This window comes from Chelonoidis abingdonii, chromosome 7 (assembly GCF_003597395.2).
Source record: "Chelonoidis abingdonii isolate Lonesome George chromosome 7, CheloAbing_2.0, whole genome shotgun sequence".
Taxonomy (NCBI): domain Eukaryota; kingdom Metazoa; phylum Chordata; order Testudines; family Testudinidae; genus Chelonoidis; species Chelonoidis abingdonii.
In genome coordinates this window covers 46,127,476-46,182,700 of record NC_133775.1, presented here as the reverse complement: position 1 = coordinate 46,182,700, position 55,225 = coordinate 46,127,476, and the positions used below count along the sequence as shown (strand labels likewise).

The following is a 55,225-nucleotide window of genomic DNA, read 5'->3' as shown; positions in this document are numbered from 1 at the left end:
TGAACAGCTCCTGAACAAACTCTACCTACCTCAGAGCTTGGTTTAGTTAACACTTTTTTCAAATACATTTTATTTGGAATTGTTCCTAATTTCTATTTTATGCTAGGTAAAGGCACAAATTAATTGTAGATAGAAAACATTCCATTAGTTTCATGCTTTTATTGTCTTACTGCTTCATCACTCACTGCTTCATCACTCTTCCTGCAAATAGCCTAAAAACAGTGACATTACCCATTACATTCAGATTCAGGTAACACTAATCATCTGTAGTAGATGACTTTCAGAAAATGGAAAAAACTGTTTGTATTTTCCTAGGACTAAAGTTCCTTACTTGAAATCACATTTACAACATGCATTGAAGCCAACCAGCTTCAACGAGAGTCACAGAGGGCACAATGGCCCTTAATTATTTTATCATGGGATCGCCATCAGTTTCACTGCAGAATTTTTCCATTTGGATTTCTATAACATTCTAATAATATTTTTGTTGTTGTTACAGAGCCATGTGTTATCACGCAAGAAGATATGAGATCACGCAACATAGAACTAAAGTGGGAGTCAGCTCAAAAACGCTATGTGTCACATGGAGATTTTGTAGAGTTTAAGTGTAGATCCAGTTTCTTTCAAAACTCTTCAAATAATTACAGAGTGCAGTGCAATGCGGGCCAAATACCTTATCCCCAATGCACTTAGAGATGGGTGAATGTAGGAGACTTCACCACATGTGAATGGCAAGTACCCTTTATTATTATGCTTATCAGTGGTCCCTCTGAAATGGATCCCCAGGGTTATATCATTCAAATAAGAACTACCATCAGATAGCAGTCACTCCAGGAACGGTATAAGCAATAACTAATTCATGTAACTAATGCTATAGTGACCCTTTCGGGTGTGCCGCTTTTTAGGAATAATGCCTCCATAAATAATCACAACCAAGACGGTGGCAGACATAAGCAGTCCTCAAATAGATCAAACAAAAGAATATAAAATTCCAGAGACACTTTAAAATGAACTGCAAAGAAAACAAAATTGGGGTTTGTGCTCTTTCTTGCTTCTTTATGGTGGCTAAAAGCAGTCTAAAAACTGGATTTTTCCCCCCTTCCTTGGATATTGCACTAGAAATTGAGACCTAGTTTAAAATGGAAGCCTAAGATGATTGGAAAATAAGCGCAATTGTGACATCACAAGAACCAAGCATGAAAATTAAGCAAATAAAACAGGATGTGATTTTTAGTCAGACTGTAATTTATGTGTTTTGTTTTTAACAACTGTTTAATTTCAGTTACCAAGATCTCATGCCCCTACAATTAAGTATGTTAGAGTGTATAATAAATGTGCTCTGAGACCTCGCAGTCGTCCTCCAGTAAAATCAGGGAAGTCCATATGCCTGGTATTTCTAAGGTAAAAAAAAAAAAAAAAAGGCAATTAAAAACTTGTAAACAGAACAGTCCTTTCAGACTTTCTGCTACTTATAAAGAAACGAGAGGGCTTAAGCTATTTTAAAAAAATGCAGGTCACCTTTAAAAAACATGCTTTCTGTTCTCTCATACATTCACTGGTATCTTCTTAAACCCTGCTTAGCTTCCAACAGTGATCTCCCATATTGCTCAGGAGGAGAGATGGCCACTCTGAAATGGACCTCCACCTCAATTTTATCAAATCTTACACACTTCTGTGCTTGGCAGAGTATCACTTCACCAGAATTATATAAAACCCACTCATACTGCCACCGGCCCATCCACTACAGGCTGCATATGCTACGTACACCAAATCTGGCAAACAAGCAAGCAAGCAAGCAAACAAACCTTATATGAGAGAATGTATCAAGCAGATATCCTAATGGTCAGAGTATCCTAGCTGGCAATGAATTCACATTTCCTACACCTTCCCAATCAGAAGCACAAATATACCAAAATTGTTGTCATAACGATTGTGACAGACGCGACCAGTGAGGTACAGGAGTCTGTAGAGGGCAAATATACTGGTCACTGATGAGTAGTTTTTCTGTTCCCTGAGTGACCAGAGCAGGGGCTGCACTAGAGTAATCAGGAACTGCTAGAACCAATTAAGACAGACAGGCTGATTAGATCACCCACAGCCAATCAAGGCAGGCTAATCAGGGCACCTGGGTTTAAAAGGAGCTCACTCCAGTCAGGCGTGGAGAAGCCAGAGGAGAGAAAGTGCACGTGAGGAGCTGCGAGCAAGAAGCACAAGTTGCTGAGAGCGAGAGGGTGTGCTGCTGGAGGACTAAGGAGTATAAAGCATTATCAGACACCAGGAGGAAGGTCTGTGGTGAGGGTAAAGAAGGTGTTGGAGGAGGCCATGAGGAAGTAGCCCAGGGAGTTGTAGCTATCATGCAACTGTTACAAGAGGCAGGGCCGGCTCCAGGCCACAGCGCGCCAAGCGCGTGCTTGGGCGGCACGCTGCGGGGGGCGCTCTATCAGTTGCTAGGAGGGCGCAGGTGGCTCTGGTGGACCTGCCACAGGCATTTCTGTGGACGGTCCGCTGCTCCTGCGGCTTCGGTGACCTTCCGCAGACATGCCTGCGGCAGCTCCACCAGAGCTGCGAGACCATCGGACCTCCGTAGAACACCTGCGGCAGGTCCACCGGAGCCGCGGGACCAGCTGACCATCCGCAGAAACGCCTGCAGGAGGTCCACCAGAGCCGGGGGACCAGCGAGCGCAGAGCACCCCCGCAGCATGCCACCGGTGCTTGGGGCGGCGAAATTGCTAGAACCGGCCCTGACAAGAGGCACTATAGACAGCTGCAATCCACAGCCCTGGACCTGGACCCCGGAGTAGAGGGCGGGCCCGGGTTCCCCCAAATTCCCAAGTCTGATCAGAGACAGGAGGAGCTGATCCAGACTGTGGGGAAGATCAGTGAGGTGAGCAAATCTGCCAATAAGCGCAGGACCCACCAAGGTAGAGGAGGAAATTTGTCACGCTATATTGTGGTACCTACCCCAAGCTCAGCCCCTGAGCACTCTCCCATTGACTCCTGTTACTCCAGCGCCATGAGAGGTGCAGGCAGATTGACAGGAGCGGCAGCAGTCGACTCATCGTGGCGAAGACACCACAGTAAATAATCTAAGTCTACTTCAGTAACTGAAGTTGCGTAACTTAGATCGATCCCCGCCTCAGTGTAGACCAGGGCTAGAGTAGAGCTTTAAGAGAGTGAAAACCAGAGGACACATCTTGTAGACTTATAAAGCTGTGTTGTCACTCTCATGACATTTTATGTCTTAAAGCCCAGCTCAAATGATAGATGGAATCTCAACTTTCAAGACCAGAGCCGAATGTCCTGGAGTTTGGATCTGAGGTTCTAGGCTTGGTTAATCTCTACCAGAAACACACTGGTTACAGGATGTACAGCAAATTCACATCATGTAAACTGCTTGATAAATCACAAACTCAGTCATTAGAAACGGCTGTCACCTCTTATTCAGGTCCTACTATGTTTCCTACACGAGATATAAGATATAGATGTATTATGTTACTGTTATTAATATAATCATCTGTTATGACCAATACAATATGGAAAGGAGGAAAGACTGGATATGAATAGGTTTGAGGACAATCCAAATACACTGCAGTCAATTAATGATTTTCTCTCTCTCTTGTATTTCCTTCATTAACATTTCTCACTTTACAAGCAACGGCTTGATCTCATCTAAAAAAAGGTTACTATCAGCTTTTCTTTTTTTTTACATTTTTTTCATAATATATATATATAATATATACTCTCCCCAAAAATGGATTTTCTTTTTGAAAACTGAATTTTTTGGCTGAAAACCTGTTTTTTGACAAAGTTGAAATTTTCCTATAGAAATACACCCATTGTTCTACTACTTTCCAACCACTCCATACTTGAGATGCCGTATATCGTCTATTGATAAGCTATGCGTTCCTTTAGAAATATGAAGTGCTCAGAAAAGTGGTGCTGCAATACTGGAGCTAGTTCTTATAAGGAGATCACTTACAGAAAAGTCTCAGCAACAATTGCAGAAAGCTAAGATTTTGGGAGGATAGGATAACAGATGGGAGACACGGGAACTTCTATAAAAGTATTTTACATCTCATTAATTTTGTAATACATGTAATGGGTTTGGGGGCAAATTTTAATTTCTTCAGATTTTCTCCCAAATCTTAAGCAATTAGGTTCAAACCTCAGCTACATGATCTCCATGCACAGTTTCAGGGGACAGTCCAATGCTCAAATGTTATGAGAATCTTGCACAGAAAGTTATGTGTCTTGCATGATATATAGGACAGTTTTACTGAACTGAAATTGTCTGAATTACACAAAGAAGGTCAAAGACAAATAAAGGTTATGTGCATGACTTTATTTAAGGTTCATGAAACCAAGAAATATATCCTCTGCTGAAATACGATGTTTAAGTTTTAAGTGGACATACAAGGTCAAATACTTTGTCTTTAAAAATAGTTTAGTAACATTTATTGGGTTTCTAAATAAATTTGGCTTCTTTCACAGCCCTTGAAGCATCATAGCTGTTGACGTCTTACCTATAAAGGCAAAACATAGTTGCTGTTATTCTTTGCAAATAATAAGTTCACAGATCTTTGAGCATCAGGTTCTGTAGAAGGTGGAGAGAATAGTATCAACAAGTGGCAAAGCCAAGGTCCATCAAAATGACATCTGACATGAATGTCAGTTCTTGTATGATCTAACTTTATATAAAATGATGCCACATAACACTTGGTTTTATTTATTTTATCTAGTATTCTATTAGGAATAGTTTTCCCACCATCCTATGTGATACGTTTTATTTCCATTCTAACTGAGGCAGTTAAATATAATGCTCCATAGTGCAGGAAGAATGTGGCAGGAGAGAAACAATATTTGAGATCCATCACTGGAAATAATCCTAATATGGATTACCTATAACCAGCAGTATAATCAACTAGATGCCACATACAGTTTTCATGAAGGTTCTGCTTGACCTGACCACTTGTCTAGTGTTACAACAACATGGTGCTTAAGAACATAAGAACATAACATAAAGAACGGCTGTACTGGGTCAGACCAATGTCCATCTAGCTAGTATCTGTCTACCGACAGAGACCAATTCCAGGTGCACCAGGAGGAGTGAACCTAACAGGTAATGATCAAGTGATCTTCTCCTGCCATCCATCCACCCCTGAATGCAAAACAGAGGCTAAACCCATTCCTTACCCCTCCTGGCTAAAAGCATTTAATGGGACTTACCTTCCATGATATTTAATCCGTTCTCTTTATCTATAATCAACTGTTTATAGTCCTAGCCTTCACAACTTCCTCAGGCAAGGAGTTCCACAAGTTGACTGTCTGCTGTGTGCAGAAGAACTTCCTTTTATTTGTTTTAAACCTGCTGTCCATTAATTTCATTTGGTGGCCCCTAGTTCTTGTATTATGGGAATAAGTAAATAACTTTTCCTTATCTACTTTCTCCACATCACCCTTGATTTTACACACCTCTATCAGATCCTCCCTTAGACTCCTCTTTTCCAAGCTGAAAAGTCCTAGCCTCTGACTCCCACCTGTGTTTGGGCAGAGTTTTCCTGGAACATATCATGGCACAGGCATGTAGAAGGGAAGGGAAGAGAAAAGACAGTTACCTTTTCTGTAACTGATGTTCTTCGAGATGCGTTACTCATGTCCATTCCAAAATAGGTGTGCATACGCGCCAAGCGTACCGGTGCCAGAAGTTTTTTCCCAGCAGTACCCATAGGGGAGTGCCTCTAATGACCCCTGGAGTGGCACCTCTATGGAAAGGTTTAAGGGGAGCTGAGTGTTCTCCCCACCCTCAGTTCCCTCTTGCCAGACAACTCCGACAGAGGGGAAGGAAGGCGGGATGCGGAATGGACATAAGCAACACATCTCGAAGAACACCAGTTACGGAAAAGGCAACTGTCCTTTCTTCAAGTGATTGCTCATGTGCATTCCACAGTAGGTGATTCCAAGCTATATCTGTTGGAGGTGGGTAGGAGTTCACAGACACTCGGGATGGAGCACTGCCCTACCGAACTCAGAGTCCTCCCTGGTCTGGGAGACGATTGCATAATGTTAGGTGGATGTATGAACCCAAGACCATGTGGCAGCCCTGCAAATGTCCTAAATGGGAACATAGGCTAAAAAGGCAGCCAACAAGGCTTGTGCCCTGGTAAAGTGTTTCCTCACAATCAATGGCGGGGGAACTCCCGCCAGGTCGTAAAAGGTATGAATACACAAGGTGATCCAATTGGAGAGCCGCTGAGTGGAGATTTGCCGACCTCTCATGCATTCGACCAAGGCGATGACCAGGTGTGAGGACTTCCTCAACAGCTTAGTCCGCTCCACGTAAAAGGCCAGAGCCTGTCTCACATCCAGCACGTGGAGGTGGCACTCCTCACTGGAAACATGGGGATTCAGACAGAGCACCAGCAGAAAGATGTCCTGACCCATGTGGTAGGTGGAGACCACCTTGGGGAGGAATGAAGGATGTAGTCGGAGCTGGACCTTATCCTTATGGAACACCGTGTACGGGGGCTCGGAGGTCAGGGCCCTGAGTTCCAAGACCCATCTAGCTGACATGATCGCCACCAGGAAGGCTACCATCCATGAGAGGTGTGACCAGGAGCACATAGCAAGCAGCTCAAAAAGGGGACCCGTCAACTGGGCCAGCACCTAGTTCAGCTCCCCACTGAAGGACTGAGGGCCTAATGCACAGGAAGAGATGATCCAATCTGTTAAGTAATCAACAGGTCATAGAATGGGAGAATACTGTATGCCCCTGCACAGCATTTGAAATTTTTGCCACCCCTTCATGGAGTGGGAGGGCACTGCCTGGTGCCAAGGCCAAGAGGATGTTGAAGAGGGAGTCTGAGGGTTCCTCCACTTCTGCATACCTACCAGGGCCGGAGGTCCCACCACTTGGTTGCCCTCCGGCCACAGAATCAGAGATGAACACCCCACCGACTCCTTTCTGGGAGGCTGAAAGAGGGAAGCCAAGGATCTTGCCGAGGTTCCAGCCACCGAGCAAGCCACCAGTGGGGGCCACATGGCCCATTGGTACCATGGTGCCAGACAAGGAGCCCTGTACCACTGCACCTGCTGTGGCACCAGCAGAGCAGGCTGTTCAGCCTGACTAGCCTGTTCCATCGACTGATGACTACAAAGGGAGACCAGGCTGGCATATGACCTGCTGCTGTCCCAGGACTGGGAGGAGCGATGGCATCGGGAACAGTGCCTATCACAAGACCACGATCCCAGCATGGAGGAGTGGGAGTACTGCCGGTAGCAGCTGCTCCATAACAGTGAAGTGCTGGAGATCAATGCCCGTGACTATGGAAGCTGTGCTATGGCGGGATCCTGGAGCAAGACAAAGAACAGGAATGGTGTTGATGTCCATAGCACAATGAGCTACGGTGGCCTCTGAGAGACAAGGACCTCCAGTGCCATCTGTCCTGGTATCAACAGGGCATGCTCCCCTCACGATGTCTACAGTCCTTCAAGGCGGAGCAGTGCTTGGAACCCCTGCCAGTGGAACGAAGCCTGGTCTGGGTTGACGGGGAATGGCGTGGACTGTGCACTGGGCAGTCGCTGAGCAGCAAACAGCATTGGGAACATTCCCTAGACCACGAACGGTACCGACCACTCGGTTGACTGCAGAGATCCAAGCAGTGGCTTGCCTCTGGTACCAGCTGAGACATAACATTCTGGGCCGCTGGCAGGACTTCCGGTGTGGAGAACACTCAGACATCCGGGGATGTCAGCACTGAGTGGGTCAGACTGCTCCACTCAACCTGAGTCAGAGACCTGAAGGCCAACGGAGATCGAGAACTGCCCAAAATGGGTCTAGTCTCTCCTCTGGTCTTGCTCCGGTGCCTTGGCAGAGAAGACCTCTTCTTAGCCTTTTTGGCATACCCTGTGGATGAGGAGCTGTGCTGACTGGTAGAAGGTCCCGAAGGGTCAACAGAACATGGTTACTTACCTTGTAACTCTTGTTCTTCGAGATGTGTTGCTCATATCCATTCCAGTAGGTGTACGCGCCGCGCGTGCACGTTCGACCCTAGCACTCCAGCGGCCGGCAGTCGCCCTAGAGTGGCGCCGCTATGGCGGTGATATACTACCCCTGCCGCCCGCCGCCTCCTCAGTCTTCTTGCGGTTACTCGCAGTGGGGAGGAGCGGGTGTGGAATGGTATTGAGCAACACATCTCGAGACACAAGGTTACAGGTAGTATCCATGTTCTTCTTCGAGTGCTTGTTCATCCATTCCAGTAGTGTTCCCAAAGCCTTAACATAGGCGGTGGTCGGAGTGAGAGGTCACGTCGGCGCACTCGCAGAACCGAAGGCCGCTTCATCCTGGACTGCGGACCAGGCATATGCTAGTAAAACGTGTGCCACGGGGACCAGTCGCCGCTCTTCAGATTCCTGAATGGGAACTCGTGGCGAGGAACGCTAACCAGATGCTGGGCTTGGTTGAGTTGTGCAGTTAACGCTCCGAAGGGAGATGCGGATCGTACCTGTTCTTGCAGACGTTACCCAGAGGAGTCTCTGTGAGAGACTGTCAGCCCTTTTGAGCCGCTCAGGCTATGAGCGACCAGAGCTGAGTGGACTTGCGGAAGCGGTTAGTTCATCTATATAAAGGCGAGCGCCCTGCGCACGTTCTAGCAATGTAACTGTTGTGTACTTACGGATGAATGATGGTTACGAAAGACATAGGAAGGAAATGTCCGGTTAACGTGGAAGGCTGAGCCAATTTTGGGGAGGAATGCGGTGCGGCCTTCAGTTTGCAACCTTGTCTCGAGTGGGAAGACCGTGTTATGGAAGGTCCACGACGAGTGCGCGCTAGCTCTGATACGCGCCGCTAGCGGATGTGATGCCACCAGAACGCGTTTTTTCCAGGACAATGGGGAGGGAGCAGTAGCCAGCGGTTCCAAACGGGGGACATAAGACAAGACAACCGACGTAAGATCCCAGGAGGGGCATGGATGACGGATGGGGTAAAGGCGCTCCACCTTTGAGGAATCTAGTGACCAGGGCGTGCGAAAAGCGGATGGCCATCAGCCCCATGGTGAAAGTGGAGATGGCCGGCACGAAGTGAACCGAGCCCGAAGCTATGCCAGGCCTTTTGTTTTGGCGACCATAGTAATCCAGCGATCGGGAATGGACATTGGCGTGGAAGCGCTTTCCGACACCGCGTCTAACGCTTCACTTGGCTACGTACGTGGGGGTCTCGGTGGAGGGCTTTTTGCATGCCGAGAAGTACTTGCTCATGGGGAAGAGAGGCAATTCGGAACCCAGTTAGCACGCAGGCCACGCCGAGAGGTGAAGGGATGAAGGTCGGGTGACAAAGCCGGCTCGTGGTCCTGCGTGCATCAGTACCGTGAAGAGGCAGGGGAACAGGGTCCAACTACCGACAGGCCAGGGACGAGGTACCAATGCTGACTGCCATTCCGGGGCGATGGATCAAGCGGTGCCTGTCCTGCGCGGGCCTTCAGAGGACCTTGGGATTTATGAACGGAGGGGAAGGCATAAAAGAGGTGCGTCCACGGAATCAGGAAGGCATCCGCTTACGATCCCGCTTCGCGCCTGAATGAGCCAGAACAGTGACACTTCACTTCGTGCGAGATGAAAAAGAATCCAAGTGGGATGCCGCCACTTGCGAAAAGCGTAGGGCTACGTCTGGGCGAAGGGAACCCTTCGTGGGAGCTGAGCGACGACTGAGATGGTCGCCAGGGTATTGCGCGCCCGGGGAGAGGAAGCACAGGTGGATGAGTGGCTATGCAAATTCCCACAATATTATGGCCTCCCGAAGAGAGGAGTCCTCGTCCGCCTGCTTGTTGACCATAGTTCTACCCGCTAGTGGTGTGTACTATGAAAACTGATACACAGCGGCCTGAATCCGATGGAAGGCTGACAAGGCAAGCGGACCGCTGCTCAATTCCGGCGTTTATGGAGAAGCATAAGACGGAGGAGACAGCGACCCTGAGTCGCTCAACGGCCCTATGTGGGGCTCCCCATCGCAGTCCCGATTGGCCGTCGTAGTAGGGAGCATCGAGGGCTGTGGGAGATGGAAATGGGCCCGGCAGACGAACGGACTCCTCAGCCCACCATTGAGGGAGCAGAGATGTCGTGTGGGCTGTGATGACGGTATCCAATGACGACTGGACCTTGAGGCAGCTGAGGATGAGCCACACAAACCAGAGGTCTGAGCCTAGCCTGTGTGCTGCGTCACTGAAAGTGCAGGCGCCATGTGGCCCAAGAAGTTGCGGAGGTGCGAGTAAGTATAGATAGGTGCTCCTGCAACTCCGATGATGTCCGACTAACCTGGATCGGACAAGGAAGATGGCCGTGAACACTGGCGGTCTGGACGGCGCGAAGGTTTATCCCTGGTGAGGGAGATGGACTTCTCTACATGTTCAGCACAGAGGTGAAAGGCGGCTGATCATGCGGATTGGAGAGACTGGTTAGGTCTCGGATGAGCCAGGTCGAGGATAGTATTGCAGGAAGGAAAAGGCGACTACGGCATGCACTTCGTGAACACTCTCGGGGCGCGAGAGGCCGAACGGGAGACTGTGAACGATAATGACGGTGCCTATGAGAAAGCGCAAGACTAGAGATGGGGCGGGAAAATGGCGATATGAAAATACCTTCGTTAGATGGGAGGGCGTACCAGTCTCCAGGATCTAGGGATGGGATGATGTCCCCAAGGAAACCATGCGGAATTTAAACGGTCAAAATATTTGTTGAGTCCGCGGAGGTCGAGGATGGGACGGAGACTCCTTGGCTTGGGAATCAAAAAGTAGCGGGAGTAGAACCCTCTGCCCTTCTCGTCTTGCGGAACCTCCTGAATGGCACCTTTGTCGAGGAGCGTTTGCACCTCCCGGAGGAGATACTGCTCGTGAGAGGGGTCCTGAAGAGGAGGTGAGGGGGGGGGGGGCGGGAAGGCGGTACGAGGCAAACTGCAGTGGTATCCAAACCGCAGCGTGCGGAGGACCCAACGGTCTGAATGAGCCGGCGCCACGCAGGGAGGAAGTAGGAGAGACGGTCGGAGAAGGGTGGAGAGGGGTTCATGGAGAACTGGTCATCGCCCGCGAGCGTATTTTCACAAATGAGGACTTCGAGCCGGAAAGAGGCTTGGTAGGTCTTGGCCTTGACCCCTGATTACCAGACTGTCTGCGCCTCTGCCTTCTATTGCGGCGCCTGAAAGAATCTTGTCTCTGTCTGGGGGGAAGGGCTACGCTGGTTGTTGTAGTTGCGGGCGGAAGGGTCTACGCTGTGTCACGGGCGTATGCATTCCAAGAGCCCGCATAATGACCTGTTTCCTTTAGGCTTTGCAGCCCGGGTCGGTCTTATCCGAGAACAGGCCCTGGCCTCCAAACGGAAGATCCTGGATGGTGTGCTGGAGTTCCGGAGGAGGCCAGAGACCTGCAGCCAGGAGATACACGCATCGTGCACCGGAGGCCAGAGTTCTGGCGGCAGAGTCGGCCGCGTCCAGTGCCGCTGCAAGGAGGTGCGTGCAACTTTCTTCCTTCGTCCAGAAGGGTGACAACTCCTGACGAGCGTCTTGCGGGAGAGCTCTTTGAATTTATCAGCCGCTGACCAGGTGGTTAAAGGAAGCGGCTGAGTAGAGCTTTGCTGTTAGAAACTCGCAGCTGCAATGCTCCCGCAGAATAGACTGCGGCCTAGTAGGTCCATCCTTCTTGCGTCCTTGGACTTGGGGGGCGCTTTTGCCCATGACGTTCCCTCTCTTCACTGATTGAACACGAGGGAGCATGGGCGCGGGTGGATATATAGGTAGTCATAGTCTTTAGATGGGACATGTATTTGCGTTCTACCCCTCGGGCAGTGGGGGGAACGGGAGCCGGTGACTGCCAGATGGTGTTGGCGTTGCTCTGTATGTTTTTTTAATAAAGGGCAGGGCAACACGAGTGGGGCGTCAAGACGGTGAGTATACTGCACACAGGGTCCTCAACCTCAGAGACCTCTTCGGCGTGAATGTTCATGTTCAGCGCCACTTCGCTGAGGAGGTCTTGGTGAGCCCTCAAGTCTTGGGGGGTGGACCCATGGATGTCGTTCCGGTACTGCTTTCATCAGGGGAGGAAGATAAGAGTGACCTGGCAAGAGTGGGTCTGGGAGCTCATAGTGGCAGTACGGCTCAGCGTCCTGAGGGATTTCCGCAGGCAGCGAATGGGACGGACCGCTTCCTCAGGGGATGGTGGTGGCCTGACGCTGCAGCCTCTGGAGCCTCCCGTTCTGGTCAGTGTGCACGTGCGGGAACGAGCGGAGCACCCTGGGCTTGATGGTATGCCCAGGGCGTCAGAAGCCCCAGTGCGTGGGCCCTGCCTCATGGTGACTTCTGGGAGATGGTGGCAGGTCTTTCAGAATCAGATAGATACTGTCAGTCGGGAGGATACAGAGCCTTGTCGAGGGCCATGGTGGGGCCAAAGGAGGATAGCGAGAATCCAGCGCCCTTGATGGCGACGACCTCGCGGTGCCGGAATCGGTGCCGTGAGTCGTACTGGTCCCGGGACCGGACCGGGACCTGCGACCGCGCGGTGCCAGGAGGTCGACCGGGAAGAGGACCTGCGGTGCCGTGCGCGGCTCCTGGAGTTGCGGTGCCGGTAGCGCGGCTGACCCGAGCGGTGCCGGGAGTATTCTGGATCGGCGCGATGATGATGGTGCCGCGAGTACAACCGGTGCCAGCGCAGGAGAGCGCGGCCGGACTGCGAGCGGCGTCGCAAGGGAGACCTCCCTCGTGATCGGTGCCGGGATCGCGACGGTGCCTGGATCTTGACGGCGCCGGGTCGGAGAATCCGGGACGTGCCCTCATAGGGTTGGCTTGCCCTTAGAACACACCCGCACCGGCGGCGCAGGGGGTTGAGGCAGCCCAGGCTCAGTCAGAGCAATCAGGTCCGTACCGACAAAGAAGTCTCTGGGCGTGACGGAGGTATCAGCTCTACCCCAGATCTTTGGCGGGGAGCTGGGAGGGATCGGACTCGACGGACCGCCGGGGCCTGGAGTCAACGAAACCCCTTGCACAGCCAGCACGGCCGGCGCGGCAGTGGGTGCCTTACGGGGACCGCTTAGCCGGGGTTGGGACGTAGAGGCCTCTTTGCGGGGAGCCGGTGCGGAGAAGTCCGTGCCGGTGCATCTTCGCGGTGCGAGGGGTCCGGTGCCGGCGCGGCTCGGTGCCAGAGGCGCGGGTGAGTGCCGCTTCCCTAAGGAGCTCCTGGGCGCTGGTCTCGCTCCCTTTTGTTCGGGGACGGAAAGACTTACAAATGCAGCACTTCTCTGAGATGTGTGATTCCCAGGCACTTCAGGCAGGCGTCGTGGGGATCACTGGTGGCATCGGCTTCTTACAGTCGAGCACGCCTTGAACCCCGGCGAACCAGGCATCGGCCCGGCGCCGGGCGCGGAAAGGGCCAGAGCCCTACCCGATACGAAGTATAACTATATAGACAACTATAACTCTAACTCTATAACTAAACAATACGTATGCTAAGTAACTATGACTAACTAACTAGAACAGAACAATTGACAAGAGAAGCTACGGGATGTTGGAGTCAGGCTACTCCGCGCTCCACAGTTCAACGCCCGACACGGCGGAAGAAGGAACTGAGGAGCGGGCGGCGGCAGGGGTAATATCACCGCCTATCACCCGCCATAGCGGCGCCACTCTAGGGGGCGACCTGCCGGCCCGCTTGAGTTGCTAGGGTAAAAGTTTCCGACGAACGTGCACGCGCGGCGCGTACACCTACTGGAATGGATATGAGCAAGCACTCGAAGAAGAACGTGCTGATACCACGGTACTCAGTGCCAACTCGGAGCGGTGCACCAGAGTCGGAGTCAATGTCGACTCCATCAGAATGGCTCGGAGGCGAATGTCCCTTTCTTTCTAGGTCCGAGGCTTGAAGGATTTGCAAATCTTGCAGCAATCGCTGAGCTAGGTTTTCCTCAGACAGCATAAACAGTCCGTGTGCATATCACTCACTGACATCGGCCACCTGCAAGTGTCACACAACTTAAAGCCCAGGTAGGGGGCATGCCCCAACCTGGGTGCACTAAACTGAACTAACACTAATCTAAACTACTTTAACTACAGGTACTACTAACTATGAATGAACAAGAGTTCAAGAGGAAAGCTGCAGCTAAGCTGGAGCAGAGCAGTTCCAATACACCTTCACTGGCGGTAAGAAGGAACTGAGGGTGGGGGGAGCACGCAGCACCCCTTATACTGCGCTATAGAGGCATCACTCGACGGGTTGCTAGTGGTGCTCCCCTAGGGGTACTGCTAGGGGGAAAACTTCTGGCACTGGTGCACACGGTGAGCACGCACACCAATTGTGGAATGCACATGAGCAAATCACTCGAAAAACAACTTCTCCTTTGTTTGCTCCCTTTGGGTTCCAGTGGCGACTGTGATCTTATAATTTCACCACAACTTTCAAGCCAAACCAGTTCCACCCATCTAGAGGTTGCAACTCCTAGTATATGTACTCCCACCATATAATACTTTTGATTTAGCCATCAGAAAACTACAGTTAACATCTTTCTGGTTCCTAGGCCTTTGGTTCTAACCACTAGACCCAATGGTTTCAACTAACTTCACACAGGAAGACATTTAATTCTTTTCAGAGACTCTATAACAACTACTTCTATTGCTTCCTCTCCAACCCCCCGAAAAGGACCACCCACAAAACTACATGACTCATAGAAGCCATATGTGAATTGCACAAATATATTAGCCACTGCAAATATATCAGAGTCATAGTTTAGTTGAGAATCAATGTTAGTGCTGGTTAATCATCTTGGAAATAGTAGCCCATAAATGGAAATTAAAATGTTATACATATGCTCTTACAAATTTCAAATTAAATACTGCCTTAACCTTACCTTCCCCTCTCAACACATCTTGGATATGTCAGCTGTCCTCTGCTACACTGTACTCTAAAATCAAACATTGAGATTGATGGTGCTCCATAATGATTCTCTTTACACAGAAATTCAATGTAGTCCCCATGGAAAAAATAAGATTTGTCATCAAAACTCCATCTCAGTATTAAGTTATTTTTGTCCATTACCTCCTTCGATAAAGTGCATGGTTCTTAACACAAAAAAGATACATAGTTAATTTCCTTTATAAAATTTAATATACAGATTAATATTAATATATGAGACTGCATAGCTATAGCTAGCATATTAAAATTAGACACAAACACCTTCCTCCCTTCAACTGCATTAGACAAACATAGATGATAGTACTTTTGGATGTTGCATACATACTCCAATTCTTATAGGCTTAGGAGAAGAGGATAAACTGCAGGTTTGCCCAGATCTACCAAAGCCCAGGGGCTTCAGATCTACCAAAACTGCTCAGATTGAGAACCTAATTTGAATACTGGAAATTAATATTAAAAACTAGAAACAAAAGTTGAATCAACTTTTACTGAGCTTGTCATTTTTATTTTTTATTTTTTTTAACAAAAGCACATCTTACATACCTATGCAATCTGGTGGGGTAGTCCATTGTCTGTTGGAACAATAGATTCTTTTGGACCCTTGCAAAAAATGATGTTCAAAACAAGTATATTCAACTGAAGAATTACTCTCATATTCTGTCAGTCGTGGGCCAACAACATCTCCATTCTTAACAACAGGGGGGGAACCACATTTTTCTTTGGGATCTACATAGAATAAATAGTGTCAAAAACTTTAACAAAGACGTACAGTGTGTCTAAGAGCAGAATCTGGCACCCATTTAAGTTCATCTACCTTGTTTGCACTTAAATTGTGGAGCTGGGATTCCCAGCAAATCTTTGGGCTACTAGTGTTTAGAAAGACAAGTCTCTGTAGGCACCCTCTCCCTCCTCCCCACAAGGAAAATGTTTTATTCTGCTGTGTTCATATTATTTTAAAATACATCTTTGCTATGGAAGGGACAATTTGACCCTAAACTTCTATTCCTATTAATAGCAGAGTCTATGCCTCTACTGTTCAAGCAAAGCTATTTCAGTGTGTCTGAACTTGGTGAGTTACAATAGGATTGCAAAAACAGCTATTGTTTTACCTTTCATAATGCATGTTGGATATCTGAGTTTTCCATGGGTACACTGTACTGTTAGCTGAGACTGCCTGCTGGAGGATGACAAATAGTATCCCTGTTTACACACAAAATCTATGGTGTCACCATGCAGGAAAAATAACTCTCCTTCCAATCTCCATTTCATCTCTATGTTGTTATTGCTCATATCATCCACATTAAGAGTGCATGGTTCTAGAAGACAAACATCTACGTTTATACAAATATTTTGTAACAATTCTCAAATTTACAAGTTCTTAGCCAAAAAAGCTTATAACTCAATGATCCTGCAAACTGATTTGAACTTTATATGAAATGCTACAACTTCTTTAGATCTTTACTCACCATGCATCACAATTACAATAGGTAAAATTAAAAGTAAGTTGCGGAATGTAAACTGCCCCATCACAGGAGACAAACTCCTTCTGACACAAACTTTATGGGAAATCAAGCTAATTCCTGGAAATCAAGTTAATCAGTACCAGTGATGCATGTGGTACCTCAGGTTCTGTTTACTGATGGTAAATAACTCACTTCTGCTGATGACAGAGATAAGAATGTTAATCCTAGTTACTTACCATAACTGGGAAAATCTTTTTAAGAGGAAAAGAGACATCTATCGGAACTGACAGCAGTACTACAGATGCTAGATTTTGTCAACCATTCCAGGACAAGGGGAACCAACACATGGCAAATTTAACTTTTTTAGTTAGATGTCTGACTGAGGAATTGATTTGAGAGGGTGATATTTTTTAATTGTTTAGAGTGTTTGCTTTTTTTGGTTTTCTTTTGAGTTAAATTGTTGTTACTTTAGGTCTGTTTTATTTTGGTTGTTTTGAAATGAATAGATATTTAATGTAATAAAATTTGCATAAGTAAATATAATTGTATTGGTCTTCTATTTGCATAGGTGCTGGAACTAGGGATGCAGGGGGTATTGCAGCACTCCCTGACTTGAAGTGGTTTCCATTATATACAAGGTTCACAGTTTGGTTCAATGATTCTCAGCACCTCCACTATACAAATTATTCTAGCACCCTGTCTGTTTGGGCTTTACTATAAGAGTTTTCTAATAATGATATTTTAAAGAAAAACTGGTTACTACTAAGGATCTGCTCTACCATTATTTAAGCCTCTGTATGTATACTAATTTTTTCCTGCAAATTTAGTTCTCATGAAAGGTTTTGAGAAACAGCATAGGAGAATAAAGTCTCTGATTATCCAGAGAAAAGCTACAGCCTGGGAAATGACCATGCAAACTGCCCTACCACTATGCCTCAAAACTGACCACAAGGCTAAAATTCAAGAGGCAAGAGAAGGATTCATTCTTTCAGCCATCAAGTACTTGTCTCAGCAAGTCTACAAAGAAAGATATCATAGTGGTAGCAGTTTGTGTGATGCAGGCATTATCTATCCACCTGGAATTTAACTGAGATCACAGCATTTCCCATAGAGCTATACGGGTTGTTTTTTTCCATGGTCTTATCAATCATGAATAACATAATACAACATCTAATTTTTCTACAAGACTTACCTAAACAAGTTGGCTGAGCTGTCCACTTTCCTTGTACACAACGAACAGTTTCAGGACCCTCCAACACGTGGTACCGATGGCATCTGTATTTTACTGAGGAACCTGCTGTGTAGTTTGTCAATAATGGTCCAAAACTAGCACCATTTTTAACTGCAGGCGGAGAGGGGCAGGTTTCCCGTGTTTCTAAGAGAAGAACCGTAGCTATAATCTGTATTTGTACACAACAATTCTCTCAAATGATAGTACCAGAATCAATGTAACTAGATTTCTGAGAAGGAAATTAAAACTACAGAATTGGGGTAACAAACAAAATTGCAACTTCTTTAAACAATTTAGTTGCTATTTCTTTCTTTCTTTTTTAAAAAAGAGTTACAAAAAGTAACAGAAGCACCAACACATGTAAATGTCTTACTGAGTCACCATGCAGTCTCATTGCCTTACTTATCCTCTCTGTACCATTCCCCCATCCAAATCGCCTTTGTTTATGACTCACTTCTTGGGTCATGCTGACTTTAAATTGTATGCTTGTCTGGGATGGGAGTCTCTTTACTTGTTTTCTGAGATGCTTAACACATTTCTAGCTGCTTGAAAAAATAAAGAAGTGAAACGACTGAAGTTCATGATTCTAAGAAATGGTAGGAGGGAAAACAGCAGAATAAGGACAAAAAGGCTTTAGTAAATAGAGAATTGGTAGATAAGATGCTGTGGGAAGCAAGTCTAAGAAAAAACAGATCAGGAGAGTTGGCAGGTTTTTAAGAGAGACATTATTAAGGGCACAAGAGCATAGGAAAGGTAGGAAGTGTGGTAAGAAACCACCCTGACTTAACCAAGATATTGTCAATGACCTAAAATTCAAGAGTGATATAAGTTGAAACTAGGTCAAAGGATGAAAAATGGTTACTCACTTTCTCGTAATTGTTGCTCACATCCATTCCAGTTAGCTATGTGAGTGCCACATGCACAGTTGTCAAAGTTTTTCCCCCTAATAGCACCCGTCAGGTCAGCCATGGAGCCCCCTGGAGTGGTGCCTTGATGGCACTCAATATATGACCCTGCCAACTGCGTGCCTCCTCAGTTCCTTCTTGTCAGTTACTGCGACAGAGGGAAGGGGAGGTGGGTCTGGAATGGATATAAGCAACACATCTTGAAGAACAACAGTTACGAGAAGGTGAGTAACCATTTTTTCCTTCTTTGAGTGCTTTCTCATATCATTTCCAGTTACATGACTCCCAAGCCCTACCTAGGTGATGGGGTCAGAGCTATGGTACGACAGACTGGACCATTGCTCTGCCGAAGGTTGCATCATCACTAGCATACTGGGTGATGGCGCAGTGAGTGACGAAAGTGCGTGCTGAGGACAATGTCATCGCCCTGAAGAACTCTTGAATCAGCACGTGAGCCAGGAACGCCATCAATGAGGTCTGTGCTCTTGTGGAGTGCGCCATGAGAGCCGGGACCGGAATGTTGGCTAATTCATAGCAGGTGGGGATGCAGGAGCTAATCCACGGTGAGATCCTCTGTGACAAGACTGAGAGACCTTTCATATGGTCTGCCACTACCACAAATAGCTGGTTCAACTTTCAGAACAGCCTCGTGCATTCGATATAAAAGATGAGCACCTGTCAAACCTACAGAGAGTGGAGCCTCTGCTCCTGGCTGCTCGCATAAGGTTTGGGATAAACACAGGCAGGAAAATGTCCTGGTTGGAGTGAAACTGGGACATGACCTTTGGAAGGAAAGCCGAGTGAGGCCTGAGCTGCACCTCATCAGGGCCTGGAGCTCTGAGACCCGCCTGGCCGACGTGATAGCAACCAGGAAGGCCACCTTCCCCGAGAGGTGAGACCAGGAACACATGGCTAACGGTTCAAATGGGGGACCCGTAAGATAAGCCAGCACCAGAGTCAGGTCCCATTGTGGGACCAGGGGCTTAGAATACAGGTAAAGTCCATCCAAACCCTTAAGGAACCGTCTGGTCATAGCATGAGAGAACACAGTGTGTCCTTGCATCAGGGGATGGAAGGCCAATATGGTCGCCAGGTGCACCCTGACTGATGAGGGTGCCAGGCCCTGGGCCCTCAGGCAGAGGAGGTAATAAAGGATAAGCTGGATCAAGGCCATCACTGAGGACACACCTTGGTCCGTTGCCCACCTAGAAAACCGAGACCACTTCGCCCTGTAGAAGCGGAGAGTGGAGGGCCCCGTCTACTTTCGAGAAGGACGCACTGAACCTGTGCTGGGCATGCCCTTTCCTCGCCACCTAGCCATTTAGCAGCCACGTCATGGGATGAAGAGCTTCCAGGTTTGGGTGGAGGAAGTTGCCCTGGTCCTGAGAGAGCAGATCTGGGAGGAGCGGCAAAGGCCACGGCAGAGCCACTGCCAGGCCCGAGAGGGTCCCGTACCAGTGCTGCCTGGGCCACCCCAGGGCAATGAGGACGACCCTGGCTTTGTCCGTCTTTATTTTCTCCAGGACCCTGCTGATCAGCAGAAATGGGGGAAAAGGCACAGAGAAGCTGGCCTGACCAGGACAGGATAAAGGCACGGGAAATAGCGCCGTTCCCTAGGCTCCCCCTGAAGCAGAACCAAGGGCATCATCGGTTCTGCTGGGTCGCAAACAGATCCACCTGGGAGTTCTCCACCTTTGGAAGAGCTGGTGGGCCACTTCTGAGTGTAGAGCCGCTCATGCTAAGAGGAAAAGTCTCAGCTCAAGCAATCCACCCTCACGTTCTGGGTGCCCGGCAGGTGAAAGTCTTTTAGGTGGATGTCATGGGCTATACAGAAGTCCCATAGACTGAGGGCTTCATCCCACAGACTGAGGGCAGAGGATTGGGCCCCACCTTTTCTGTTGATATAGAACATCAAGGCCGCGTTGTCTGTGAGAACTCTGACTACTTTGCCCTTCAGGCGCGAGCGGAAGGCCATACACACCAGCCGCACAGCCCTAAGTTCCTTGATGTTTATGTGAAGGGCCAGGTCTTGCGGAGACCACAGACCTTGGGTCTGAAAATTCCCCACATGTGCCCCCAGCCCAGGTCTGATGCTTCGGACACCAGCTCCAATGACTGAGTCCTATCTCTGAATGGGAGCCCTTGGAGCATGTTGCTTGATGAGGATCACCACCGTAGGGAGGTGATCACCGAGTTCGGCACGGTGAGCACCTTGTTCATTCTGTCCGTGACCTGAGAGAACTGTGAGGCCAGCCAGAGTTGGAGGGGCCTCATCCTAAGTTTGGCATGGTGTGCACGCTGACATGTGACAGAGCAGCTGCAGGCAAGCCCTGGCTGTCGTCACTGGGAACCTTGAGATCGAGTTGATGAGCCCTGTCAGGGTCTCAAACCTCTCTGAGAGGAGAGAGGCCACAGCGACCTCATTGACTCCATTATCCAGGAATGCCCTGATAAACTCTATGCATTGGACTTGGTATTGTTTACCAACAGGCCCAGGGTGGTGCACGTGGACAGGAGGAGTGCCAAGTGATCCCTCACCTGTGATCAGGAGGTGCCCTTGATCAGCCAGTCGTCCAGATAGGGGAATATATGGACTCCCTGGTGCCTGAGTCGCTACCACTAACATGCACTTTGTAAAGACCCGGGGAGGCAGTGGACAGGTCAAATGGGAGGATTGTGAATTAGTAGTGATTCTGTCCCACCACAAAATGGAGGGAGCACCTGTGCCCCTCAAATATGTGGATGTGGAAGTATGCATCCTGTAGATCAAGAGCAGCATACCAGTCCCCGGGATCCAGGTAGGGGATGATGGAGGCCAGGGAAACCATGCGGAACTTGAGTTTCACCATATACTGGTTCAGACCTCACAGGTCCATGATAGGCCTGAGCCCCCCTTGGGCCTTCGGGATACGGAAGTACCGGGAGTAATAACCCTTGCCCAGGAACTCCTTGGGCACTGCCTCTATCACTCCTAATTCCAGGAGCCTCCTGACCTCTTCCTTGAGCAGAGCCTTGTGCTATGGGTCACTCAGGAGGGATGGGGGGCAGTTGGGCAGGTAGGAGGTAAAGTGAAGGGTGTAACTTTGGGAGATGGTGTTGAGGACCCAGAGGTCTGAGGTGAGCTGCGACCATTCTGGGAGGAAAACACACAATCGATTGGAAAAAGGGTGCTTTACTGGAGATGAATCCCTGCTAAGAACTGGAAGCATACTCTCAAGCATCCCATCAAAAATGCCTTTTACCCGCCTGCTTAGAGGACCCAGGCTAGGGGACAGGTCCATACTGCCTTTGCGCTTCTTCTGGGTGGGAGCCCGCTGCGGCTTGAACTTGGGTTTTGCCAGAGCAGGGACATAGAGGCCCAAGGTCTGGAGGGTCGTACAAGAGTCTTTCATGCCATGCAGCCTTTCTTCTGTCTCCTCCACAAACAGCACCTTCCCATCGAAAGAGAGATCCTACACTGATGACTGTGCTTCGGTGGATAGCCCAGAAACCAGGAGCCATGATGCCCGTCTCATGGACACCACCAAGGCCATAGACCACTCGGCTGTGTCCGCTGCATCCGAAGTGGCCTGCAGGGATGCCCTTGAGGCCACTGCCTCTTCCTCCATGACAGCCTTCAACTCTTTTCTATCGCACTCCAAGCGGGAGTCCTTGAACTTGGGGAGGGATCCCCAGAGATTACACTCGTAGTGACCAGAAAAGCCTGATGGTTTGGTACTCTTAGCTGGAAGCTTGAAGACGAATAAACTTTTCTCCCGAAAGCATCCAGTCTCTGAGAGTCTTTGTTCTTAGGGGTTGGGGCTGGCTGCCTCTGCTGCTCCCTGTGGTTGACCAACTCGACCACCGAAGAGTTGGGCACTGGGTGGGTATACAAATACTCGTGCCCCTTAGTGAGTACAAAGTACTTGCGCTCTGCCTTCTTAGAGATGGGAGCCAAGGAGCTGGTGTTTGCCAGGGCTTTTGAAATTCTTGCCACCACTTCATGGAGCGGCAAGGCCACCCTTCCTGGTGCCGAGGGGGACAGCACATTTAACAGAGAGTCTGAGGGTTCCTCCGTCTCCTCTTCCTGGAGGTGAAGGCTCGCTGCCATCCTTTTTAAGAGTTCTTGGTAGACCCGGTAGTCCTCTTGCAGGACAGAGCGGGGCGAGGCCGCAATCAGCAACTCTGGATGGGGCGAGGAGGCCAGTGCGGTGCTTTGGGTGTTGGCTGGCACTGGAGGATCCACCACCTGGGTTGGACTTTGGGCATGGCACTGAGGATATGGGTTCCACCAACTCCTTTCTTGGCGGTCTAGGGATAGAGGTCAACAGTGCTTCCGACACCTTGGCCACTGAGCGAGTCCCCACTAGGTTGGCCACAACACTCAGTGCCACTGCAATTGCTGAAGCACCAGCGGGGCCAGCTGATTGGGCTAGCTAGCTTGACCTGTAGACAGGTGACTGTGAGCAGAGGCCAGGCCGGTGTACGACCCGCTGCTGCCTCTGGACCGGGAGTGGCGGTGGTGCCACGATCTACGTTGACCAAAGGACCACGACTTCAAGGCAGAGGAATGGCACCAACAATAGTAGCTGCTCCTTGAACGGTCTCGACGGGCGGACCCGCGACAGCAAAACACTGGCGATCAACGCCCAGAGCTATGGTGCCTTGGCAGAGACTTGGAAGGGGAGGCTGAGTGGAAGTGGCGTCAATGGTCGTGCCGCGACCAACTGCGGTACCTCCTTCGAGTCGAGGACCATTGGTGACGTCCACCACGGTCCCATCGGTATTCACTCCATGAAGACGAGTGGTGCCAGGAGTCTCAATCAGATGGCACCCATCCAGACAGCCTAGCCAGCATTGAGGGTGATCCACATGGACTGAACCCTGAAAGGTCACTGGGCAGTGAGCGGTGTCAGGAATGTTCCCTTGACCGAGATCGGGCTGGCGGTGACTGCGGTAATCCCAGAGGTGGCTTGCCTCTGGAGCATGGGGCTGACATCGGCAGAGCTCCAGGCACCGGCATGAACATGCAGATCTTGTACCTTTTGCTGATATGGCTTTCTCCCAAGCAGCACAGACAGTCTGTGTGCACGTCACTCCTTGGCACAAAATGCCTACAAGAGTCGCACCACTTAAATCCCGGGGCACGAGGTATGCCCCAACCCGGGCTTACTAACTAACTAAACTTCACTGAAAACTAAACTGACTACAGGTACTAATGAATTAACAACAGTTCTGGGGACAAGCAGCAGCAAAGCTGGAGCAGAGCAGTTTCGATGCACCTTCACTGGCAGCAAGAAGGAACTGAGGGTGGGGGGAGCACGCAGCTCCCCTTATACTGTGCCAGGCAGACACCACTCTAGGGTCACAGGGGATGCTCCCCACCTACGAGTACTGCTAGGGGAAAAGCTTCTGGCACCGGTGCATGTGGTGATCATGCACACCTACTGTGGAATACACATGAACAATCACTTGAAGAAGAACTGAGGAGGCACCAGGTCGGCAAGGTCATATATTGAGTGCCATCAAGGTGCCACTCCAGGGGGCTCCACAGCCAACCTGACGGGTGCAACTAGGGAAAAATCTTTCCAACAATCGTGAATGCGATACACACACACCTAACTGGAATCAATCTGAGCAAGCAGTCGAAGAAGGAGGATGCATATTAAACTGACAAGCATATAGGGATAAAATTAAAAAGGTCAGGTACAAAATAAGATTAAAATAACAAGTGAAATAAAGGGTAAAAAAAAATAAACATATACATGAGAACAAAGAGGAAGAACAAAGATAGTGTAGGCCCATTACTCAGTGAGAAGGGAAAGAGAAAAAACTGTTACTGAGCTGTAGCTGTTGTTCTTCTAGATGCGTTACAGATGTGTTTTCAACTTAGGTGCGTGCACCCCCAGGGCCCTGGAACCAAAGAACTTTTTCTAGCAGCACACAAAGGGGTAGAGCTCCTGCCTGGCAACCCTAGCCCCTCCCCATGCCATAAGGGCAGCACCAGCCTGACCCCTTCAGTTCCTTTGCACTGAACGTCGGAGGGACAGACCCTGATGCAGAAGGGATGGAGGGTGGGTTGTGGAAAATTCCTGCATCACATCTCAAAGAACAACTGCTACAGGTAGGTAATCATTTTTCCTTCTTCAAGTAGATGCAGCTGAGTATTCTATTTAGGTGACTGAGAGGCAGTACTCACAGGAGGTGGGGCTTGGACTCTATTTAAACAAAGAATGCAGGATTGTCTTCCCACAGTTTGTGTCAGGCACTGCATCCGAATAGTCAGGACTAGAGGTTGGAGCGGAAGCCAAACATAGGGTTGGGACTGGGCCAGGAAAGCACTAGAACAGCGATCTGGGGACAGGCCGGGGTCAGAATGGTGATCAGAGTCCATAAACAAGTCAAAATCCGTACCATAGCTCGAGCAGATATAGGCCAAGGGTCAAAGCAAGGTGCTCAGAGTCAGCAGACAGAGGTAAGTCTGGAGCAGATCAATAACATGGCTGGAGCAAGATCAGGGTAGGACAAGGACAAGACTGGAACAGGGCTCTAGTAAGACTGGGGCAGAAACAGAAACTGTATCAGGAGCAGGCTGGGAGTCCGATTCCCTGGAAGCCAGCACCAGCCTGCAGCATCCTGGGGGCTCCCCTCTGAGTACCCCTCATTTCCTGGGAACCAGAACCCACCTGCTGCATCCTGAGGTGCTCTCCTCTGAGCATTCCCCAGCCTGGGACTTCCCTACATGACATCCCGTTGTGAATTTGGAGGGCCTCAGGCCGAACAATTCCTTCTAGGATCCAGAGCCAGAAGCCGTTTGGATCAGGGTACAGAGGAAGGATTTTTTTTTTTTTTTTTTTTTTTTTTTTTAAGGTCAGGCTTGACAAAGCCCTGGCTGGGATGATTTAGTTGGGGATTGGTCCTGCTTTGAGCAGGGGGTTGGACTAGATTACCTCCTGCGGTCCCTTCCAGCCCTGATATTCTAGGATTCTACGATGCTGCCAGACGGTTCCTGGCTGGGCAGTGCTGTTGAACAGACTGATCTGCAACTTTGGTGTGGTTGGGGAAATACTTGAGCCTGGGGGTCATCTGAGCCAGGCTGTACTCTGGGATAGGCTGCTGCTGCACCCCTGAAGGCTGAGTGACTGCAGGCTCTGTGGGAACAACAAGTTTAGTGCAGCTGAGTTGTTGTGCATGCCTGAATGGCCACTCACCACAGATCTGTTGGAGGGGCAGCTGAGCAAGCAGCTCTGGGTTGGCTGCAGCTTTACCTCACTGTTTGCATCTGATCTGGAAACAGCAGTAGTGGCCTAGTGGTTTGTAAAAGTATGTCCAATATAGGAATGTCACTTACAAATGCTGTCAACATTGCCTGGGTGCTTATGGAATGACCTTGCACCTTTGGAGAAGGTGTAGCCTGGGCTACATTGCATCCTGCCACCATACAGGAAGTTATCCACCTGGATATCATTCGTGAAGAGACCACTGGACACTTCGTTTGGTCTACATATGTGACAAACAATCGAGGGGAGGAGTGGAAAGGTTTGGTCCTATCTAATAAAAAGCCAGACATCGCTGACATCCAATGTGTGAAGATATTGTTCCTCTGGAGTTGAATGCAGCTTAGGGAAGAACACTGGTAAAGACATACTTGGTTCAAGTGAAACTGGGAAACACTTTGGATAAAAACTCAGGATATGGCCTTTGCCTTTAGAAAATTGCATGCAAAAGGCTTCTGCTATGAAAGCCTGCAACTCACCCACTCTCCCTGCAGACACTATTGTCACAAGTCAGTTTTCTGACACAGACAGGAGAAAGAAATAGTCTGAGTCTCGAACAGAGGACCTGGAAGAGCTGCTAAAACTATTAAGGTCTCACAAAGGAATTGGCTCTTCAAGTGGTGGGTGGAGATGAAGGAATCCTTTCAAGAACCTCACTGCCATAAGATTTGAAAACATCAATTTCCCGTGGATGGGCAGGTGAAACTCTAAAACTGCTGTCAGGTGGACTGTCAATGAACTAAGTGCTAGACAAGAAGACTGAAGGTGTAACGGGTACTCCAAGATGTCCTGAATACAAGCCAGCTTTAGATAAAGTCCCTGGGCTAAATACCCATATTGAGAACTGCTTCCACTTAGCCGAATAGGTCATTCTGGTGGAGGGCTTCCTACTACTGCCAGACTGCCTCCAAACATCATTTCTTCTCCTCAACTAACCACTTAGCATCCACCATGATGTTGAGACAGGACATCAGGGTCAGATCAATAACACAAGGCAGTTGGAGAACCAACATGACCTTGGCCATGCAGGAGCAGTGAGAATCATCTTAGCATGGTCCAATTCCAGCTTGAGAATGACCTGCGGGATTATTGGAATTGGAGGAAAAGTATACAGAAGTATTGATTCCCAGCTCAGGTGAAAAACATTGCTCAGGGAGCCCGGACTGACACCCTCCCCAGGAGCAAAACAGCCAGCATTTCTTTTTGTGTCTCAGCCAAAGGACTGATTGTTGGGATGCCCCAAACAGCAAAGATGGACTACAAAATGCTGTGCTTCAGGCACCATTTGTGGTTCAGGAAGAAATTTCTGCTGAGATGATCTGGCAGGTGATCCTGGATCCTAGGTAAGTGATTAGCCATAGGTGTAATGTTCTCCTTGATGCAAAACTGCAGGAGCCTGATCACTTCCTGACACAGCATGTTGGAGTATGCTTCCTCCGTCTGTTCACATAATACATTGCAGTTGTGTTAAGGATGTGAGCTGCCGAGTCCTTGATATAATCTTGAAGGACCTGACAGGCATTGTAGATGGCACAAAGCTCCAGAACAATTACATGCAGGGAAGCTTCCTGTTCCAGCCACAAGCCTTCAACTTTCAGCAACCCCCAAATGTGCTCCCCAACCTATTACAGGGACATGAGTGACAACAGTACTGGTTGGAGGGGACCGAGAGAAGGGAACATCCTGGCACACATTTCCCTGAGTCATCCACCACTGTAAGGAGTCCAGAATTGACAGAGGAAGTCTAACCAGTTTGTCCAATGGATGATGATTTGGATGATAGACTGAGTTCAGCCACATCTGAAAAGGACATAGACACAGCCTGGCATATTGTAATATCTATGTTGATGCAGCCATATGACCTAGCAACCTCAGGCATGTTTGGGCTGTGGCTGAGGTTTGAGACTTCAGCTCCAGATAAAGGTGGCAGATTGCCTGGAATTGCTTCATTGGCAGACTCTACAAGTTTGAGAGCAGTTCTATCAGGGCCCCAAAGAACTTGATTCTTTGAGTTGGAACCAATGTTGACTTCCTGATGTTTAGGATGAGACCTAGATGACTGAGAAGGCATAGGGGGAAGTGGACATGACAGAGGACTTCTCTGGACTTACTCCTCAGTAACCAAACCTCCAGATATGAATTCCCTTCTTACAGAGGTACACCGTTACCATAATCATGCATTTGGCAAGGAATCAGAAGACAGGCCAAAAGGCAGCATGACATACTGGTAGTGCTGGCCAGCTACAACAAATCTCCTACGGATCAGAAGAATTACTACATAGAAATAAATATCCTGAATGTCCATGGTAGCAAACCAGTCATTGTGACTTAAGAAGTAGGCGAGGACAGTTGCTAAGGTGATCATACAGAATCTCATGTATCTAAGGTATTTGTTGACTTCACAGAGCTTGATGATAGGTCTCATCCCTTGAGGATCAAGAAATACCAGAGTGGGATCCCAGTCTATAGTGCTGCTTCTACCTGGAAATGCTACCTTCTACTCAAGGTAGCAACCACATACCTCAGGAGGTCCTGATATATTTTAAAGTCCTTGGGCATCAAGGGAAAGGATGATTCCAGCACAGTGGAGTCATCCAAGGAGGTGGTTTGCTCAGCCAATGATGCGTCCTGTCTTTGAACCACATGATCCAGTCAGAACAGTCCCGGAGGGAACAGGCTCAGTGATTGCTTGCAGCTGAGATAGTTTGGAAGTGGGAGCCACTGAGGACAAGTGACCTTGCTGTGGAGTGGGTTGAGGAATGGGACCTCAGGAACCAAAGAGCATCCCAAGGAGGCCACTGGACATAAAGATAAGGCATTATCTGTCAGTAGGTCAGGTCCAAGAACCCCGTCCCAACTGCAGAACATGCTGATCTCATTATTAATGGTGATCCATGGGGAGTCTCTAGTGCCTGTCTGATGACCAGTGGGAGGACAACTGTGACCTAGATCTTGAGTAGACAACAGAGGAGCCAGCCCCGACAGGGCAAACAAATAGTCAAAGTCATCTGAAATCCAATATGGGGGCTGCATCAGTGCTGTAGAGGAATGGTGGATCAGCACTGGCAGTACTGAATGAGACACAATCCCACTTGGTATCAGGAGAGGCTCTGGTACTGAGTCTAAGGGTGAGACCGAACTTGAAGAGGGCTACCACCAAAATGACAACAGTGCTGAAGGATGCACCATAGTTGAGGGGACCTTTGGTGCTGGGCCTGGAATCTGCCTCAACTCCATAGTCTGAGGCCCAAGCAGTGCAAGCTGTAGTGCCAACAAGCCTGGTAGTACTGTGATATTGCCAGAATCTGTCCAGGCCACAACAGAGGACAAGGTAGTAGAACCCATGGTGGCAGTATATTCTTGAACAAGCTGGGAGTCCAGTAATGTGAGGCAAAGCCACTTGGTATGCTGCCAGTGTGGAGACTGTCAGTACCAATGCCAATGTTATCGGTACCAGACTCAACAAACACCCCATGGCCAGAACTGGAGTTGATGGTATGCGGTCTCACTGCTCCCAGTTCAGTACCAGGGAGCAGTTGGATGGATTTGCTCCACCTCGTGCGCCAGAGGGAATAGAGTGCTGGTTAGCACTCCTCTGAAAAGACCAGGAAGAGTCTCTCTGAACACTGGAATGGGTCCAGATTCATTTTATGGTACCTCTTTCTTACCGTAGGGAGGACAACTGCTCCTCCTGTTGGGGGAAATGCCAGAGTTGTGTGCAGAGCAGCATCACTCACCGGATTCGAAGGCAACTGACAATCAGATGAGCACCTCAGCATCGAAGAGGTCTTATGGTTATCTTTGTTCACTTGATGGTGCTGCTTTGGTTGTAAGTCTCTCACCATCGGAGTCCTCTTTGTGAAAGACTTGCAGACAGAGCACTGCTCTGTGTAAGTCCTTCCCTGAGACACACCAAGCACCTTGTCTGGGGATCACTCTTGGGGATGGTTCCCCCATACAATGGACAATGCTTGAACCTTGTAAGGACATCACACAGGGTAGCCAACTACTCGAAATAATATTATAAAAACAGTAAACTTCACCTAAAGTACTATTAACTATAATATACAAAACAGTTCTCATAAACTGAGACCAAAAGCGAAAAACATCCCACAAAGCTCAAATTCCAGCCCTGGGTTGTGAGAAGGAACTGAAAGGTTCAGGGAAGTGCTGCCCTAATATGGCAAGGGAAAGAGCTAGGGCAGTAGGGCTTGAGCAACCTATGAGTATTGCTAGGCAAAGTTCTCTGGTGCTAGGAGAGCACATACCTAAGTAGAATGTACGGATAAAATAGGGAAAGAAAAAGTTAAGAATTACTTAGACAAGTTAGATGTCCTCAAGATGGCAGGACTTGATAAACTACATCCTTGAACAATGGTTCTCAACCACAGATAAGCAGAGGTCTTCCAGGGGATACATCAATTCATCTAGATATTTGCCTCATTTTACAACAGGCTGCTTAAAAACCACTAGCGAAGTCAGTAGAAACTAAAATTTCATACAGACAATGACTTGTCTATACTGCTCTATATATTATACACTGAAACAAAAGTACAATATTTATATTCCAATTGATTTATGTTATAACTATATGGTAAAAATGATAAAGTGGACAATTTTTCAGTAACAGTGTGCTGTGACAGTTGTATTTTTATATCTGATTTTGTAAGCAAGTAGTTCTAAAGTAAGGTGAACCTTGGGGTACGCAAGACAAATCAGACTCCTGAAAGGGGTGCAGTAGTCTAGAAAGGTTGAGACCCACTGTCCTAGAATACTTAAGGAAATGGCTGAAGAGATCTCTGAGCCATTAGTGATTACCTTTGAGAACTTATGTAAGATGTGAAAAGATCCCAGAGGACTGAGAAAGGGCAACTATAGTACCCTATCTATAAAACGGGGAATCCCCAGGGAATTACAGACCAGTCAGCTTAACTTCACAACTCGGAAAGGTAATGGAGCAAATAATCAAGCAAACAGTTTGCAGGTCGAAGATACTAAGGTGATAAGAAACAGTCAACATGGATATGTCAAGAACAAATCAAACCAACCTAATATCCTTCTTTGACAGGGTAAAATCTCGTGAATGGGAGGAAAGCGGTAGATGTGATATACCTTGACTTTAGTGAGGCTTTTGATACTGTCTCACATGACTCTCTCATAAACAATCTAGAGAAATACAGTTGTGCATCCTACTATAAGATGAATGCACAACTGGTTGGAAGACAATATTTAGAGTAGTTATCAATAGTTCACGATCAAGTTGGAAAGGCGTATCGAGTAAGGTCCAGTTCTATTTATTTCCCACATAAATAATTTGGATAATGGCATAGAGAATACACTTAAAGTTTGTGGATGATACCAATCTGGAAGGGGTTGCAAGCCCTTTGGAGAGCAGGATCAGAATTCAAAATGAACTTGAAAAGTGGAGAAATGATCTGAAATAAATCAAATGAAATTCAATGAGGACAAATGCAAAGTATACACTTAGGAAGGAATAATCAATTGTACAAAAACAAAATGATCTGGGGTTATACTGAATCACAAACTAATTATGAGTCAACACTGCAGTACTGTTTCAAATAAAGCAACATCATTCTGGGATATATTAGCAGGAGTGTGGTAAGCAGGAAATGGGAAACAATTCTTCCAATCTACTCAGCACTGATAAAACCTCAACTGGAATACCGTGTTCAGTTCTGAGCAGGACACTTCAGCAGAGAGACAAACAAATTGGAGAATGTCCAGAGAAGAGCAACAAAAAGCTTAACGGTCTAGAAAATATGACCCATGAGGAAAGATTGAAAATATTGGGTTTGTTTAGTCTGGAGAAGAGAAGATTGTTATCAGGTGCCCTCTGATAACAGTCTTCAAGTACGTAAAAATCATCGTTATAAAGATGAGGGTGATGAACTGTTCTCCTTAACTACTGAGGACAGGCCAAGTAATAATGGTCTTAAATTGCAGCAAGAGACATTTAGGTTAGACATTAGGAAAAAGCTTCCTAACTGTAAGGAACTGTAAGCAATGGAACAAATTACTTATGGAGGTTGTGCAATCTCAGTCACTGGAAGTTAAGATGCTGCTTATTACAGGGGACTGGACTACATGGCCTATTGAGGTCCCTTCCAGTCCTATATTTCTATGAGTCTATGATATCATAGAAGCTATTAAGCAAAAAAGCAACTCATGAAGTTTTGGAGTTTGAATATTTCAAAATATTTAAGCAGCATGGACAAGAAAACACAGTTATAAAATATTTAAATATAAGTGCCAGCACCAGTAATTAACTGAAATATAACTGCAAATACAGTATACAATTGATTGTGATTAACAACAAGTAATAATGACTATTAAATCTATCCATCCAGATTGTTCTATTGACAATCTCTGTAGTATCGGAGCATCTCCCAAGAATGAGGAGTTATAACACTGCAAGCAGAATACTTACCAATACATTTAGGAGGTGATGTCCACTTTCCCATTTTACAGGTTATTTCATTCGATCCATTTATGCTATAGCCATGATCACATCTGTATCTAATAGTGTCTCCTGTGTAATACATCTTGTCCTCAGTTATTGCTGTACCCTTCTCAATAGGAGGTGGCTGATCACATGGTATTTTTTCTTTGACTTCTGAAACTGCAGCAAAAAAATTGGAAACATCTCTCTCAAATTATTCATATTTACAAACTATTTCCTCCCCTCCAGACACCACATCCAAATGGCCAAGAAAAAAAATGGTCTTATAGACTGTCCAGCTGGACAATAAATCAGGGATCTGGTGGAGCAGTTGGGACCAGTGAGATCAGACATAAAATTTGTATTCAGATTTAAATACATCTTCAGATCCTGGCTCTTCCCTCATCCTGTCCCAAAATTATCAATACCTAGTTCTTATATAACACTTCTCACATATTGGCATCAAAGCACTTTACAAGGGAAGTAAATATCATCACCCCAATTTTAAAGATGGGGAAACTGAGACACAGATATTAAGATTAAGGCATGTTTTGAACTGGGGTTTTACTTCAGCTCCAAACATTTGTAAAGCAACTACTAACCAATGCAACTTGGGGGTGAAGTCCATTTTCCATTCTCACACTGGATTTCTTCTGATCCTTTCATTTTAAAATTAATCTGACATGCCAAACGTACTTTGGCTCCATTATGATATGTTCTTAAATCTGTGAATATATTGGCATTGGGAGGCTGAGGTGGAGGAGGGCATTTATTTCTTCTATCTAGAAAGAAAACACATATTTGGACATGCGGTGGAGGCTTTAATCAGATCATCTCTATCAAGAAAGCAAATTGGTTTAAAGGTTTACTACACATACATGCACATCCATGCCAGAGAAACAAACGCGGTGAAGAAACAATAGAAGCAGAACGTGGAGAGCTCTGGGTAACACATTTTGTTCCGATTTTTACCTTAAGAGTCTAGTTCACCACAGTCGGACCTGACACACTTAACCAGCACTATAACCAGACATTTTGGGGGAGATGGTGCTATTTTCATAGGTTGACATTCTCACTGTCTGTACAAATTCTAAGTAAAAAAGCCTTTACAGACAGGTTAAGGAACTCCTCCTCTACAATCCAGATATAGGGCATCAGTGCAACTTGCCCACAGCTTCTTGTCCTGCAAGAGCAGCCATGGTCTGCACTATCCACCCCAAAATGATTTTTGTTTCTGTTTTGGAGGTAGGGGAGAGGGTGGCTAGTGATCATTGTAATTGATGGACACAGTGATCACGTTCACTTTTCTGAACTGTTCACCAAACCTCCCCTGCTGAGCTTAGGTCCATGATGAATAAAGAATTACAGAGTCCCACTATGCTTCCCTCTCTACTTTCTAGGGGTTCCCCAGGTATTGTCACTCTACTGTAGCCACAGAAAAGGGACATTAATTAAACCCACAGACTCAGCCAGCCATGCAGTTCAATAGAGTTTAAAAGAGATTGGATTTGACCCAGTGATCTTAACAATCCAGTTTACCGATCATTGAAATGCACCTCACTGCCATTTAAAAATTGGATGCAATTTTCTCTTTCCACTGAAAACTAAAATTTGGAGTACACACAGGTAAAGGTAACAGTCAATTTTAAAAAGTATCAAACTTAATCTTGAAACACATAGTGCTTATTCAGACCATGTCCTAGACTTAAAAAGTCAACATCCCATAGCCACAGGTACTTTAGCCTTCAGCTGCATTAGACTACTCTGCAAATATCAATTGTGAATGTGAACCAGTTTAGAAGTTCAATCTGACAGTTTCATTGAAAGCATTTTATTTATTAGTAATAAGAAAATAAGAATGTTTATGAAAGTGAAGTTAGACAACACTGAGTGTAAGAAATCATTACAAAATGTTATGGTAAAACGAATGTTACAGATCGGTCTTAAATCAACAAAAATTAGAGCTGTCAAGCAATTAAAAAAATTAATTTTGATTAATTGCAGTTTTAATCCCAGTGTTAAACAATGATAGAATACTATTTATTTGAATATTTTTGGAGGTGTTCTATATTTTCAAATATAGGCTGGGGGCTCTGGGCTTCAGCCTCCCTCGGGACGCAGGGCTCCGGCCTTCAGCCACCTTCAGAACTATACACTGGGACTGCCGCCGATACCTTCCTCCATGCCCAGAGGTATGTGATTAACACATTAATCTTCTTTTCACTCAATCACAGGCATTAATTGCAATTGACAGCCCTAATAAAAATAATGAACTGGAACTGTAAACTGTGACCCAGGACCCGACACCTCAAGTATACACTATTACAGAGCATATCACGTAACTGGAAGAAAGCTAACATTGTGCCAATTTCTTAAAAGGGTAAATGGGGAGACCTGGGTAATTATACAACTGTCAGCCTTACATCGATCCTGGGGAAGAAAATGGAGAGGCTGATACAGTTTTTGATTAATCAAGAATTAAAGAAAGGTAGTGTCATTAATGCAAATCAACATGGATTTATGGAAAATAGATCCTGTCTAACTTGTTTTGGGTTTCTTGGTTTTTTGAAATGAGATTACAGGTTTGGTTGACAAAGAGAATAGTGTTGACGCAATATACAGTTAGCCTTCTGTAAGGTGTTTGACTTGGTAACACACATAAAAACTAGGATGATATAAAATTAGCATGGCACCCATTAAACGGATTAAAAATTAATCAGGATTGTAAACAGGGAGATGCACTTGCTCTGTGACGACTCCCTGTTTAAATTATCACACTTGTACTACAGGTGGTGCAGGTAACAATTCTTATAGTAAAGGTTGTCTGACACTTTCCATTAGAAGACGCTGTTTTCCAATTGCTTATAAAACAGTCAAATTTTAACCATTAAGGGTGAAGTTTCCCATCTTGGGTGTCTGCCTCAAGCTGACTTTTGTGGTGGTGGTATTAAATGATTCAGCTAGATGGTGCAGCAGTTTTCCACTACAAGACTGGGGGAAAATATGTTGTTTTGACCATTATAAAATTTCATTTTTACAACTCTTATTGATAAGCTCCAGAGCCTCCACTTTTCGGAGAATGGACTTTACATTTGGCTATGGGAAATACTGAATTAAGTGATAAAATTTTTGCCATCTCTCTGAAAAAAGACGGTTACTCACCTTTGTAACTGTTGTTCTTCGAGATGTGCTGCTCATATCCATTCCAATTAGGTGTGCACGCTTGTCGGAAGATTTTTACCCTAGCAACACTGCGTGGGTCAGCTGAGTCGCCCCGTGGAGTGGCACCACTATAGCGCTGGATATATACCCCTGCTGACCCAACGGCCCTTCAGTTCCTTCTTGCCGGCTACTCCGACAATGGGGAAGGAGGGCAGGTTTGGAATGGATATGAGCAACACATCTCGAAGAACAACAGTTACAAAGATGAGTAACTGTCTTTTCTTCTTCGAGTGCTTGCTCATATCAATTCCAATTAGGTGATTCCCAAGCCTTACCTAGACGGCGAGGTCGGAAAGGATAGTTACCTGTTCCAGAACTGGCGTTCTTCGAGATGTGTTGCTCATGTCTATTCCACAGTAGGTGTGCGTGCTCGCCACGTGCACCAGTGCCGGAAGTTTTTCCCTCAGCACTACCCGTAGGGGGGAGCGCTGCTGCAACCCCTGGAGTGGTGCCGCTATAGTACACTATAAGGAGAGCCACGTGCTCCCCCCACCCTCAGTTCCTTCTTGCCAGACCAACTCCAACAGCAAGGAAGGAGGACGGGCTGTAGAATAGACATAAGCAACACATCTTGAAGAACGTCAGTTACGGAACAGGTAACTGTCCTTTCTTCAAGTGCTTGCTCATGTGTATTCCACAGTAGGTGATTACAAGCTGTGTCTGATGGAGGTGGGTAGGAGTTCACAGATTCCCTGGCTAGAGCACAGCCCTATCGAAAACAGTGTCACCCCTGGTGTGAGAGATGATCACATAGTGCGATATGAAGGTGTGTACTGAGGACCAGATAGCGGATGTCCTACAGATGTCCTGGATGGGGACATGGGCCACAAAGGCAGCCGACGAGGCCCGAGTCCTTGTCGAGTGAGTCCTTACAATAGGTGGTGCAGGAACCCCTGCTAGGTTGTAGCACGTGTGGATGCATGATGTAATCCACCGGGAAAGCTTCTGGGTAGAGATCAGTTGGCCCTTCATGCGCTTGGCCAAAGAAACAAAGAGTTGTGAAGACCTGCAGAACCTGGCTTAGTCTGATCCAGATAAAAGGGCAGAGCCTTGCACACATCAAGCATATGGAGGCAGCGCTCTTCATTAGAGGTATGCAGCTTAGGGCAGAGGACAGGTAGGAAGATGTTTGGCTCATGTGAAAGATGGAGAACACCTTGGGGAGGATTGCAGAGTATGGGCAGAGCTGAACCTTGTCTTTGTGAAAGACAGTGTAACGGGGGGGTCACAGGTCAGGGCCCTGAGCTCTGAGACCCTCTGGGCTGACATGATGGCCACAAGGAAGGCTACCTTCCAGAAAAGGTGAGACCACGAGCATGTGGCCAGGAGTTGGAACGGGGGCCCCGTAAGGCGGAATAGCACCAAATTTAGATCCCACTGAGGGATAGGGGTCCTAACATAAGGGAAGGACCAATCTAGCCCCTTGAGGAAACACCTGGTCATGGCATGGGAGAAAACAGAGCAGCCCTGGACCAACGGATGGAATGCCAAAATAGCTGCCAGGTGCACCCTGACAAAGGAAGGGGCCAGGTCTTGAGTTCTAAGGTGAAGCAGGTACTCAAGGATAAGTTGGAGTAGGACAGACTTTGGGGAAAAATCCCGCTCGCCCACCCACCTGGAGAATCTGGGCTACTTTGCCAGGTAGGTTTGGAGCGTGAATGGCCTCCTACTTTTGAGGAGGACACGCCTGACCCGCTTCAAACACGCTCTCTCCTCCATCGGTGTTTGCCAGAGGGCATTGGAGATGTTGGCCACCCCCTCATGGAGTAGGAGGGCCACTCTGCCCAGTGCTGAGGATGAGAGCACGTTAAACAATGAGTCTGAGGGTCCCTCCATCTCCTTAGCTTGCAGATGGAGACTGGATGCTACTCGCTTTAGCAGCTCCTGATGAGCCCTGAAGTCCTCCTGCGGTACGGAAGGGGCAAAACTGCAATCTTGTCATCTGGTACGGGAGAGGGGGCCAGTACAGGGGTCTGCATGTCAGCTGGTGCCATAGGGTCCACCCCTTTATCGGAATCCTTGTGCGGTTCTGAGGAACTGTGACCTGCCGATTTATCCCTCGGAGGTGTGGATAGCACAACTGACGGAGACTCCGATGCTTCCACTATCGACCAAGGGCCTTGCTGGGCATGCACAGGGGGCCAGGGGGTCCACTGGCACCACTGGTTCTGCCTTGGGAGGCCCTGTGATTGGCTCTGGTGTGGCATCAGTGGCACCAGTTGGTTGGGTTCGCCTGGCTGGAGCATACGGCGCTGTGTGGGGGTCAAGGTCTGGGTCACTAACCACCTGTAGGTGCTGTGTGAGTGGTATGCGCGCTGGTAGCAAGCATGGCGTCTACCATGGCACTGGGACTCCGACATCAAGGAATGGTGCCGCCTCGAGCTGCTACTCCTTGAGACACTTCGACGCCTGGATCCACGATGACATAGAGCTGGCGATCCCTGCCAGGAGTCATGGGCACAGTGCCTCAACGCGCAAGAGCTGGAGCGTGACCGGTGACAGCATCCATGATGGGAGCAGGAGCATCTACGGTGTCGGCGCCTGTCCCGCCGATACTCTGTACTGTGTGTGGAGCGGTGCCTAGAACTGCACTCCAATGGCACCCTACCAGACAACCTGGAGGGTGATAGGAGTGGATGCTGGGAGCTGTGTTCTGACAGGACACTGGGCAACTAGCAGTCCCAAGAACGGTCTCCTGACCGGGATCTGTGGCAGGTTGGTGTGGGCTTTCAAGATCCCAGTGGCGGTTTGCCTCTAGAGCAGGGTCTGGGTGCCAGGCACCTGCAGGGTCATAATATCTTTGGCCACCTGCAGGACCTCCAGTGTCGAAGGTATGTAGACTTCAGTAGGAGAGGTCTGAATTGACACAACCAGGCTGCTCTGCTTGACCTGAGTCGGAGCTCTAGAGCCCAGGGGGGAACCGGGGCTGCCCAACATGGGTCTAGCCTCCCCCGTGCCTTGTCTTTACGCTTCTGAGATGACAAAGCCTTCCTCTGCTTTTTCGATGGGGAGCAGTGCCGGCCATCGGAAGGTGCCAGGGGATCGCCACACGCTGAAGACAAAGTACCCAGTGCCGATTCCGCTTAGCGCATCAGGGTAGGAGCCAGTACCAACTCCATGAAAAGGGCCTGAAGTCTAAAGTCTCTCTCTTTTTTCATCCTGAGTTTGAAGGACCTACAGATTTTACAGAGGTTGCTGATATGGGATTTGCCCACGCAGCAGAGACAGTCAGTGTGCAGGTCGCTCCTGGGCATCGAACACCTGCAAGACTCACACGATTTAAACGCTGGGGCCCAGGGCATGCCCCGGCCCAAAGAATAACTAAATTAGAACTTTTATGAACTGATACAGGTACTACTGAACAACAAACGAGATTTGAGATGAGGTGCAGCAAAGCTGGAGTAAGTTGTTCCAACGCACAGTCACTGGTGGCAAGAAGGAACAGAGTGGGGAGAGCGCGTGGATTCCCTTATGGCGCCACTCCAGGGGTTGCAGCAGCACTCCCCCTGCAGGTACTCCTGAGGGAAAAACTTCTGGCACCAGTGCACATGGCAAGCACGCACACCTACTGTGGAATACACTTGAGCAATCACTTGAAGAAGAATGTGTCAGTCTTTGAAAACTGCAGTTAGTACACAGTAAGTAGAAGTTTAGAATTAGGCAGCAAATTTTCTAAAGAATACATCTGCTCGGAGCATGTGCCATCCTCTCACCTATCCTACTGCATGTGACATTCCCACATAGTAACTAAGCATGCTCCATCCTAGGCTGCAAGGACTAAGCAGCACCTTCCTTGAAATTGCTGCTCCAGGCCACTATGGCTTACAGAAACCAGGAGGAGGAAGAGACTGTTTCTGTGCTTTCAGTGCTCCTTCTGCTGACACCCAGGCAGTGTGCAGCCTGATTCAAATGCAGAGGGATAAAGAACTGGGAGGGGGAGCTGAGGGGGAAAGGGAAGGAGGCAGGTACAAGGGCTGGAGCTTGGTGGTGGAGGGTGGAATAGTATGTGAGCATGTAATTAAAGACTTTTGATGCATATGCATGAGAAGGTTGAATTAAGGTTGAACAGGCAGCCTTAATTCTGAAATTTGCTAACATTTGAGGGCTTCACTTTGAAACTTCAGTGTTTTTTTAATGTATATTTTAAATGTAATAACAAGGATGATGTAGGGGCAGGAAGAGATACACAGAGAGAGTTACCTTCACATATTGGAGGCTTTGGATACCATCCAAAGTCATAACACTGAATTAAATCAGATCCATTCAAAGTGTAATTTTTTTGACACAAAAATTGAACCACATCTCCTTCCTCATAGCTTTCCTTCTTGGGATAGAAATTCCCGTGTTCTATCTCACTTAACAAGGAGCACGTTACTTCTAGAAAAGAAAAACACACACTGGATAAAACAGATTTAAAACAACTCTATCAGAATAAATCCATTAAATGTTTGGAAGCTTTTCTCCCATAAAAGAAACAAAGGCTGCAGGATTAAAGAATACCAAACTTTGGAAGATTCAGGTTAAGTTATTCTAGATGTACGCAGAGTCAGAATGAGCTCTACCCTGACACCTGGTGGTGAGCTGTGGAAAAGGACTTCTGGGGCTGATCTCATTTGCATGGGCACACCCAACCTGCCTAGCATGATGGACTGCTTGCCCAAATGGTCACTTCGGCTGCTGTGGAATCCCCAGTCTCTTTGTTATTGGGACAGGAGTAATAAAATGTTGTTATCTTGGCTATGTGAATCAAGAATAGTAGAACTGTACTTGACATTTTATGATGAAGGGACTCACCTTCAACCAAGCAGCTCTCGCTAGGCAAGGGACATGGGTTCCAAAGCCCAGTGAATTGAGAGGGGCTGGGGACAGGTATGTGTACTTGGCAGTGTAGGCTCTAAACACCACTTTGACTGTTCCTTTCTCCATGGTGTAATAATAGAGCTACTTTTGACTCATTTAGGAGTCTTGTTAGGTGTCGCAGAGCTGAAATCACTGATTCCTAGGTCTACTTTGAGGTAGTGGTTCTGAGTATGCCAGCACTGAGATCCCTACACCCAAACAGCTGAAATCACTGCAAGCTGTGTTAAGTAGGCAGGGGCTGAAGACAAGTTGGTGAGTGGCTAGCAGAGAGGTACAGCTGGTGGTGAAGACTGCAGCAGAACCCCATGGAGAGGTGTGGCAATCAGTCATCAACATGAGCAGTGGAGCATATAAGATGCCCCCATACTGCCCCTCCCCCCGGCAACTTCCAACAAGGCTGGAAGGTAAATTCTGCAGATGAACTTCTGAACTCTGGAGTCTGCACTGACCAAAGATAGAAACTGTGAGTGCAGTGACTGTTGGGTTGCTGGACTTAAGATCCTGAGGAGAAAAGGACACTGCTAAACTTACTTGGGGATGGGTCTTTTGCTCATCATTTGTGTTATGAATCTTGTCTGTGGTTTCAGAGTAGCAGCCATGTTAGTCTGTATCAGCAAAAAGAACAGGAGTACTTGTGGCACCTTAGAGACTAACAAATTTATTTGAGCATAAGCTTTCGTGGGCTACAGCCCACTTCCCTGCTTTATTAAAAGGCTTTTGATACACTCAGACTCCGTGCTTGTGAGAGGGGAAGTATTGCCTCCTAGAGGCGCCCAGGGGATGTGGTATGTAATTGTCCCAGGTCACTGGGTGGGAGCTTGAGCCAGTTTTGCCTTGTGTTATTGAAAGGGAATCCCTAGATACCGAACCTGGCTCTTGTTGCTGCCATCTCTGATGGGCATAAGGGTTACATAAAGATAACAACATACTAGTGCAGTTTGGAGTAAGGGACCATCCATATGTGCGACAGACTGCCTTTTCAATAGTGTTTCCTCCTCTGGTGTGGTATCCCTCATCACATTCATACATCAGTGTTTCATTCAGTTTGAGGATCCGCTGGGTTGTGGAGTAGTGGCCATGATGCAAGTCTGGTACTAAGCATCTCTCTTAAAAAAAAAAAAGAAAAGAAAAAAAAAAAAGTACATTCATTTTGGGGCTTACTTCACTTCAATTACATGACATAGGATTTTTCTCACTATGTCTTCATTAAAGTCTTATGTTTTTAGTAGACTGTTCAAATCTGATACAAAGCTTTGCAATTAATTTGTAAATAGCTGGGGCACCAGTTATTCAAGTCCTCTGATATACATTTATTAACAAAGTTTGGAGGGAAATGGATTAATTTGCACCAGATGCACAGCCATGTTAACTATACTGATTCAAATAAATATATTTAGACACAAACATGTTTGTTTCAGTAGTTCTGACTCTGCAGTTTCCCAGCTTTATATATACTTACACTGTCTCTCACTGATGTGTGAGCGAGCGTATGAGCTTTAAGCAGTTATCTTCTTCCTATAGCACCCTGCCTAACAGGCAAAAATTTTAACTGTAACTCACAGGCATAAACCAACATTCACACACAGCAGTAAGTGTAACGCATGTGACAACAAGATTTAGATTATACTAGTAGGGTGGTCATAAAAATCCTGCACTCTTCAAAATGGAAATAGCAAGAGAAATGGAACCCTCCCTTCTGAGTCCACCCTTTACCAGAGAGAATCAAGGCCCAAAGAGTTCTCTTCAGGCATGCCTGCTGTTTCTCTAGGGTAGAGTAACCAGCCAGGGACCAGAGAAAAATATATTTTGAACTACGAATACAACTCGATAGATATACCTTACAAATAACTGTAGTGCTTCTCTGTATTTTTACCATTCAGTGAGTGTTTATGAATTGCAAATAGATTGACCCTAAATGAACAAAATGTACTACTCACCAAATATTGTTCAGCCAGCTCTAGTTTTTAGCATGTGCTACTTCTAATTATACTTTGTTGTATTGTGCAATGGGACTATCTTACAAGCCACAGGAAAGCAAAGGATGGCCACACCCAGAAGTTTTTATATTTGACACAGTGAGCCAAAGTCTGCATGGACGTGCAGAAGATGGAAATCAATGCAATTCTACCACATTTTCTACTTTTAAAATGGAAATTTACTTAACTGTCAACATTTGTAGCCCATAGAGATAGCTTGCCTTTACTATATTCACTGCCTTGCCGTTATTATATTCAGTAAGAATACGAGGAACCTACAGGCTTATATCCTGCAAGACACTGGCTTCAGCAGTTAGCATGAGGCTTGAGGGCTATGAACTTTGGCATAGATAAATGCCCCAAAACTAACCCCTAAGTTTTGGGGAACTGGAAGAGCGTAAAGGGGAATTTTGTCCATAATGACATCAGCCAGCCATAGAAGCATGAGCTAACATCAGCGTTTGGAAAGTTATGGAAGGAACATCCAACCACAAGAGTGTGATAGCAATGAATTAAAGTATAGGATAATGAGTTGAAATCATTAATATACTAACCTATAGAAGGACACCTCAACACTAGTAGATTGCGAAAGTACGAATAAGGAAGAGGGGAAATACGTCTACTGAATATGCATTAGACGTACGGCATTGGCATAACGTATTATAAAAGTTGTATCCCAACCTGTGGGCAGTAGGGGAGAGACATGTAAAAATGATGGCCACTTGTGAAGATGAGGAAGGTGATGATGATGAGGAAGATAATTGCTAGCATTTCAGGTTGTTCTGCAAGGGATAGTGTGAGTATGGAAGTTCAGGTGTACTTTCTGTGTTATCTCTATCTACTTTCTTGAGTTACAGTGTGTGTGTGTGTGAGACTGTCCTGAAGGTATTAATACATTATTTGCAAACACAGAAGAGTTCTTATAGCACGAGTGTTGCCACTGTGCCCATCAAGGTTCCTAGTTACACAGTAATTTTAATAATATTGGTCCTGATCTTGGGACAAGACCCTGTTAACTCTCTAAGTGATAACTGGGAACGCTAAAGTAATCAATATAATTAATACACAATCTATAGGTCAGTCTACACATTTAAGTTTAATTATTCACTAATACTAACTTACAATGTAAAAAAGTGTGGCAATGTGATAGCAACAGAGATTATCACCCACTGTCATTCAATGCTATGGCGTTTGTATAGTAGCTCCCCTTCTGAAGTTAATATCCCAACAGTGGAAAGACACAGAAGTATTAAATGTAAAACAGTATTTATACTATCCCTAACCTCATTAGAAAATGTGTAAGATTTCAATCATCTACCCATTTGGCCCATCTTCCTGTATACCTTTAATGCAGGCTTAACTTTATGCATGTGATATAAGTAGTCCCAATGGGGACTATTGTCATCTAATGCAAACTGATGTTGTCCCATTGATTTCAACCAGTTGAAAATTTGCCCCAGTGAGTTTAAAAGCTGCCCTAACACAGGGAGACTCTAGCTATAACAGTATCATATAGCAGCAAAGATATAAAGAAAGTCAGTTATAAAGAAGAATGTAAATTCATACCAAATTTTTTAGCACAGCTTGGGTGAGAAGACCATCCTTCTGGAAGACATTGCACTGTTTCATCAGGATTACTTCCTGGAGTTTGATAGCCGGAAGCACATCTGTACAACAATTGTTCCCATATTTTGTAGGCCAGTTTTGTATCAGAGAAGATGCCATTTTCCAAGAGAGGTTTGCTACATTTTTCTACATGAAAAGAAGTAGGTTGATTAGAAAGAGACAACTGACAGAGTATCATGCTTCTCTATAACTTTAGTATATATTTACATGGGGATTTGTCTGCTTCCTATATTTGCTTACAGTGAGCAGATAATAAGCCCAACGATTTTTTTATCTGCTTACCCTCCTGACATACTAACAAAAAAACCCAATATCAAATAGGTATTTTAAATGTTGAAATTAGAAAGATAATAAAGTCGCCTAGTTTAGTGAATCTGGACAGTGGTGGGGTTCACACAATCTTCTTTCTTGACAGTCTTGACTATTTTCTTTATTGCTACTGAAGCTGCAGTGCACACAATCAGTCCTGAACTGATGGAGGCAGTCCTGAGAGTTGGAGAAATTGCCCAACTTTGAAGCTATAAGACCCTCTCCCAGTGAGTAAAATAGGAGCACTTGCAAAGACATAGTGAGAGTTCTCTCCTAGTAGCAATTAAAGGTCACCAGGAAGAGAACTGATGATCATCAGCAGATCATAAACAGATGAGAGCAAGAGAGAGTTCAGTGTTTTGGTGATTTCACTGTCTACATGCCAGATGTGCCCTCTATTTTTAAAAATTTTACTTTAAGAGGTACAGATGTTCTCCCTACTCCTCTATAACCTCAGAACTTGATATTACTGTTTGTAACTATGGAACCTGACATTATTTCACTCAGCTGTTTTGCATGTCCAGCCACTGCTAGCTGTAAACCAAATACCATATAGCTAGAAATAATCTTAGGGCTTTGGGAGGCAAGGCCAAACAGCTGTATGTTTGCAGTTTCTGCTAATGAGAATGGGAGGATGGGACAGAGAGTTAATGTACCATATGAATGGAAGGAATGTTTGGACAAGCAGCCTTGATTTTAAGTGCCCCTATGTATACATGTTATTGTTATGACTAGAGATACACAGAATGCTTTGTTAAAAGATAAATGAGTAGGTTGCTTAAATTAGGAGAATTGGTGACCCACTGGGGTTACTATGGTGACCCACTAAAAGTCGCTATGAGTTATGTACTTTGTTTAATTTAGCTATAAAAGATTAGGCAAAAGGATACACTTTGGAGCAATCCAAGGAAGCTTTTCTTTGGACAAGAAGCTGGCACCTAAACTCCCTAGTAGCTGGATGGAAGGACAGCGCACGGAATTCTGGTTGTTGATTACTCATAACCATCTCAGACTTTGAGTAAATATAAATGTTTGGGATGCTCTGAATCTACTGCTACAACACTTGTGTGTGCATGTGAAACCTAATAAAAAGGTAGTTTTAGGTTAAAGCATTCTTGTTTGTACCAATCATTTATCAGATAGAGGAGCTGTCCCCCCCCATTGATTTATTCTTGACACCTACTGCTTTGGGTTCTGAAAACCTGGGTAATACTCTAAATACTCTCTGGGATGCTATTACTGTCTGAGGAAGCAGCCAACCAGCAACCTGCAGGCAAATCCTACTGATACCAAAGTGCAGCTTTCACTTTGTTTAACTCCTGCTGATGAGCCAGAAAATTTCTGTATTAAGGGAAGGGCTTCCACCTGTAAGAGGCAAAATTACTGAAGATGCGGGGAGGCAAAGTGAACTAAAATTTGACTGAAATTGGTCATTTTCTCATCATGGAGGATGGAAGGGGAATCCAGTACCACTTGAATAAAAACAATAATGAAAAACACAAAGGCTGAAAATAAATAGGGATGTTCGGAACATAAGAACAGCCATACTGGATCAGAACAAAAAGATCCTTCTAGGTCAGTATCCCATCTTCCAACAATGGCCAATTCCAGGTGCTTCAGAACGTTAATCAGAACAGGTAATCAAGTGATCTATCCCCATGGCCCATTCCCAGTTTCTGGCAAACAGAGGCTAGGGACACCATCCCTGCCCATCCTAGCTAAGAGCCCCTGATGAACCTATCCCCCATGAATTTATCTGATTTCACAAAAAGGCAATATTCCTGGTTTTGGTACCAATTTTCAGAGAGAAAGAGGTAAAGTGACAATATCCAATTCCACTTCCTAATTTTTCCCTAAGTTATGGTTTCATTACTACACCCTCTTGGTGAAATCCATTACAATGTCCACAGGAAACAAAAAAGGCCAATGAAAGTGACTTACTATAACACTTTGGTGCTGGTGACCATCCTGTTGCTGTGCATGTTATCCTTGCATCTTGACTCCCAGACTCAGTTGTATAGCCAGCCGCGCAGGTATAAGAAAGCTTTTTCTCTTTACTCATTGGAAAATAATAACTTTTAAAACTATAATAATACTGGGCTATCTTCCCATTTTCTATGAGTGGCAAATCACAAGGCTTATCTACAAAAGATTTAATTATGTTTTGTTCATTACAAATTTCTCCCATGCATAACAGTGCTTTCTGGATTAATTTAAAATTAATTGGCTTAGCTGAATTCTGTATAGATACCTAGGGTTCACACGAAGTCCAATTCTGCAACTATTTACCCTTTCAGCTTATACTTGACTTGCCTAGTTGTTAATGAATAATTATACTGAAAATCAAAGACATTTCTTTTCACTTTGTCCTATACGACAATAAATGGGCAGATTTAGTGAAACTAAAGGTAATATATTTAGCAAGGAGGTGTCAAACTTATGGCCTAAGGGATGGATTCAGCCAACTTGATCTATTTATGTTGCATGCTAGACACGTTCAGATGTCTAGAACCTCAGTTTCCATCTAAAAAGAGTTTCTAGGCGTCATGGTTGCAATAAATCTAACATTTCAGTGTCAACATAACTAATTTTATTGCTGATAATTTTGGCAGATGAAATGGGGAAGATGTGTCAAGGAAGCCCACAGCAATGTGGGAATTGAAAGTTTCTGCAAAGAAATAAATGCACAGGGAAGAATGGAAGAGTAAAAAAAAAAAAAAAAAGAGGTTAGGGAAAAGAAGTGACAAAAGAGGGCCAAAACAGCAGCGGCTATAAAAGGGAGCATGTTTTCCTACTGAGTAGTGTTGAATGTGACATGATGATAATACTTAGGTATTTAGATACTAAAGTTTAGGCCAGATACTCTCCAGGCACTGGTTGTAAACTTGCCGCAGTGGTCTCAAACTCAATTTACCTTAGGCCTAGTGCCAGTCCTCAAATCCTCCCAGCGGGCCAATAATATTACTCAAGCCACCCAGAACCCGGCCTCCAAAACTCCAGCCCCCAGATCTCCAACCCCCACCTGCCTAAGGCTCTGGGGGGACGTTTGGGTAGGGGAGGAGGTCTGGGGTAGGGGATTGGGGTGCAGGCTCTGGGAGGGAGTTTGGGTGCAGAAGGGGTGAGAGGATGGGCTCTGGGAGGTTTGGGTGGGGGAGGGCATCTGGGGTACAGGCTCTGGGATGGAGTTTGGGTGCTGGGTGCAGGCTCTGGGATGGGGCAGGGAGTGGGTGTGTAGAAGGGGTGGGGTTTCAGGCTCTGGGAGATTGGGGGCTGTGGGGAGGGGTGCAGTGCTCTGGGAGGGAGGTTGGGGGCGGGAGGGGGTATTGTGGGGGAAAGAATGGGGGTGGGCAGACTCTGGGAGAGGATTGGGGATGCAGCATTTACCTGGGGCTCCAAGGCAGGGTGGACTGAGGGGACCTTGTGCGCTGCTGTCTCCAGGAACTGCCCCCGCAGCTTCCCATTGGCTCCAGGGGCGCTTGGGGCAGGGGCAGCGCGCAGAGACACAGCCCTGCCCTGCCTTGGGGTCGCAAGGAGGGGCTGGTAGACACATGGAGCGAGCAGACAGAAACTGCTCAGCTCCGCTGCACTGCCAGTGGTTGGCAGGGCCCTGGGCCAGTGTAAGTCGCCCAGGGGACACGCATGGTGGGAGGGGGAGAGCAGCACCCAGGGCAGCAGGCGGGGCCAAAGGATAGACCCAGTCCCAAAATTGCTGGAGCCCCGTTAGCCACATTGCGGAGGTTCTCAGACCTCAGATGGCCCAGGGGACGGGAGTTTGAGACACCTAGCCTAAGGGCTTGTCTACACTGGCAAGTTTTTTCAATGAAACTAATGTCAACAAGGAAAAAAAAAATTGACAAAAGCAAAGTTGCCAAAGTGTGCGTACAATTCCTCCCTCTGTTGACAGATCATGTCCACATTCCAGGCACCTTTGTCAACAGTGAGAACAATGGACTGTGGGTATGTATCCCACAGTGCCTGGCGACACCATCCATTGGTAAGTGTTGTGGGAATGCGGAAACGGAGAGTGGCACATACTGAGATGAGCAAAATGTACCATCATGAACCTCTTTGTGTCCCACCCCTCCAAAGGTATCTGGCTTTCTTTCATGCCATTTTTTCAATTGTCATTTTTCTGTAGTGCGCACCAGTATCTGCAGTGCAAGAGGCTGGATCCTGCACTTCTCTTCTGTGCAATGTTAGCTGTCGTGAGGACATCATGCATGGCAGCAGTTACTAGCAGTTACTCGCAAAGTTAGCAGAGAATGAATCGCAGGCACCCAAGTGTGATATAGACTGCAGCAACTTATCAGTGCTTTGTGCATTCACAGAGAAGCTGCATATGGTAGAGCATCGCTTTTGGGCTAGGAAAACAAGCACTGATTGGTGGGATCGCATTGTCATCGTGCAGGTGTGGGTTGACGACCAGTGGGTACAGAAAAGACACAGTTACCTTTTCAGTAACGTGCTCTTCGAGATGTGTTGCTCATGTCTATTCCACAATAGGTGTGAGTGCTCGCAATGTGCACTAGTGCCAGAAGTTTTTCCCCTAGCAGTATCCATAGAGGAGTGCCCCCAGCGACCCCTGGAGTGGCGCATCCATGGTGCAGTATAAGGGGCGCTGCGCGATTCCCCCACCCTCAGTTCCTTCTTGCCAGACAACTCCGATAGAGGGGAAGGAGGGCGGGATGTGGAATAGACATGAGCAACACATCTCGAAGAACACTAGTTATGGAAAAGGTAACTGTCTTTTCTTCTTCGAGTGATTGCTCATGTGCACTCCAGAATAGGAGACTCCAAGCTATATCTGTTGGAGGTGGGTAGGAGTTCACAGATTCTCAGGATGGAGCACAGGCTTGCCAAACCCGGCAGCCTCCCTGGTTTGGGAGATGATCATATAATACGAGGTGAAAATGTGAACTGACGACCACATAGCAGCCCTACAAATGTCCTGGACGGGGACATGGGCCACCCTTCGGAGCAGAATCGGGGACAGGGACAGTTCTGTCGAGGCATGGACAGGTCCACCTGGGGAGTTCCCCACACTCAGAAAACTCTGTGCACCACCTCTCGGTGGAGAGACAACTCGTCCTGAGAGGAGAATTTCCTGCTCAACTGATCTGCCTGAATTCCGGGCACCTGATAGGTGGTAGGCAAGTAGGCAGATGTCATGGGCTAAACAAAAGTCCCACAGCATGAGGGCTTCATAGCAGAGGATTGGGCCCCGTCTTGCCTGTTGATGTAAAACATTGAGGCCGTGTCGTCCGTGAGAACCCTGACCACCCGGCCCTTCAGGTGCGAGTGGAAGGCCATGCATGCCTGCTGTACCAGCCTGAGTTCCTTGATATTTGTGTGGAGGGTCACCTCCTGAGTGGACCACAGACCCTGGGTTTGGATGTTATCCACATGGGCCCCCCATCCCAGGTCCGACGCATCAGACACCAGTTCCAGTGACAGGACCCTGCCCCTCAACAAGACTCCATGGAGCATGTTTCTTGGGGAGGACCACCACTGAAGGGAGATGAGCACTGGCTCGGGCACTGTGAGGACTTTGTCCATCCTGTCCCTGGCCTGGAAGAACTCTGACGCCAACCAGAGCTGGAGGGGCCTAATCCTGAATCTTGCGTTACGGACTACATGCACGCCCACATGTGACCTAAGACCTGGCGGCATACTGTGGCTGTTGTCATCAGAAACTTTGTGACCGTGTCGATTAGCCCCTTCAGGATCTTGAACATGTCCGGTGGGAGGGAGGCTCTGACTGACAAGGCACCCAGGACTGCCCCGATAAACTCTGTGCATTGTACCGGGACTAATGTGGACTTGGTGGTGTTTACCAACAGGCCGAAAGTGGTGCACGTGGACAGAAGGAGCGCCATGTGATCCCGTACCTGACATCGGAAGCTGCCCTTGACCAACCAGTTGTCCGAGTAGGGGAAGATCTGGACCGCCCGGCACCTGAAGTAGGCCACCACCATCGACATACATTTTGTGAATATGCTGTATAGTGGACAGGCCAAATGGGAGGACCATAAATTGGTAGTGTTCCTGCCCCACCGTGAAACGGAGGAAGCATCTGTGCCCCTCGAATATATGAATATGGAAGTATGTGTCCTGCAGATCGAGGCCGGCATATCAGTCCCTGGAATCCAGGGAAAGGATTATGTAGGCCAGAGAGACCATGCAGAACTTGAGCTTTACCAAGCTTTACTAATGGTTCAGGCGTCGCAGGTCGAGATTGGGCCTGAGCCTTCCTTTGGCCTTCGGGATAAAGAAATAATGGGAGTAGTACCCCTTGCGTTTGAACTCCCCCAGCACCACTTCCACTACTCCTAGGCCCAGAAGCAGCCCCACCTCCTGCTCAAGTAGAGTCTCATGAGAGGGGTCCCCCAGGAGGGACAGGGGCGAAGGGTGGTTGGGCAGGGTGGAAGTAATCTGTAGGGTGTAGCCCCAAAAGATGGTGTTAATGACCCATCGGTCTGAGGTCAGCCACCACTCCAGGAGGAAAGCATACAACCGATTGGAGAAGGGAAGCTTTATTAGGGGTGGAACCCTGACGAGAACTGGCAGGGTGACCTAGGGTGTCCTGTCAAAACCACATTTTCCCTGCCTGCTTGCCCTTGGAGGACCCAGGCTGGGAGACAGGCCGAGACTGCCTCTGCGGGCATTTCTTATAGTCCCGCAACTTTTTAAAAGCGGGATCATATTTAGAATGGATAGCCTGGCCAGGAGCCTGCTGCAGCTTAAACTAAGGTTTAGCTGGAGCCGGAACACAGATACCCAGAGTCTGAAGCGTCGTGTGGGAGTCTTTCAGGCCATGTAGTTTTATATCCATTTGTTCCACAAACAGTTTTGCCATCAAATAGGTGCTGCAAAGAGATCTGTGCCTCACTGGACAGCACAGAAAGCAGGAGCCACGAAGCCCTTCTCATGGACACTGCAGAGGCCATGGAGCATGTGGTCTTGTCCGCCGCATCCGACACTAACTGCAGGGTTGCCCTGGCAGCTGCTGTATCCTCCTCTACCAGCGCTTTGAACTCCTTCCCGTCATGCTCCTAAAGGGACTCCTCAAACTTGGGCAGAGACACCCACAGGTCGAACTCTTACTGGCCCTGACAGGCGGATCCGTGACAGCGACTGGCCGGTGATTAACACCTGGGGCTGCAGGAGCGGTGATGTGGTAAGGTCCTGGAGCAGGACGACGAATGGGAACAGCATTGACATTCGTGTCGCGAAGGGGTAGAATAGCCCCTCCAAGATAAGGGGGCTTGGGCATTGTCTACTTCGGTCCCGTCAGTGTTTGCTCCTCGAGGTGGAGCGGTGCCTGGAGTCTTGGTCAGATGGAACCCAGCCAGAGAATCTGGTGGGAGTCGATGACGACCCAAATGGACTACACAGGGTACGGTCGCTGAGTGGCAAACGGTGTCGGGAGCATTCTCTTGACTGATACTGTGTCAGGGGTGACTGCAGAGATCCCAGTGGCGGCTTGCTTCTGGAGCATGGGGCCAACATTGGCGGTGCTCCTGGTACCGGCATGAACATGACGTCCTGGGCCGCCTGCAGGACCTCCGGCATTGGAGGGCATCCAGACATCCAGGGAAGCCTGCTAAGACTGGGCCAGGCTACTCTACTCTACTTAAGTTGAAGGCCTAGAGCCCAACGGGGATCAAGGACTGCCCAACATGGGTCTAGTCTCTGCCTCAGATTTACTCTGGTGCCGCAGCAGAAAAGGCCTCTTCTTAGCCTTTTTGCTGTGCCCTGTGGACATGGAGCAGTGTCAACTAGTAGATGGCACGGGGGGCGGGGGTTTGCCATGCACCAACATCTCGGTGCCTGGTGCCGACTTGGAGTGGCACGCCAGAGTTGGGGTCAACACCGACTCCATGAGGATAGCCCAGAGCCTAATGTCTCTCTCTCACTTGGTCTGAGGCTTGCAAATCTTACAGCGATCTCTAAGATGAGTTTCACCCAAACAGCATAGACAGTCCACGTGAGGATCACTCACTAACATCGAGCACCTACAAGTGTCGCATGACTTAAAATCCGGGGCACGGGGCACGCCCCGGCCCAGGTGCACTAGCTAAACTAAACTAAATTAGTAATAGATTACTAACTACAGGTCACATACACTGAATGAACAAGAGGCTGGGGACAAGCTACAGCAAAGCTGGAGCAGAGCAGTTCCGAAGCACCTTCACTAGCGGCAAGAAGGAACTGAGGGTGGCACCCCTTACACCACAGCATGGAGGCGCCACTCCAGGGGTTGCTAGGGGTGCTCCCTTACAGGTACTCCTAGGGGAAAAACTTCTGACACCAGTGTACGTGGCGAGCATGCACCCATTGTGGAATAAACATGAGCAATCACTCAAAGAACTTCAGGATGCGTAAAGCAACCTTTATGGAGCTATGTGCTGAGCTGGCCCCTGAGCTGCGGCGCAAGGACATCAGATTGAGAGCTGCCCTTCCCATAGAGGAGTGTGTTGCAATCGCTGTGTGGAAGCTGGTGAATCCAGACTGCTACCAGTTAGTCCCAAATCAATTTAGAGTAGGAAAGTCCACTGTTGGGGCTATAGTAAGTGAGATTTAAAAATCCCAGGGCTTGCAAGCGGGAGGGGTGGATTGGCTGCAGGACAACGGAGTTCAAACTGCTGACCAGAGCGACAGCAGGGGAAATGTGGGATACTTTCTGGTAGCCGATAAAAATCGGGAAAAGAAAAAACCTGTAGTGTCTACACTGGCTGTTTGTCAACAATAAAGGGAGGGGAAAAGACAAGAGTCGCTTACTGGGGTGGACGTTTGTCGTCACCAAAACTAGGGTTTTTCCCCCCAAAAAAGTGACCTTGCAGTGTGTACACTGCCAGTTTTTGGCAACAAAACTTGTCACAGTTAAGGCTTACATCAGTGGGAAAATTGCTGGGGACTGGAGAACTGAATTCTAAATTAAATTATATTCCAGCCCATGGGCTATCACTTAACATGGAATGTGGCCATCTGCCCAAAGCAAGTTTGGCACCCCTGCATTTCTTTCTGTTAGAACAAAGGAAAGTAACTACTACTACTAGTAAACAATTATTGACATCATCAGGCTTGATTAATGACTTATTGAATTAACATATTGCTCTACTAAACAAACTTGAAATTCCTGCATTCCTAATTTCTTTAAACAGGCCTAACAAGAGAAGGTAAAAGGGCACCTTAATTCAAGGAGGTCCTACCTAGAGAGCGGAGAGCAGTCTGTAAATTGGTCTGCACTCTGGAAGCTACATGGCAGGAATTTATAGACTTGACAGGATGTAATTTGCTTACAGTGGAAAAACTAAAAATATAGACAAGAGTAGATTGGTCCAGTTAGAAGTGACTGAGCCTGCAGAAAAAAATAAAAGATAAGGGAGGTGGATACCAGTGACTTGTCATATTATCTATTAATGGAAATAGTTAAAAATTTTGACTTCTAAAAAATAAGGGTGAAGAGTAGTATCCCATGCTGGAGAAACCAGAGCATCATCTTAGGTTATTAGCAATAGGCTAGTATTTGATTTCCTAGTTCTCTTTTACTTTTATAAGTCTGTGTACCATTGCAATTTATATGATTTGTATACAAATAAAATCGAACTAAAGTCTGTTTCTGTAACTGCTGCAGAATGAGCTCAAAGGAAGTGGTTCCAGAAATAATAAAATGGGATGTTCATGTTAGCGTCTGAACCTTTTCCCAGAGGTGCTATAGCTGTGTCAATTTCAAGGTTCAACATAGCAACAGCTCACTCTTCATAGCAAATGTTCAATCAAAAATATTATAAATATAAACCCCACTAGCAAAAATATATCCCCATTAAGAATAAAACCATTTATCAAATTAAAGCAACTGCATAAAGCACTTTCCTAAGAGCAATATGTAAACTATATTCTAGATTATCATATTCTTTTCTAAATAAATGAATGCCTCAGTACTTTTACCTTCTGCCGAGGTTTCTCCTGAATCAACCAAAATTATGAGAAAAATCCAGCTTTTAAATGCTATATTCATTGTCTCTAACAATAGTTTTCACTATTCTGTGAACACTACTGGCAAACTCAGCATTTCTTTTGAAAACTCAGTTAATTATTTGCAAAAAGGTATTTGGACTATGTTTTGTAACACACAAAAAGGGTATTTCAAAGCACTCACTGATTTTTATTCCTTAAACAGAATGACTAGACCTGAGCAGCTCTATTTCAATTAAGAAGCTCAATAATAGTGAGGCATAATGAGAAAAATGCTGAAAATGATAGCTGCTTTCACTATAAAATAATGAACTTTGGCAAATGGTAAAAAAGATTAATAGGAAACCAGTAGCCATAAATTCTCGGAATTTTCAGGCCCCATGGTTTAAAGGCCATTTTGCTGTTATCAATGTATTTACTTTGGTTGATAGCTTGTCTAGTTTTCTCTTCTATTTCCATCCTTAACTGGCTACATTCTACTAGTTTGTTTGCACTGAAAGCTGGTAGGTCTAAAGAGAAAAAACGGTCATTGCCTTTGTGTGCTAGACAAACAAAACTTTGCTGCATGATCAGACTGTTTTATGAATGCTCCGGCTTTAATGGACAGGATAATCCCATCTTTTGGTTTAACAAGTTCCAGTTGAAGGCACATTCATATTCTGACCTATATGCACGTTCTCTTAGAAATTCTAAGCAAAGACACAACTGGTAAACTAATCTAAAGACATAGTTTCTGAAATACTAGAATAATTGCTACCAGTTGATTCAATAATATGCTGCAAATATTTTAACAAGGGCTTCCATAAAATTTTCCTCCTCAGCGTATAGAACTTCATGAAAAGACGGTTACTCACCTTTGTAACTGTTGTTCTTCGAGATGTGTTGCTCATATCCATTCCAGTTAGGTGTGCATGTGCCGCGTGCACGTTTGTCGGAGAAACTTTTACCCTATAACACTCGGTGGCCGGCAGGTCGCCCCCTGGAATGGGCGCCACTT

At 46.9% G+C, this 55,225-nt stretch overlaps 1 protein-coding gene across 1 annotated transcript; it reads right to left on the bottom strand.

Annotated features, from left to right (window-relative positions):
* Nucleotides 1–14,873: 14,873 nt before the first annotated feature.
* LOC116818308 (coagulation factor XIII B chain) lies at nucleotides 14,874–54,271 on the bottom strand. The gene is made up of 11 exons (XM_032769099.1): nucleotides 54,202–54,271; nucleotides 46,192–46,392; nucleotides 43,882–44,067; nucleotides 41,269–41,445; nucleotides 39,680–39,856; nucleotides 32,860–33,039; nucleotides 32,246–32,437; nucleotides 17,598–17,780; nucleotides 16,052–16,258; nucleotides 15,486–15,668; nucleotides 14,874–15,088 (listed from the first exon to the last, which is right to left on the bottom strand). Exons 1-11 carry the CDS (start codon nucleotides 54,269–54,271, stop codon nucleotides 14,874–14,876), a joined length of 1,971 nt encoding a protein of 656 aa, XP_032624990.1.
* Nucleotides 54,272–55,225: the final 954 nt, after the last annotated feature.

Coding starts and splice junctions, on each gene's coding strand:
- LOC116818308 (XM_032769099.1), bottom strand. CDS start 54,271: ATGAATATAGCATTTAAAAGCTGGATTTTTCTCATAATTTTGGTTGAT. Junction 39,857..41,268: donor CCTTACTCCAAACTGCACTA/GTATGTTGTTAT, acceptor TTTCTTTTCTAG/AAGTAACGTGCTCCTTGTTA. Junction 32,438..32,859: donor TTCACCCCCAAGTTGCATTG/GTTAGTAGTTGC, acceptor TTTTTGCTGCAG/TTTCAGAAGTCAAAGAAAAA.